The sequence below is a fragment of the Salarias fasciatus genome, chromosome 7, assembly GCF_902148845.1.
Source record: "Salarias fasciatus chromosome 7, fSalaFa1.1, whole genome shotgun sequence".
Classification (NCBI taxonomy): domain Eukaryota; kingdom Metazoa; phylum Chordata; class Actinopteri; order Blenniiformes; family Blenniidae; genus Salarias; species Salarias fasciatus.
Window position 1 is genome coordinate 1,815,974 of NC_043751.1, and position 55,146 is coordinate 1,871,119.

A 55,146-nucleotide genomic window follows, 5' to 3' on the forward strand; every position below is an offset into this window, starting at 1 on the left:
CAGATGATCAATAAGGGAAAAAACTAATAGTTGACTATTTAAAATCTCTCAATAGCTGCAGCGCAGATTGCTTTTAATAAAAAAGTGCACTTTTAAACTGAGTAAATCAATAATCCGACATCCTTGTTCTGCTTCAGTATAAAACTATTTTAAAGAATCACAATAGTGCTAAATGTAATCCTCAAAATTTCACACCTTGTTGAGGTTTAAAATTGTTTTATACATTTCTAAAAGTTTTCTGACTCATGGTTTTGGTTTTAACATGTCAATGGATTGAATTTGGAATGAAAGCTGCTGATTCTGGACACTGTCCTCACTGAACAACAGACAAACGTGATTCTAACATTGAAAATGCATTTCTGAGACTGAAGACCTGACCTGATCCAGTTCCAGTCCCAGCAGAACAAAAACAAGATGTTCTGACATTTAAATAAATGAAACCCAGGTGAAAGAAGTGGAGTTGCTGCTGAGGTTCATAGACGGATTATCATCACCAAGGGCCCTGGACACAAACTTGCCATGGGCCCACGGCGTCACACACACAGCACTGGGCAATACACAACCACAAAAGAAAGCTCTGGCGCTGTCCACGACACTCGGCCCAATGATCCATATCAGCACCAGGCCACCTAACAATAAAACACACCTCAAATAAAATAAACCAAACCTTACCTAAACTGCTGGCTTTTTCCTGGCCTTCCTCCAGGAAAAGTCCTGGATAATGTCATTGAAATCCAAAACTCGGACCAGTTCAGCTTCTGTTATGAGTAGAACTACTATCATCTTGCCTGTTTTCTTGAGAAAAATGTTGAAATTGTTGGTATTTGCTGCACCAAAGCAGCATTTTTATCCTCTTTTTCTTTCCTTAGCTTTCGTTTTTCCAAACCGCTGAGCGCCCGCTTCTCCATTTTGAAAACAAACTGTTGTGACGTTGTGTATACTTTTTTTGTTTTGGACAAAAAAAAAATGTTGAAAGCCTGGCCGAGGGCCCCTATTGGCTCTTGGGCACTGCCCACTTTGCCCATGCAGTAATCCGTCTATGCTGAGGTTTGTCCACAGCGTCATGGTTGTGTGGTTTAGTCTCATCCTGACGGAGAAACTCGTCTGAACTCTGTCAAATGCTTCACACTCGCAGTGTTTTCTGCCTCGCTGAAGCCTCTCTGGACGGATGTGACCTCTGACCCCTGGTCCTGTCAGCTCTCATCTGCCGTGGCTCCACGGCCTCATCGTCCGGTGCCCGTTCTCCACTGAGGCCGAGTCTCCGGGAGACTCGTGAGGGGAGCAGCGGCGAACGCCGTCAGATGTGTCAGCAGAACCTGATCCAGCGTTCCCCAGCTTCCTACGGAGCTCTGAGCTCCTCATCTAAACCAGGGGTGTCCAACCTGCGGCTCTGGGGCCACATGTGGCTCTTCAGTCCCTCTGCAGCGGCTCCATGAAGCCAAACATGGTACATGAATAAGCATTGAGCTTACTTTGACTATAGTAACACACCCCAGTACTATTTAAAATGGTTCATCTCTCTTGGTTCAAAAGGGATTCAAAAAAGGGCAAAATTGGGAAAAATAGCTAAAACCACGAGAAATGGAGGGAAGACACGATCGAACAGAAAAAACAGCAAAAAACAAATGTCTAGAATTTCTTCAAGAGGAAAACTGAACATGGTTGGTAAAAGGCGTGCCAAACTGCTCAAACACAGGTCAAATGTTCAAAACAGCGAAAGTTTCAAAATTGTCAATAAAAACAAAATCCTGAGAAGAGGAACAGAGCTGTTCAGATCAGGAACAGAAGAAGTTTAAATGTAATAAATTGTTCACTATTCTGAACTGTAGCTAAAACTTCATAAATGCATCATAAGAAAGTTTTTATAAGAGCATCAAAACTACATAAGAAACTTCATAAACTGCATTCGCCTCATTTTAAAGGTTAAATTTTCTTTGTGGCTCCAGAACAACTTGACTTGGCAGGAATTCAAAACCTGTCTCTTTTGGTCATGAAGGTTTCAGAGCCCTGGTCTGATCCGGCCCCGCTGTGAAGGACTCTTCCCCGATCGGCACAGGAGGAAAAAGAGCTGAAATGTTATAACTGGGCGCAAGTGTCGCGGCTCTGCTGAAAGAAAAAGCGGTGTAAATAGTCTGTACTGGGCGTTTGAGCGCAGTATTTATGTTTTTTCTCTTCACACAGCATGGCGCCACAATGAAATACGCAACTGCAAACATGCACAGATAAACACACACTGGGAGTGTGTCGAGTGCTGACAGTAACTGTGACGTATTCGAAACCAAACCTCCAAACTGATCCGTTCTCCTGTCTGCTTCCGAGAGCTGAGAGGAGACCGCCGTCTTTCGTGACAGCTGATCTGCTGACCTGAGCTCAGACTGCATCGACAAGTCTCTACAAATTAAAAACTGACTGGTGGTGATGTCCTGCGGAGGCCCGAGCCTCCATCTGGACCTGGGTACCTGCAGGAGCAGCTGATCAGGTGATATGAAAAAAACAAACAAACAAACAAACAAAACCCTGCATTTTAGTCTTATTTAGAAGTGAGTAAAATAAAAGTTCCTGCTTTCCTCCAGCAGAGCTCACAGATGAACCCTCTACAGTCCAGTGCTCACATTTAGGACTGTCATCTGAAGGGAAATCAGAGCCGGACAATAACCGGAAAGTTATTTAAACTCTGGAAGAGGCTTGAAGTTCACCTCACGATGGACGGTTTTTATATTTTATTTTATTTTTTACAGTTTATATTTTTAGATAAGTTTCACCTGTGAGAAAAAACAGCAAACTGAAAACCACAAAAAATTAGCAGCATTGAAGAATCTCAATAAAAATCGAATCACCACCAAAAAAAGGGAGAGGAGTAAAAGAAGAGAAGAGAAAGCAGAGGCGCCTCATGCTGGAGTTATGTGATTCAAATCCCATAAAGCCAGAGAACACTGATGACATATCAGCAATGCTGGAGAGCTGGTTCCCCTGGTTCCCCTGGTTCCTCTGGTTCCTCTGGTTCGGGTCAGGAGAACCCTGCGGCCTCCAGTCTGAATGAGGCGTTCACGGACCGTCCTGTCCCGGCAGTGTGCATATTTCCGGCGGTCCGTGAATGCGGCGGCAGGCAGCCTGGCTCAGTGAAGATGGCGGACTGTATACGTGTTCCTCTGCTCCTGCTCCTCGTCTGCGTCTTATCCTCTGTGCGCCCGACTCGAGCAGAAAACAACAACGCGCCCAAGCTTCCCGTCAATGCCAACGAGCAGCAGAACCCGGCCGGGGGCCCGGGGCCCGCCGCGGGGCTCGCGGCGGCCGCGGACAGGAACCAGGGAGCCGGGGCCTCGCTGCTCCGGAGGCGCTCTGCCGGCTGGAAGTTGGCTGAGGAGGCGGTGTGCAGGGATGACTTGACGCGGCTCTGCCCGAAGCACTCGTGGAACAACAACCTGGCGGTGCTGGAGTGTCTCCAGGACAGGAAGGAGGTGAGTGGTCCGCTGTAGCGTCCGCGGTCCCGGGAGGAAGGAGCAGGGTGTGCCTGCTGCTCGGACCGACCTGCTGCCGCTATCCGCCATCGCTAGCGAGCTGTTAGCCGCCGTCGCACCAAACGCCGTTCAAAAAACAGCGATTTATGCGTATTCCTCTTGGCTGTCGGTATGATAGCAACTTTATTAACACACCGAAGACACATCCAGAGGCGCCACGGCGCCCTCCTCACTTCGGCTGTAAACAACTCTACAAATGGTTCTCGGTGTAGTTAGGATGAAGATGTTTGTGTCGCTTCTTGACACACAAATGGCATTGAACGTCTCATAGAAACGCTTAAAAGTGGGAACTGTGAAACGCTTCTTTGTAAGGATACAGCTTCCTTAAAGGTTCACAGAAATAAAAAGGTAATATTTAACAAGCATGCATGGTAGTTACTGATATCATCACTGTTTTATTGCTTTTTATTGGCAGAGACTATACGATGGGGCAAGACTCCATAAATCAGTAAATTCTCGGTGGAGTTCAACAGAGAGCGAGAGAGAGAGAGACAGAGAGAGCGAGAGAGACCTCCTCTGCCTGGCTCCAGCTCTGTAACACAACTCTCCAGACATGCAAACACACAGCAGGTTCAGGGCTGGTGACTTCCCTAAACCAGTCTACCTGACATCAGTCAGCTGACTGGCTGGTGGCATGGCTGATGGCTCAGCTGACACCTGGTTAGTCCGGATCACCGAGCCCTGTCTGCTGGGATCTGGTACCTGGGACCCGGGACCTGGTGATGGACTGTGGCGCTGTGTGTGGTTTGTACGTAGGGCTGAGTATAGCTCTAACATGAGAAAGTCGCGGCTTCACAGAGCAGCGTTCAGATTCACAACATTAACAAAGGAGCTCAATCAGCTCATGAAGTGAAACAGGAGCTGTCAGTGAATATGGCGCAGCCTTTGACTTACCAGTTCAACACAACCTCATCTGAAGTGATCAGAGCAATTTCAGTATCAGTTAGTGATCCGCCACTGTCCATGGACAGCCAGGCGTTGAGGTGAAGGACTGACAGCATTTCTGCTTCCTGTGGGTCAGACTGGACTCTAGTCTGGGTTCCTGTGGGTCAGACTGGACTCCAGTCTGGGTTCCTGTGGGTCAGACTGGACTCCTCTGGTCAGGGTTCCTGTGGGTCAGACTGGACTCTGGTCTGGGTTCCTGTGGGTCAGACTGGACTCCTCTGGTCAGAGTTCCCAGCAGCTGGAAGCAGATGTTCACAGGAACACACCGGTGTGATTTGTCCAGGAGAGCCAGGGCGGGGAACCTCGTTTGATTCTCTTTCACTGTTGGAGGGTTCCACTCGTATCTCTCATGACTGATTCACTGGCATACATGCAAGTCTTTCTACCCCCCTTCTAACAGCAGCCGTCTCTCAGTAATGTTTTCCTGGATTGGGAGAATCTGTATCTTTACTGAAACATTTTACTTTGATTTTAAATGTTAAGACATGGAATTGTTTCATCAGTGGGGGAATATGTAGTTTAAAGACTCCAGGAAAAGAATTGAAACCGACTAGAATAAGTGTGGGATGTTGGACGAAGCAGCTTTGTCATTGGTACATTAACGGACGGTCCAGCACAGCTGAGTGACCGGCTCTGATCACCAGAATCACCGTAGAAACACACTGCTGGTGTTTGATGGCTGCAGTGTGGCGGAGCGTCACGCTACCGCAGCAGCAGCGGAGGCAATTTACTGGAGCGTGATAGAAAAATAAAGTTCCACGCTCAGCTGGAAGCATGCTCGGCATGCCGATCGTCCTCATGCCATGCTGGGGCAGAAGGAGTCACGGCGCTGCCACCTGCAGGACGGGCTCCGGGACGGTTCCTCTTCAGGGGCGCTGCCAGGTCAGTGTTCTGGACTCTGCTGGGTCCGGGTCAGTGTTCTGGACTCTGCTGGGTCCAGGTCAGTGTTCTGGACTCTGCTGGGTCCGGGTCAGTGTTCAGGTCAGTGTTCTTGGTCCTGGAGCTCTCAGCCTGTCCCTGTTGAGCTGGTGTCTCTTTCAGGTCAGCAGCAGGTCTTGTGACCTCCGGGCCCGTGGAGGGGCTTGTTAAGGGATCAGCGCTGGCCCGTGGCCGCTGTCCGGGTGGCGGCCGATCGCTCTCTGTGTTGTTTAAGCTCATTAGCAGCCCGAGCTCTCTGCAGGCCTCCAGCGGGGCCGGTCCAGCTGACACCGGCCTCGGCTCGTGCCCCATTTCTGCTTACTCACAGTCACAAGACAAGACGTGTCCTCTCTGGTGCCGGACTCTCGGTCAGCTGCAGCCAGAAGGAGAAGGAATTGTAGCAGAACGATGAATTCAAGTTCAGACCGACGTCAGCAAAGAAACTAACGGGCTTGATTACAAACCAGAAATGAGCTCTCCTGTGTGTTCCAGGGTTTGATTAGAGGAAAGCTGAAGGAGAGAAAATGAGCAGCGTTGATCCAGTAATGACGGAATCAACATGAAGTTCTCTCCCTTTAAGAGTCTGTCTGCAGAACCGGTTCCACGGAAGTGATGTGGAACCATCAGCACCGTCTGTGGATCTGTGGACTCTGCAGAGCCTGGTTCTCAGAGTCGGGCTGTACGGCTGTGGCTCGGCTGGTAGAGCAGGTCTTCTCTCAGTCAGAAGGTTGCAGGTTCCAATCCCCCATATTTCAAAGTACAAGACACTGAATCCCAACTGGGTGTGGGATGATTCAGAGTTTGACATCCAGATTATCCTGCAGTTATCGCCATTAGTGATGTTATACGATAGACAAACATGAGCAGAACCACCGGATTTACATGTAGTTCCACTTCCAAAGTAGAATAAACCGGATGGTTTACTCTACTTTGAAGAGACACGGCCTGTCGCCGGAGATGCTCACCCAGTTCTACACTGCTGTCGTGGAGTCGGTCCTGTGCTCCTCCATCACTGTGTGGTTTGGAGCAGCCACAGCAGGACAGACAGAGACTGCACTGCACAGTTAGGACTGCTGAGAAAATCACTGGAGCCCCCCTGCCCTCCATACAGGATCCGTACTCCTCCAGAACCAGTAAGAGGGCAAGGAACATCATCAGAGACCCCACTCACCCTGGACATAACCTGTTCTCCCTCCCCCCCTCTGGCAGGCGCTGCAGAGCCCTGCGCACAAAAACCTCTAGATACAAAACAGTTTTTTCCCCACTGCCATGTCCCTGTTAAATAGCTGATCTGTCACACTGCTGACCGATGGCACCATTGTACAGGAAGCTTTTAGTTTATCCTTAGTAAGTATGTGTGGTAAAGTTAAGCTTGCCTAGTAAGGTTTGTTTAGTAAAGTTTAGTTAGTCTTGTATGTTTAAAGTTAAGCATGTACATACTTACACATACTCACTTATTTTTCTTCTCCACTATTTAAGTGTATATAGAGAGTTGTGTTGTTTTTAATTTGTTTTTATTTTAGTTCTGATGACGCGACACCACCTGCCGGAAACAAATTCCTTGTATGTCTTGAACGTACTTGGCGAATAAAGACGATTCTGATTCTGATTCTGGTTTGTACGGATTTAAACGTCTTCAGGCGTTTATGTGGTCACGTTGGGGCAGATTTAGGCTTCATTCAGATTTAAACAAGAACGTAAAGACTCTGATTGGTTAATGTCACCTGGAGTGTCGGAGGTGTGTGTGTTGATTGGTGGTGTTGGAGTGTGGGCCGGAGTGTGGGCCGGAGTGTGGGCCGGAGTGTGGGCCGGAGTGTGGGCCGGAGTGTGGGCCGGAGTGTGGGCCGGAGTGTGGGCCGGAGTGTGGGCCGGAGTGTGGGCCGGAGTGTGGGCCGGAGTGTGGGCCGGAGTGTGGGCCGGAGTGTGGGCCGGAGTGTGGGCCGGAGTGTGGGCCGGAGTGTGGGCCGGAGTGTGGGCCGGACCGGTGAATTCAACAGCTTTCTGAACTCATAGGAGGATGCTGGAGATCACCTCTGTCCCCATAATGGGAATGAAGCCCGATCAGTGAGTCTGGCGTGTTTTCATGGTCCCAGCTGTGTCTGTGTGTGTGTGTGTGTGTGTGGGGGAGAGAGAGAGAGAACTGGGCGAACAGTGGAAAGTGTTTAGGGGACTGCTCAATCAGTGGAAACGTGCTTTATTAGTGACATCCGTTCCATTTATGTCTAATCAGTAACTAACAGGTGAAGCGCTGGTCTCTTCCACGATGAGTCTCAGAAGTCTTAACGGAGGCAGGGAGAACCTCGGTTCTGAAATACTCTTCCATCTTCTTCCTGGTTCAGTGTGCTCTGAATCCAGACATACACACACACACTCGTCCCCGGTCCTCATGAGGGATTAGGGTTAGTTAATTCATGGATTACCTGCTGCTGCCTCTGAATGAAGAAGTTATTTCCACTCGGCGTTCTGCTGCCGTTCACCCTCTGACGGTCCACTGAACTGATACTTCAGCATTTTGAAGACACTGTCTCCACCGTCCAGTCAGATTTTGAACCAATTTTATTTTTAACGATTTCATTTCAAACATGTCAAAAACAATACATATCCATATTTAAACCCCATATACAACTACACCTACCTCAGTGTCTGGATTTGGAGAGATAAGTTGAGTCATTATCTGATCATGACAAACCAAGTGCTTTAGTCTTTTTTTTTTTTTTTCCGTTGTTTGAATACCGAGAGGATTTGCATGTGTGTATGATGTTCATCTGATCCATTTTGAAACATTGTGCTGGGAAGCCGGTGATAAGTCGGCCGAGAACGTCACTGGCGCGATAAGCTCCGGCCGCCGCTGGAAGGTCAGGCTGGCATAGGAGAGACGGCGAGGTTCTGAAGACGGCGCTGAGTTTATCTGCTCCTGATTGGAATCAGAACAGTTCTCAGACCGTCTGAAGCCCCGTGTGACGCCGGGCTGGGCCGGGTTCAGAGACGCACCGGTGACATTTAGAGGGAATTAATTAGTCAGACTCGGAGAGCGTTTCTATCAGCTCCCAAACTCCGTTTTCCTGAGTCCATGAGCCCGTGACCGGGAACTTCCCATTTCCCACAGGAACGTCACGAACTGGTAAGAAGCTATGGGGACCTGGTTTGGGTTTCAGGAGTTGGAAGTTTAGCAGAAAAACAATGTGTAGAACACGCCTGGCGGTGGTAATGGCAGAGAGAGAGTCTGAGGTACCATCTGAAGAAACGTGATGACGACAACCATCAGCAGTGGAAAAATGTATTTATATATGACAATAATGTGTCCTGGTAGATATGGCTACCGCACCTGCTTCACATTATACCTCAGTCTAGGATTGATGCCGTGTGGCCCAGTCCCAGGATCAGGAGCACAGCCAGTCTGCTGTGGACTCTGGTGGCTATCAGTACCTTTTGCGGTACATTTAAACAGGTTGGCAGCCTCTAAGAATCGTTCTTTCACTGGGACTCTGTTCATCAGGTGTCGTTACAGCTGCACCTTGTTCAGGTTGTTGTATTTTGTCGTTCTAGAACTCGGTCAGCTTTATTGTTGCTGTCCAGAGAAGCAGAAGGGGAGGAGAGCTGCTGTCAGGAAATCCAAGCGCCCACAGAATCGCACATCAGCATCGTTCCATTGTTTTTTCCCCAGCAGTCAGCGTTATTGTTTTCTCCAACTCCTCATTTTGACCATCGGCCTGAGCGGGTTGTGAAGAGAGACGGTGCGATCGGAGAGGACATGTGAGACGTGTGTGTTTAGGCCAGACTTCAGTCCATCACTGGATCATTGATCCGTCCCGGCTATTACTTCTCCTCGTTAGGCGCTGTGATCCGGTTAGCCCAGCATTGATTTGCTGCTCCTGCTGCTGCTGCTCGCTTCTTGGAAGAGACGCTGAGAGGAGCTGTGGAGTTCCCGTCCGGTTCAGGCTGGACCGCCGGAGCCTCTCCGCCTGCTGCTGCTCCCGGCCTCTGGTCACAGCCTGACATTTGCAGCCACTTTTAGCAGCGGGTGCATTCTTGTGTGTCTCGGGCCCGCCCGCCGCCCCGGCTCCCGGCGGTGTCGGTGGTTTTGTGTACGTGGAGTCCGCAGGGCGGAGGACGTCATCTCCCTGAGCCGCTCCTCCTTCCTCCTGGGTTCAGTCCTCACCGGTCGGCTCATTCGGTCCGTCAGAACGGCGCTTCTCACGGTCGGTCTGGTCGTCAGCAGCTTCGTGTTTTAACCAGATGATCGCCGCTCATCCTCCACTGAACCCGCCACTGCTATACTCCTTCAAGTTGCACCCAGCATGCTCCTTTTACAAGACTCCTCCCTGAAAAGGACAAAATGACTCTGCAATTAAAGTAACTAGTTACCAGGGAAGGTAATTTTGTTATACCTTCTTTGGTCTGGTCTTGAATTAATAAGAAATGTTCTCAGCATGAGAAAAACAAGACACTCCCTTTTCGGTTTGAAGTAGGGCTGCACGGTTGTGGTCAAAATGATAATCACAGTTATTTTAATCAGTTTTGTAATCACGATTATTCAGTATGTCCAGAAAAACATCTGTGTTTTTATTGCACTACTTTCAGACAAACAATATGTGAGCAGTTTCCTGGATTTTCTGGGCCAGTGGAGCTCGACCTGCCCGCCGTGGCTGTTATTATCTTAGTGCTGTGACTCGCATGACTGTAATTCTGACTTTGAAGCTTCACAAAGGCAATTGTGAGGAGAAAACATGAACCACGCCCAGAGCAAACACAAGCCTCAGATACCGCACACTGGGTTCTGGGGACGACCGCTGCTGCTCTTCAGCGTGTTGGACGTCTGTCCATGCTGGCAGAAGAAACACACCAGTGGCACGGATTGTCTCCAGCCACCTGCAGCTCCTCCCCGCTACTCATGCTCACCTTAGTTCATCACCAGCAGCTTCTAATGGCTTAATTATTCCCCGGGTGAACTTTTATCAAGCTTTGGAGTTGGATGTCCTGGATTGGAGTTATTGTTAATGTCCTTCCTGTCATTCCATCAGTCATAGGGTGTGTGTGATGCTCAGATGTGGCCGCCTGGCTTCAGAAGCAGGAGCTCAGCAGCTTCGGTGGCCGTGCAGCTCATGCAGGTCGTGATACTGCTGTCGGAGCTGGACGGAGCTGGTCGGCCGCCTCCTCCTGGATTCCCCTCTTCCTTTCCCGCTCCTGATTTCCTCCCTCCTCTAACTATAGCTCGGCCCACTCTGCTGCTCCCGGGACAATGGGAGGAGATCTGATTAGCTTTAATTCAGCCGCAGCCATTAAAGAGGCGGAAGCTTCAGCACCTCCAGCAGTGGGGCGGCGATGTGGCCGGCGTGCCCGTGGGGAGCGTGCACGTGTTGCCAGATCACAGTGTGGTGCCGAGCAGTTAATCTGCCCCGGCGTCCTCCGCTGTGTTTGTGTGGAAATAGAAGAGATTTGTCGGTTCTCAGCGCGTCGCCCTGCGTTCTGCAGCAGAGGATGATGGGAGAAAGTGACATGGGATGGGAGAGAGTCTTATTTTGACACTGCAGGTCCTCAGACCGCCCCGGGGTCTCTGACACAGCCCAGCTCATTTATCCTTCAGTCTTTTACATCCTGCAAGAGAATCCAGCTTCTTGCTTCATCTTTTGGTGAAAGATTCAGTAAATTGACATTTTAAAGTTGCGCCGTCGAACCTCTCCATGTCTGCTTGGTTCTGGAGGTCAGGGTGGTCCCGGTGCCGTCCCGGTGCCGTCCCGGTGCCGTCCCGGTGCCGTCCCGGTGCCGTCCCGTCGGGGCTTCCTGCCCGGCTGGGTCTGCAGCTTCTGGTGGGATCCCCGGGTCGTGCGGTGAAGCGTGGGGATGGAGGCACGCCGGACTCCTCCTCGTACACTGATGATCAGGGAAAGGACCGCGTTTGGGTGTGTGTGTGGGGTGTGTGTGAGCTCCCCGGGGTCAGCCCGGGTCACGTTTCCACCACCGCCTCGTTGTTTGTTGTTCCAGTCCACTGACTCACCCCGGTCTGGGTGGGACGTCTGCAGAACATCTGCTCGTTCTCAGAGTTCAGTATCGGGGTGAGACCGTCACTGTGTGTGTGTGAGGCGCATTGAGCACACCTTCAGGAACACACACTTATCCCCAAACAACACACTCACAGACTTTTCTGTGGCTGAAGAGGAACATGAGGTGTTGGATCTCCGGGTCCGGTCCAGCCGGCCACAGAAACATGTTTTCAGTTATGATCTAAATGACTAATCTCCACTTCTCATCTGTTGTTTGTCTTCTTCTTTCAGGAAACTGAAATCGCAGCTGAATGCAACCATGTAAGTGCACCTTCGTTTCCCAGCATGCCTTTCTGTTATGTTTAGTCTAAATATGTTTGGTCTAAGTATTGCTGTCCTTGAGCAGTGCAGACTTGTACTCATGACTCAGGCTTGTGTCTGCTGTCCTCCCGTCTCCTGGACGTGTCCGTCCTCCAGCTCCTGTGGAACTACAAGCTCAACCTGACCACGGACCCCAAGTTCGAGTCGGTGGCTGTGGAGGTCTGCAAAACGGCCATATCCGAGGTCAGTCCTGAAACGCCGCCGGCCGCAGGCTGCAGCTCTCAGACTCTGGAGAGCAGAGGTCCAGGGAGGTCTCTCCTCCTTCTGTTGGTACAGTTAACTGCAAAAAGAGGCCAAACGTTTAGTGGTAGAGTGGTCTGGACAATCAGGACGCCCCTCCCTTCAGTAGAAAACCTCCAGGTGTCAGGAGGCTTCCCAGACCGTGATCCAGAGGTGTGGAAGGTTACAGAGACGGCGGAGAGGCTTCATGAAGGCTTTCCCTGCTCTCAGATCAAGGAGTGTGCAGCCGAGGAGCTGGGGAAGGGCTACCTGGTGTCCTGCCTGGTGGACCACCGCGGCAACATCACCGACTACCAGTGCAACCAGTACATCACCAAGATGACCAGCATCGTCTTCAGCGACTACCGGCTCATCTGCGGCTTCATGGACAAGTGTCGCGACGACATCAATGTGCTGCGCTGCGGCAGCATCGCCATCGGGGAGAAGGTGAGCCGCCGCCGCCGTTTCAGGGCCTTTCAGGTCCTGAACTGCCAGAAGGGCGTGGAACCCTGACCTCTAACCTCTAGGTGTACTTCTGGAGAGTACTTCTGTCTCTGGATGCACAGATACCAAGTTAAGCAGCACTGCTACATTATAATGTTTTTTTTCTTTCTGTGCATCGATGCTCACCGCGATGCACCGCAGGAAGGATTCAGCGCAGCAGTTTAGCGGGCGTGACGAGGACTGCCGGTGTGAAAGAAGTGTGTTCTCAGAGACACTGGCTGGTATGAGGGAAGACCGGTTTGACAGCAGTCGGAGCTAATCGGTGTTCTCTGAATGTCTCCCAGCTGCCAAGCCGGTCGGCACAGTTACTATATGATATCGCAAGTCATCCTTCATGTGCCGGAGCAGAGTGTGTTTCAGTGTCGGGCAGCTGCTGGCGCGTCACACCGGCCCCGTCAGACTCAGACCATTTGCTCTTTCCACACTGCAGAAACTCTCCCAGCCCCCCATCATCTCCAGTTTAACAGCGCTCACTGGTTTATCAGGGCAGCAACCCATGAGCAATCCTTCCTTCCTTTTTTCGTTCTATAAAAATGTGCTGAAACGGAAAAGAACAGCAGAGACTGGTTGATTTCACAAGCTGACACTGCAAAGTTTGCAGTCCGACTCCAAACAATCACACACCAAATACGAGCATTTAAGGAAGTCCCAGTTTGAAGCGGTGGTGACGTCCGAACAGCGCCCTGCTCCGACAGCTCACCCTCTCCTAGTTTTTATTACAGCTGAAGAAAAAGACCCGTTTGTAGCTTCCAGCACTGAAGTGAGCGTGAGAGTCACACGTTGCCTTCAGCTCTGCAGGAAAGCATCATTAGTCTTCCTGCCGCCACGTCTAACCTTGATGGTGAAACAGACACAAACGGGGAGTCCTTGAGAACCGGTCCAGACCGGGAAACATGCCCACCTTCCTGTTTAGCCCTGTTCTTAGCCGGTTCAGCGAACTGGGAGCTCTGGAATGTGCTTTCTTCTCGGTGGAGATGGAGCTGGTGCCTCGTTTTAACCGACTCCCTCAGCGGGAGCTGTCTGAATGATGCGCACACAGACAGATCCCTGTCCTGCTGCTGTGGAACAGTGGTTTGTTTGGAAGTCAGGTGAACTCGTCTCTTGTGAAGAGCTGAGAATAAACGGCAACAAAAGAGATGAACTAATCCACCGACAGAAGACAGAAGCATTCAAAAGTAACTACCACCCAGGACAGGTGGCTGTGTGGAGCTTTAGGACTGGAACATCCTTCATGGCTCTTGACCTTTGACCCGGGCTCTCCCTGCAGGACGTCCACTCGCAGGGAGAAGTGATCGCCTGTCTGGAGAAGGCCCTGGTGCGGGAGGCGGAGGAGCAGCCGGGGGCGCACCCCATCCGGGACGACTGCAAGAAGGCCATCATGCGGGTGGCGGAGCTGTCCTCGGACGACTTCCACCTGGACCGCCACCTCTACTTCGCCTGCAGGGAGGACCGCGAGCGCTTCTGCGAGACGGTGAGCCGGACCGACCGGACGGACCCAGACACCGGAGCCTGGACCACAGGCAGACCTGGAAATGGAATGAAACATCTCTGAAGTGTGTGTTGTGGTTTTCCAGACTCTGGCCGGCGAGGGCAGAGTTTACAAGTGTCTCTTCAATCACAAGTTTGAGGACGTGATGTCTGAGAGGGTAAGTCTGAAGGCTCGGCCTGTTGTGCGTGGCGCCGGTCGGGCCGCCGTTGCCGTGTGAGTGACTGTGGCGCCTTGCAGTGTCGCGAGGCCCTGACCACCAGGCAGAAGCTGATCGCCCAGGACTACAAGGTGAGCTACTCGCTGGCCAAGGCCTGCAAGGCGGACCTGAAGAAGCACCACTGCAGCGTGGACACCAGCATGCCCCGCGCCCGCGAGGCCCGCCTGTCCTACCTGCTGCTGTGCCTGGAGGCCGCCGTGCACCGAGGTGAGCCGCCCGCCGCGCACCGCGACCCCCGCCACGCTGTCTGTGAAAAGGACGAGTCTCAAAAGCATGTAGAAGGCTGTAATTTGACACCGGCCTCATATTTGTTTCATTGTGGCTGAAATCTGTGGCGATCTGACAGCAACTCATGTCACCCTGTCTGTGTCTGTGTCTGTGTCTGTGTGTGTGTCTGTGTCTGTGTCTGTGTCTGTGTCTGTGTGTGTGTCTGTGTCTGTGTCTGTGTCTGTGCGTGTGCGTGCGTGTGCGTGCAGGCCGCGTGGTCACCGGCGAGTGTCAGGGCGAGATGATGGACTACCGGCGCATGCTGATGGAGGACTTCTCGCTGAGCCCGGAGATCGTGCTGCACTGCCGGGCGGAGATCGAGGGCCACTGCTCCGGGCTGCACCGCAAGGGCCGCACGCTGCACTGCCTGATGAGGGCGGGCCGCGGAGACCTGGGCAGCATCGAGCCCAAGTGCCAGAAGGCGGTGAGCGGCGGCGGCGCAGCACTGTGCAGCGGGGGTGGTTGTGTGTGGATGCTTGACTGAGTGTGTGTGTGTGTGTGTGTGTGTGTGTGTTCAGCTCCAGACGCTGATCCAGGAGGCCGACCCTGGAGCCGACTACCGCATCGACCGGGCGCTCAACGAGGCCTGCGAGTCCGTCATCCAGACGGCATGCAAACACATCCGCAGCGGGGATCCCATGTGAGCTCTCCTCTCCACACACACACACACACACACACACACACACACACACACACACACACACACACACACACACACACACACACACAGTACCGGGTCAGTCTTCTGAAGCCGCTGCTCGTCCTGCAGGATCCTGTCCTGTCTCATGGAGCATCTGTACACCGACAAGATGGTGGAGGACTGCGAGCGCCGCCTGCTGGAGCTGCAGTACTTCATCGCCAGGGACTGGAAGTGAGTTGAAGGCTGCCCCAGATCGGTAGAAACGTCTCTGATAGGAGACTCGCCAGAAGACATTTTAAGACATTTTAAGACATCTCCAAGACATTTTATCATTTAATAGAATAGTAGCGACTCATTCTGAGTCGGCTCATGTGTTCCAGTGGTTTATAATTTGAAAGAGGACGTGTCGGCTGGCTTTACGTCTGAAATGTGTCTGAGTCTGTGCTACATGCTGTCAATATGCACATGCAGGAATTCTGAAAGCTTTGCAATTTCAGGTTGATTTTTCTGTAATTATTTCACAATTCGTAGATTTCCTGGTGAAACCTGGTGAAACTCCACCCCTCTGACATGCTCTTTAGATCTAGTATACCTGTACTATCCGTCTAGTGCAGGGGTGTTCAATCTGCGGCTCTGGAGCCACGTGGCTCTCTAGTCCCTCTGTAGTGGCTCCATGAAGCTTTCACCACATGATACATGAAAAAAACATTTAACTTATTTGTAAATTATCATATGATTTGTCACTTGTGGTTCAAAAGGGGTCAAAAAGGGTTCAAGTAGAATTCGGAAAACTCGCGAAAAACCACAAGAAATGGGGGAAGAAAGGATAGGATTGCCTAAAAAACCTGAAATGTCAAGAATTTCTAACATAAGAAAATTAAATATGGTTGGTAAACAACATGCAAAACGGCTTTAAAAGAGTTAAATGACAAAAACAGCTCAAATTTTAAAATTGTCAACTAAAAAGCTTAAAAAGAACAAGACTGTTAAAGGTGCATTAAGGAGTTTTTCAACTTTAAAAATACTTATTTTCCACCATAAATATGTTACACATTTGTAATGATGTGCACGATGTGCCCTGACATATTCATTGCTAGTACCTCTAACAGTGTTAAATTGTCACTTGAAAGTCACAGTGCCGGTCCGGAAATTTCTATTTCTTGGGGAGAATTTGAGAGGATGTGACGTAATGCGCCTCCCGCTGGCCTGACTGGCTTAGCATTCGTTTTGTCCGCCATTACTCCGCCAGATGCTTACCGAGCAACAACTGAGCAGTATTAAGGATGGATCTTCCAGAAAGTAGGAAAGGAAAGGTTTCCAGCACTGCCACAGCTCCAGCACACACCCACCAGGCAGAAGAACCTTAAAGGTTACTGCAGCGCTACTAAAAGAGTGAGGAAGGAGTTCCCCTCTTCCGTGCACGTACATGGACGCAAGCCACAGTCACCAGCGCTTCACTAAGCTGCAGTTACACCCAAGGCCTGCAGGGGCCGCTGTTTCACATAAAACGTGCAAACTCCTTAATGCACCTTTAAAATCGGTTACAAAAACAGGCTGAACAGTAATAAAATGTTCTCTGATCTGAACTGGAGGTAAACTTCATGAAAGCTTCATCAGATCTAGTTTCTGCTTGTGAAGCTGCCTGAGCTGCGTAAAGGTTAAATGTTCTGTACGCTTCCAGAACAGCTGGACTAGAGGAAAGTCACTGAGAAAGCTCTTCTGGTCATAAAGGTTGCAGAACCCTGTCCTCGTGTCCATCTGTCCAGTGTCTGTCTCGTTTCCTCTTCTAGCCGTTGCAGCCATGAGACTCAGACTGACTTCCTGTCGTGCTGGAGGGATTTATTTCCATCTGCTCTGTTCTGATGAGTTACCCCCTGAGCGTTGACCCGTGCTTCACGTGTTTGGTTCTGTTTAATGTAATTGTAATTATCGTGGCGGTGCGGCTGTGGTGTGAGCGCTGAGGCGTGACCGGGCGTGCCTCTCCCCCCAGGCTGGACCCCATCCTGTATAAGAAGTGTCAGGGCGACGCTTCGCGGCTCTGCCACACTCACGGCTGGAACGAGACCAGCGAGATGATGCCGCCCGGCGCCATCTTCTCCTGCCTGTACCGCCACGCCTACCGCTCCGTGGAGCAGGGACGCAGGGTGAGTTCTGGCGCTCCGGCCGTCTAACCGATCGGGGAAACGGCGCTGCAGCTGCTCCCCGGACGCGGTAAAAACATTTCCAGCCATCTCCCACCCAAAGCTGAGCCGTAGAGTCGGAAGAGCTCTCCTCAGACGAGCCAGATTCAGCCCATTGGAGTGTGTGTGTGTGTGTGTGTGTGTGTGTCTGTGTGTGCGCTCTGTGAGTGACCAAACTATAATGCTGTTGTAGCTCCCGGACGGGACAGCAGACCGGCGCGCCTCTGTGAGTATGTCTCGCTGCCGAGAATCGCAGGAAGTGGACGTGATTGTGGCTGTGATCAGACTCCAGAAGGAGCGGTGTGTCGATTCCAATCAGCTGCATGCGGGAGCAGGTTCTCATGATCCGCCGCCGATCTCCTCACACAGGCGCCGTGTGTCCTGCGGAACCCGTCGGTGTAGTTGGACCTGTCTGTCTCCTGCAGGACGCTGTAGGAGGCGTCAGGGACTCGATTCAGCTGAGACAGTGATTAGCTGCAGAGGCTGCCTCGATTCTGCTCTCCTCAGAACGATCACACAGCTTTACTGAAAGGACTCCTGTTGTTGGTTTCTATTACAGGACATGCGCTCTGTAATTCTGCAGGTTTTCCTTCTTCTTTACTCCAATGCAAACCCATAGAAAAGAGAAATGGGGCCTAACACCGAGCCTGAGCAGGAAGACCAGGCTGATGGACTGAGTAATACACAGAATCACTGTTTAGCTGCAGTGAATGAGCAGCTGTCAGATGGACTTTCCACATGTAATGAAATGACCAGACTGGAGCGAGTTCGAGCCCACAGCTCACCAGAGCTTGACCGTCTGAATCCCAGCAGCTGCCAGCTAACGGGCCCAAGAGTCCGAGTCAGGCGACTGTGGCCTGAGCACATTTCCCACCGCGCTGGCCTCTGAAGCCACCCTAGATAAAGCGTGCGCTGCCGGTGCTTGTCTGCTGGCCGAATCATTGCAATGAGGCGACGTGTGGTGATGTCTGGAGGGGCGTCCTCTGCCTCCGCCGCTCCGTCTGAGGCGATCCGCTGTGTTTCCCCGCTCAGCTGTCCCGGGACTGTAAGGTGGAGGTGCAGAGGATCCTCCACCAGAGGGCGCTGGACGTGAAGCTGGACCCCGAGCTGCAGCGGCGCTGCATGATCGACCTGGGCAAGTGGTGCAGCGAGAAGACGGAGGCGGGCCAGGAGCTGGAGTGCCTGCAGGACCACCTGGAGAACCTGGACTCAGACTGCAGGGACGTGGTGGCCAACCTGACGGAGCTGGAGTCGGAGGTGAGGCGCCGGGCTGCGTCTCCGACCGAGCGCCAGCAGGTCTGCCTTCCGGCTCCTGACCCGCCTCTCCCCTCAGGACATCCAGCTGGAGGTGCTGCTGATGCGAGCCTGCGAGCCGGTGATCCAGGCCTACTGCCACGTGAGTCTGCTCCGCAAGGTCAGAGTTCACTGGTGAAGTGCAGCTGCTGACAGGAGGCTGGACTCTCTGCTCCTCAGGAGGTGGCCGACAATCAGATCGACTCCGGAGACCTGATGGAGTGTTTGGTTCACAACAAACACCAGAAGGAGATGAATGAGAAGTGCTCCGTGGGAGTGACGCACTTCCAGCTGGTGAGCAGTGTGCTCTGAGGGTCTGGACCGGTCTGGACCGGTCTGAGGGTCTGGACCGGTCTGAGGGTCTGGACCGGTCCGTGTCCGAGGCGTCCTGACCTGCTCTGACTCCTCCTCCCTCCACAGATCCAGATCAAAGACTTCCGCTTCTCCTACAAATTCAAGACGGCCTGCAAGGAGGACGTCCTCAAGCTGTGTCCCAACATCAAGAAGAAGTGAGGCTCTGAGGGTTTCTGCCGTCCAGCTGTTGTAGGGACCGTCTCCTGCGCTCCGCTCTGTCTCAGAGGACTGGCGGACGCCATGAGCTGCCAGCTGACCGTGGAGTCACAAGCGTCCCGTTTCTTTTCAATCAGACCTGATGGCTGTCCTCTCTGTCCAGCTCAGCTGTGGCTGTCCTGTGACCTCTGACCTCTGTCCCTCAGGGTGGACGTGGTGATCTGCCTCAGCACCACGGTGAGGAACGACACCCTGCAGGACGCCAAGGAGCAGCGAGTCTCCGTCAAGTGCCGCAAGCAGCTGCGGGTGGAGGAGGTGGAGATGGTAGGTGGGGTTCAAGCCGTGGTCCCCTGGCTCCCGGCGCCGTTTCCACTGATCCTCTCAAGTTCTTGGTGATTTTAAACTGTCCCCATGTCCCGGGCGTCCAGAATGAGTCCGGCTGTCCTGCTTGTGTTTTTCTGTGTGCAGTCGGAGGACATCCGCCTGGAGCCGGAGCTGTACGACTCCTGCAGGCAGGACATCAACAGGCTGTGTCAGAACGTGGCCTTTGGCAACGCGCAGGTCTGCAGCTGCACACACACACACACACACAAACACACACACACACACACACGATGTTCCCAGCAGGCAGCCCGGGCTGAGCCTGCGGCTCTGTGTCTCCCCCTGCAGGTCATCGAGTGTCTGAAGGAGCACAAGCGTCAGCTGACGCAGCGCTGCCACCAGAGGATCTTCAAGCTGCAGGAGGTGGAGATGGCCGACCCCGAGCTGGACTACCAGCTGATGAGGGTCTGCAAGCACATGATCAGGGTAGGCCCCGCACCCCAGCCGGCGTTTGTCCCTGGAACATTCCGTTCAGCGGTCACGGGGCTTCCTGATTGGTAGTCCAACAGAAAGCTGGAGCCTCTTTATAACCCTGGAATCGTGCCTACAAAGGACTGAATAAATAAAGCTGAACGTTGTGTTTGAAGTGTTTCCCGTCAGAGTCAGAGCCACACCCTGCAGTTCGAACCAACATGGAGGACAATCAGACGTAACGTTCAGTAACTCCAAACAGGACTACACAAATGAGAGTGAAAAGTCTTGATCAGATTGAAACGAGCCCCTCACGGCCCAGTCCCTCACGGCCCAGTCCCTCACGGCCCGCTCCCTCACGGCCCGCTCCCTCACGGCCCAGTCCCTCACGGCCCGCTCCCTCACGGCCCAGTCCCTCACGGCCCAGTCCCTCACGGCCCAGTCCCTCACGGCCCAGTCCCTCACGGCGGGGCGGCTGGTCGCATTAAGAAGAATATGTAGAGGTTTAGAACAGAGTCCCAGCTGATGTATCAGTGATGCTGGTTAAAAGCTCATGGCTGGTCGGGAAACCTTCCGAATGGCGAAGACACTTTCTACCCTCCGTCACTGTCCTCTCTTCCCCCCATCGGAGCCAGACTCTTGGTAAACCTACCCGCTAACCACGATGGGTTTAAGGTCTGGGGATGGAGGACTCAGGAGCTAGCTTAGCTTCGCGCCGCTCTGCTGGAGCAGCTCATGGCGGCTCGTTCAGTGCTCCCAGCTGAGTTTGGCCCAGTCCCAAACCTGGTGGATAAAGTGGAGCTAGCGCCGGACTCACGGCTAACGTGGCCGACCTGGAGGGCCGGAGCGTCTCAGCCCACCTCCCTCCAGGCTCCCTGTGGAGTGTGGGGAGGAGCTGCTGCCATCGCTGTGGGGTCAGATAGAGCTCCTCCCACCGGGTCAGAGACCGATCCCGCTCATCGGGGAGGAGAGCTGGAGGACCGGGAGGATCTCTGCACGCCGGAGCCCCAGGAGTCTGGGTGGTTATGAATCCTGTTGGAACATGATGAATGAGTGTCTGGTTAAACGGCAGGCGTGTTACCGTCTCCAGGACACGACACAACCATAAAGGTTTCTTTAGAATCGCAGACGCTCCAGACAGACGACGGCGGCCTTTTCGAGCGCGTCTCCTCCTCTCGGCCTCATGGAGGCCACAGAGGAAACAGCCGCGTTCTCAGAAATGTGTGCAGAAAAAGACGGTTGTGTTTTTATGTCTCACAGTAAAAATATTCTTGAGACAAAAAACACGCTTGCTTCCTTTTTGATGTTTTTCCTTCAGTGAAGGGGTCAAAGTTCACTGCTGCACCTTTGATCTCCTCTCTGTGTCCAGCAGGTGGCAGCAGATGCCACCTGCTGGTCAGGTTGGAGATGGACCCCTGTTGGATTTATTCCTACTCCGTCGCAGCTTTTCACGTCTCCGTGTCTTCACTGAGCTTCAGCATCAAATGCTGGCTTGTAATTTGACGCCAGCCTCATTGTTTCTCATTGTTCTCTGAGTTTTCTCAGTGTAAAGTGTTGAGCGTGAGCTCTGTGGACCTCCCCGTCGCCGCTCTGCTGGCGGTGTGATGAAGCGTCCTGGCGCCCGCCGGTCCCGGACGGGTCCGCGGCGTCTCGGCGCGACGGTCTCCCCGACGGTAACGGCTGTGTCCTGTGTGCAGCGGTTCTGCACCGAGGCGGAGGGGAAGAACATCCTCCAGTGTCTGAAGCAGAACAAGAACAGCGAGCTGATGGACCCCAAGTGCAAGCAGATGATCACCAAGAGGCAGATCACCCAGAACACGGGTACGGCCGGGCCCCGAGCCGCCGTCGCGCCGCGCCGCCGCAGGGCCGTCTCACCGTCTCTCCGTCTCCGTGTGTCCAGACTTCAGGCTGAACCCGGTGCTGAGAAAAGCCTGCAAAGCCGACATCCCCAAGTTCTGCCAGCCAATCCTGAACAAGGCCACGGCCGACAGCGAGCTGGAGGGCCAGGTCATCTCCTGCCTCAAGCTCAAGTACGCCGACCAGGTCAGAGCTCCCCGACACACACTGCTGTGGGGTTCTGGTGCCGGGCGGCCCTCCAGCCGGAGGACGCTCTGAATCGATGAGGTTTAGAACCGGCGCTGACGGCCGCTCTCGCTGTCTCCAGCGTCTGTCTCCAGACTGTGAGGACCAGATCAGAGTCATCCTGCAGGAGTCCGCTCTGGACTACAGGCTGGACCCTCAGCTGCAGATCCACTGCACGCAGGAGGTACACACACACACACACACACACACACACACACACACACACACACACACACACACTTTTCATTTGCACTGTTCTAGTCAGAGTAGCATTAAAAGTTCACCAGAATTTCACTGGAATGAACAGTCCTGCTGACCGGCCTCATCTGGAGGCATGCTGTCTTTAACGGTCACAGTTAAAGATGAAAACAATGCTGTGTGTGTGTGTGTGCGTGCGTGTGCAGATCTCCCAGCTGTGCTCGGAGGAGGCGGCGGCCCAGGAGCAGACGGGGCAGGTGGAGGAGTGTCTGAAGGTCAACCTGCTCAAGATCAAGCAGGACGGCTGCAAGAAGGTGAGGCGGCTCGCTGCTTCACGCTGGGGTTCGAGTCTGCAGCTCCCCTGTAACCCCCGTACCCTGCCCCTCCCCCCCGTACCCTGCCCCTCCCCCCCGTACCCTGCCCCACCCCCTCCCCTCCCCCACCCCTCCCCCACCCTGCAGGAGGTGCTCAACATGCTGAAGGAGAGCAAGGCTGACATTTTTGTGGACCCGGTCCTTCATACGGCCTGCGCTCTGGACATCAAGCACCACTGTGCAGCCATCCCGCCCGGCAAGGGACGCCGTGAGTACACACACACACATATGCATACACACACACACACACACACACACACACACACACACACACACACACACGCACACAAGCTTAAAAAACTCAGGAATGGTGTGACTCTCGGTCCCTTCACATCGTGACGAGCGCTGGTTGAGGCGGCACACATCAGAAGAGTGTATTTCTGCTTGTTTGGCGCCGATCCAACGTCTCCTGCTTTGGCCGCTGCTCCTCAGAGATGTCCTGCCTGATGGAGGCGCTGCAGGACAAACGCGTCCGTCTGCAGCCCGAGTGCAAGAGGAGGCTGCAGGACCGCATCGACATGTGGAGCTTCGCTGCCAAGGTGGGTCAAGCTGCAGGGATGAGACGGGACAGCGAGACACACACACACACACACACACACACACCTGCAGATCAGCTCCAGCGTTGTGCTCTGTCCCACAAGCCTCGTCCATTTCGATGTAGTTGAAGGCTTTCCAGGAGGTGACGTGAAGACAGATGTCCTGTATTTACTCGGTACTTGCCCCCCCCCCCCCCCCCCCCCCCCCCCCCCCCCAGGTGGCCCCCGCTGAGGGTTTCTCGGACCTGGCCATGCAGGTGATGTCGTCGCCGTCGAAGAACTACATCCTGACGATGATGGGCGTGGGCGTGGGGCTGCTCTTCCTGATGGGGCTGCTGTGCGGCAGGGTCACCAAGCGCGTCACTCAGGAGCTGAAGGACAGGTAGAGCCCGCCCACCGCCCGCTCTGGACTCGCCGGGGGAGGGGGTCCGTCTCCGTGGTGGACTATCCTGTCTTTCCCGCCTTCCCCGCCATCTCCACCGGACCGTCGTCAACGCCCTTCAGCTGTCCCCTAACCGCTCGCTGCGCCCCCCTCCCCCCCAAGTTTCCTCTAACAGAACTGCAGCATCGCCTCCACCCTGGAGGAGGAGAGCAGGCTGATGACTCCTCCCGCTCTGCTCCACCTTTCCTCCTCCTCCTCCTCTTCCTCACGAGCTGTGGCGCCGAGCACCGAACTCCTCCTGCGGTTGCCGATCCGTCGTGACTCCACCCCCCCGCCCCGGTGGTGGGACCGGAGTGAGGACGGGGGGACAGGACGGGATGGACAGGACAGTACCGGGTGGGGTTGGGTGGGGGGCGAGGAAACCATGTTCAGTGTAAATGTGTAGAAAGTGGGACTGGGAAATGCTCACATATAGAGCTGTTTAATGACTCCAGTATTTTAATGAGTACAGTGTGTGTGTGTGTGTGTGTGTGTGTGTGTGTGTGTGTGTGTGTGTGTGTGTGTGTGTGTGTGTGTGTGTGTGTGTGTGTGTGTGTGTGTGTGTGTGTGTGTGTGTGTGTGTGTGTGTGTGTGTGTGTGTGTGTGTGTGTGTGGGTGAGAGAGAGAGTGTGTGTGTGTGTGTCTTTCTACCACCATCTTCTTGTCCTTTGTCATTCTGCGTAATGATTTTCCTTTTTGGGAGATTGTGTGGGGAGTTTTTTCCCTCTGTGTTTTTGCGGGTGTGTGTTTGATTTATTCGCCACGGGACTGCCAGGCGGGCGGTGCCAAGCAGCCGGCCCTCCCAGTTTACTCCAAAGCTCCTCTTCCACCGGGAAGTTTCTGCACTCCTGTACACTGACGTAACTCCACTGATGCAGTACAAGGTTCTGGGTTTTCCCACTCCCAGCCCGCGCCGTGAACGCACCGCGGCCCACCCGGGCGGCGGGCGGCGCCGCCGAGTCCTCCTGGAGCCACAGAGCCGCCGCGGGGTCTGTGCTGGGAGGGATCCGGGGTAACGAGGGGAGATGTGAACGTTGTTGTAAAGACGATACTGGAATCATGCACATTGTTGTTTCCATATATACAGCGTGTATATATTGTTTTGGCAGAGCCTTATTTATTTGTCTACTAACGGTCAGAGTTTGCTCTTCTTTCCTCCGAGTCGAATGTCCTCTGGTTGCCTTCACTTCAGGGGAGCGAGGGAGGGAGGGAGGGGGGGACACACAGGAAGACACAAATCTCTGGGCTTTTCTTTCTTTTTGTTTTTTTTTTTTTTGTTGTTTTTTTGGGAGGGGGGTCCAAATCTGAGAATAAATGTGAGCTGGGAAGGGGTGAGGTGTGTGACCGACGGTTCTGGTTTGTACTTTGGGAGTTGACCACTGCTGGGAGATGACTGATCCTGAACACACTGCTTGGGTGGCCTGATGGGGGAGATCCTCGTGGGTTTCTGGCTCCTTTCCGTTTGTGATTGAACGGTTATAAAGAAAAACACTAAACCAACCGTGAGCTGATGGCGTACGACCCGCCGTCAGCAGAGGACCGGTAGAACAGACTCACGTGGCTGTATTAAATGTCTTTTCCTCACAGAGTGTGTTATTTTGTGCTCCTTCTGGACTGGAACCCGGCTCTGGTTTGCTGATCTGACCGATGTGCCGCTTCGCTGCACGTTGGGCTTTTTAGTCTCGGTTTATGAAGTTCAGACAGATCTGTGAGAGAGGCCCGAATGTGTGTGACGCCAAACGAACAGATGTATTTTGACACTAAATGAAAAGCAGGAACAGTCTCACTCTGTGAACCGCTGCCCGGACCAGAAGAGTCCAGGACCGGAGTCCCTCTGCCTCGCCGGCGGCCGGCCGGCCAGGGTTTGTGGAGGGTGGGGCTACTGCGGCGCGAGCTTTTTGGTCTCGGGTGATGAAGCGTGGACGGAGTGTGAGACGGGGTCCAGAGAGGACGCTCCTGTCCAGCTGTACATGTGTACGATATGAGTGAAGACACGCTGTAAACTATTGGATGTGCAGTCCGTCTGCCTGGACCATGAAGCTTTTTTCTTTTGTCTTTTTTCTAAGTACATGTTGAGCGATGCCTTCCCTGCTTGAACATGAGACGTCCAGACTCGACTGCCTTCACTGTTTCTTTGATTTCTACATCTGATGTCTGTTTCTATAGAAACGTGCCTAATCGCTGTCCGCTGAGTCCGCTGGGGGGTGTGTGTGTGTGTGTGTTTCTCCAGTCGGTCCCTGTCCATCCAGGCGACTGGAATGTGTGCGTCTGCTGATTGAACAGATCCTTTTGTAAATCGTGATTCCCGGGGGAATCCACGGAGCTCCCACATGTCCAGTCGGTTTTGTTTCAGTTTCTTTCCTCGTCCACTTTTCTTTGGGTTTCTTTTGGTTCTGTACAGATGAAAATTGGTTTGTTAATAATAAAGTCTGCAAGGTTTCTAGCCGGCTGTCTTCTGTCTTCTTATCCTCTGACACTCGCGCCTCGGCTCCAGCGGTCGTCATGCCTTCTTCTCTGTCTGCGTTCTAGTGAGCCTCAGCAGCGCCCCCTGAAGGCAGAGTCTCGACCTGCTACGGACCAGACTGTCAAAGCACGGTGAGGGCGGAGGGGAGGCAGGCGCTCACCACACACATCCTCACATGTCCCAACACACACACACTGCTGAGCAGCACCACAACACACACACACTGCTGAGCTGCACGGCCACACACTGCTGAGCAGCACCACAACACACACACACTGCTGAGCTGCACCACAACAACACACTGCTGAGCTGCACCACAACAACACACTGCTGAGCTGCACCACAACAACACACTGCTGAGCTGCACCACAACACACACTGCTGAGCAGCACCACAACACACACACACTGCTGAGCTGCACCACAACAACACACTGCTGAGCAGCACCACAACACACACACACTGCTGAGCTGCACGGCCACACACTGCTGAGCTGCACCACAACAACACACTGCTGAGCTGCACCGGATTACAGTCGGGTCGGCCCTGGCCAACTCGGCACCGCCCCCGGGATACAGTCAAGTCGGCATCAAATATCTTAAATCATTATTTTTGTCCACAGATTGGATTTACATCAGAATAAAAACACGTTTAGCTGTGATTAGGAAAAGTTTCATTATACGTGCGCTCTGTCCGCTCTGAAGGCACAGACTCCTCCAATTTTTTTTATTTAAATTTTTATTAAATTTTTATCAAATATTTTATTATATTTCACTGTTGTTTACATCAACCAGGTTGGTGCAAATGCAAATCTGCGCTCTCACCGCGGCAAAAAACAACAAAAAAACCTACATCCGAGTGCATCGTCAAAAAACTGCAAATCGACGCGCCGCAGCCGCATCGTGGTTAAAAAAAAAAAAAGAGGCTTTTGGCCGAGTTGGTAAGCAGCTTAAAGTCAAGTCGGCACCGACCAACTCGGCCACTTGAGAGCCCCCCCACGAGGCCGACTTGGCTTGATGCCGACCTGACTGTATCCCGGCTGCACCGCCACACACACACACACTGCTGAGCTGCACCGCCACACACACACACACTGCTGAGCTGCACCGCCACACACACTGCTGAGCTGCACCGCCACACACACTGCTGAGCTGCACCGCCACACAGCAATCAAGAGAAATACACAGTTGAGAACGGTGGCAGAACAAACACGCAGCAGCAGCATTGTGTGTGTCTGCGTTTTGTCTTGCTATGGTTGAAACGCCGTCGTCAGAAGTAATGGAGGGGAAAACTGCTTTCTTCAGTGCATTCGTGCAGTTTCCTTACGATGTTGTGACCAACTGCAACGCTGTGACTTGGTTTTCCCAAGAACTGTTGATCTCCACAGGAAGGTCAGTCCCTCCTACGGCTCCATCGTCTTCTGAGCGCTGTGGATTTCATGCTGAAGTATGTCAAATGTAAGTAATCATCGTTTGCCACAGGTGGCTGCCCTGAGTGACTAATGTTGAATGCATATTTTTCCTTCCAGTGAGGCTTTTGGCAGATTAAAATATCAAACACAGCAGGCGCTGGAGCTCTTGCTAATTAGTAGCTAAAACCCGTGTTTGTTTTTTAACTGGATGTTGGATAACAAAGTGTGGAAAGTTGGGTAATCTGGTAACTTTTCGACCAGCTTCAAGTGTTTCTCTCGTCATCAGTCTATTTAAAAAATGAACCGTGAGCTCGTTCACCAAGCACTGAGTGAGCTTACCTTTCTGCTCTGCACTGACGCCCTGACTGACATGGACACGCACCGTTTACTGCACCATTTACACTCAAAGCCTCGGGCCTGCTGGTTGGAGGCTCCCCGGTGCCCCTGGTCCTCCAGTAAATGTATGATTTCATTGTGATGAAATACTGTGACGCAGACGGTGGCCAGACTTAACTAGAAAGTGTGGATTTCAAGCTGAATGCATTGAAAATGGAACTCTTCAGATCTCCACATGTCCCAGAGTGTCTTCTACACCGGCTGTGTTCAGGTTAGAGTGAACCCTCCACATGCAGCCGTCCAGCACTGTTGAACCGCCTTTGTCATCCTTTCAGGTCGCTGTGGGATTGACAGACTTGCAGCCCAGCGCACTGTGGCTTGGATGCACCTTTTGTGGGATTGGCATCAAAACGTTGCATCATTTATTTTGATATTAGTGGGTAATACTGCAGCTCTCCACCTCACACGGGTGGAGGGTTTCTGTTTTTTTCCTTGAGATTTTATAAAATTCAAGTGAACCCAAAATCATATCTACAAATCATTAATCATTGGTTTTATAACCTCAGGGTCTCTGTGGTTTGTTAGTGGGAACCTTTGGTGCTTTGGGGCATTTGGGGCATTTTCATGTTTCATGTTTCTTGCACCAATCATCCCAATTCCAGGGAATTCCCAAACTCCAGCAGAGACTGAAATCATCAGCAAGCACTCCATGCCTCGATTCACTCAGTTCCTTGTATGCACTTATTAAAGGCACAGTTCAAAGAATCTGTCTCCACATGCTTCTGCTTCGAGTAGCGAAAATCAAGTTGATCGAACACAAAGTGAAGATGTGTGGTGAGACTACGGTACATCAAGCTGCCATCGTACTTTTGGAGAACCGAGGAACCTCCAGTCAGCAGAACTCTGGGAACCAAGTGTTCTGCTGGATCGTCTGGGACTAACGGCTCTTTAAGCCCTGATGGAGTCTGGTTGTTAAGGATTTTAAATTCTATTTCAGATGTATTCTCTCCTCTGGTTCCTGTCAAAACTCTACTGCAGCATTTTAAATCCACTCAAGACTTTTTTAAAGAGTTCTTGGTTCTCCCTGACAATAGAGAATTACAATAATCTACTCTGGAAGAACAGATAAAGGATTACTTTTTCAGCATCACTCTGTGTCAACAGGTTCCTGATTTTGAACAGGTTCCTGTGGCCCTGTCTCGGGTTCCAGAAATAAATAATGCAGCTCATCATTGTGTTGATGAAACGGCCCTGAACCATCGATCCCTGGACTCCAGTAGATTTGTCAGTGTGTTGTGTGTTGACCCTGCATTTCTGTAGTCTGGGTTTCCTGTCAGCCTCCAATAGAAACAATGGAATATCTTAAACTACCGTATTTTCGGCACTATAAGGCTCACTGGATTAATAGGCGCACAGTCAATGAATGGCCTTTATTAAAGAAAAATTCATACATGGGGCGCACCACATTTTAAGGCGCATAGGATGTATAGAATAGTATGAGAGAAATACATACTGGCAGTCTAGGTGGTTACATTCTCAGTTGAAATGTGTGAGTAAAGCGACATATCAGAGCCAGTCTGACTGAGGATCGCTCCTCTTCACGATGTGCAGCTCAGAGCGGCCACGACTGGTGGAACTCGCTCGGTCACCGGGGTTCAGCCAGCTGCCATCTCCTGAGTGAAGTGTCCCACCGACAGCTCAGCCGCAGCCGATCAGCCGCTCAGCCGCTCCCGGTGTCCCGGCGGGTGGGCTGCCGGGCGGGGCCGGCCGTTCTCGGAGTCGCAGCGTGCAGGCTGCCGCCCGGCGTCCGGCCACTCCCCACGTCGGCCCACGTGCAGCGGCTGGGAGAGTGGAGAACATGCCTGAAAGCTTCATGTGTGCCGTTCTGTGTAAACTAGCTAGCTTAGCAGCTTAGCAAGCAGGGGTTCAGTGTTCTCCCCAGTAAGAGAAGTCGCTATTGGCTGTCCTAAAAGTCGCTAGAAGTCACTGGATGACGTCATCACCTAATTTGCATAATTTCCCATTTGCATGTAATTGTAATGGACGCTGTAGGAGAGAGGAAGAACGTGGTGGGAGAAGCAAAAAGTGAGCTAAAAACACCCTAAATATGTTTAGAACTACAAATGAACTGACAAAAGTGTGACAGTGAAGAAACATTTACATGTCCATCCCGCTCTGTGACCCAGGACGCGAGCAGCAGCAGATTTGTGCACACTCGATCCATTTGAAGTGTGGAGGAGCGGCGTGGGTCTCTGCTCTGACGGCAGCAGGGGGCGCTGCTGAGACTGACCGCTGTGAGTGCTTTGGGATGAGGGAGGGGTTCACAGCAGCACCGCTGCTCATTGAGGACAGCGGAGACGTCCTGTCACGTCTCCAGAGCACCAGAAAAAGTCGCTAAATTTGTCGCTAGTCGCATTTTTAAAAAAAAGTCGCTAGAGGGATCTGAAAACTCGCTAAATACAGCAACAAAGTTGCTAAGTTGGCAACACTGCAGGGGTTGTTTGCTCATATGATCAGGGTGATTACCGTAATACCCACAAAAAAGGCGCATCGAATTATAAGGCGCTCTGTTGGATTTTGAGAAAATTACAGGCTTTTACGTGCGCCTTATAGTGCGTAAAATACGGTATGTCAGCCTTGTTTTAGTCCGAGATAACCCTCAGATCCCTCCTCCCTGAGAAGTCAGTCCCAGGTCCCAGTCCTGTACTGTTTGAAGAACTGAGACCGTCTTGTTGAGACTCAACCCCAAAAAAGGAACACCTTCAGTAGATCCATATCCTAACCGGGGACTGAGGGGATCCACATGTGCAAACCCGTGAATAGTTTGGACTTTTTTCTAAGCCCCGTCCTTGAACATGAACAAACCAATAGCATTCAGCTTCCCTCTTCCCAGACTCTGACATTCTCAGCATAAAACTTCATAGAGAACCATCAGAGCTGGCCACAGCTGTCTTGTTTTCTGGGCTATTTAAAGGGATAGTTCGGGATTTTTGACATGAATCTGTATGGCATCCCAGTCAGCAGTGTTGTGCATTCACACAGACTGACCCCTGACCCCTGACAGCGTCCAGTGAGCGGAGATCCTGTCCGGTTTTGGTCCAGACAAAAGTAGTTTGGCAAGTTTGCTGGGGTCACCAAAATAAAGTGTTTTTCTTCTCAAACCAATATGTGTTAGAAAGAGTGATATATTTGCATCACAAACCGTTGTCAACGAAAAAGTCAGACCTCGTAAACGCTGGCACTATTTTCTCTCCCTTCATATCTCTCTGCCGCCTCCAGCTGGAGGCGGCACGGAGCTAGAGCTAGCTAGCTCTTTAATAGCGGTGAACAAAATGAAACCAGCGCGGCTGCCAGCTGGAGATGGTGCCCTTTTGGAGAAAAGCGGGTAACATAGGATCCTTATGTGGAAAAAGAGTCCTATGTTCCCCGGTCCATACAAAGCGGGGAACATCGGTACGCTCCCGGAAGTAGTTCAAGTCAAAAATCCCGAACTATCCCTTTAAGTCATTTTTGATGCTAAATGGTCAAACAGTGTGCCATGCAGCAGTGATACGGAGGGAACGGGGTTTATTTCGTCCCAATCCCTCAACAAAGCCTGGACAGATGTCTCCTTCGTGTGAAGCTGTGTGGCAGAACACACACACACACACACACACACAATGCAACGCCACACCTGGAAACAAGGATGTCTACATTTGGTCCAAGGCAAGGCGATGTCTGGTAGAATCATGTAACGCTAGCAGCCATGAGCCTCCTGGAGCTAGCCTCCTGGAGCTAGCCTCCTGGAGCTAGCCTCCTGGAGCTAGCCTCCTGGAGCTAGCCTCCTGGAGCTAGCCACCTGGAGCTAGCCACCTGGAGCTAGCCACCTGGAGCTAGCCACCTGGAGCTAGCCACCTGGAGCTAGCCTCCTGGAGCTAGCCACCTGGCTCACCTGTTGCATCGTAGATGAGGCTTCAAAAGGAGTGGAGGTCGTCACAGCGGCAGCAGAACACACAGCTTTTAGGACGGCAGTCCTTCCTTCTCTTCTCCTGTGGTGTGTTGTACGGTGCGACTGACTTCGTCCCGCCATTTTCAAAGGTTGGAATAATCCGAACATCTGACGTAGCTCGAGAAACATCTGGGTTGTTGTTGGCTGGCTGAGACAAAATCAAAACTATAGGCTCAGTCTGTGGAACTTCAGCTGACAGCTGGAACAAAAAGCAATAGGGGGCGGGGCTTAGCCACAGAGCCATTGTAAATCTCTTCAAAACTGATTTGTGGACACACACGGTATCCAAGTGAACATGGTTCTTTGGACCAAACCAGGTCCCGGTGCTCTGTAGTTTATCTCTGCTGTTGGGATCTCTCAGCGGTCATACACCACAGACCGGCGCCGTCTTTCTTACGTCAAACCCCTGAAATGCCGACCCACTCTGTCGCTTCTGACTTACCAGGACACAGTGTTCGCCTGCTGCCAGCGGTCATAATGCTATGGCTGACGGGTGCTGACCTCCATCTGTGGCTCCTGAAGGATTGTGAACTCATACGTGTGTGAGAACGACGGCAGCGTGTCTGTGTTCATATGGCCCGTTCGTGCGCGTGTGTGTGTGTGTGTGTGTGTGTGTGTGTGTGTGTGTGTGTGTGTGTGTGGGCCTCGCTGGCTTCACGCTGTCTGACAGAGCTGTGTTAAATTCTTCTGTCCGACACAAAAAAACACACTTTCCACTGCGATCGTCCCTCGCACGTCTCAGAAACATCCATAAAGGAGGTTTTCCAGGATGATTGATGGCTCGTAGGAGACGTGAAGCCTGCAGCTCACACCATCTCGGGGTAAACACGTTTATTTTTGAGCTCAACAACACGCTGAGCACACAGTAACACAACATGAGCAAACATCTCGACACACCCAGTCCCTGGACTCATACAGCTCATCAATCACTTTAGCGTTACACACCAAATGTGCGTATATTCAATAACAGACTGCCTGTAAGCTTTTTGAAGAACTGTAAAATGGGAGGAGCGGCTTGATGTGGTCTCACCATCATCTCCTCGGACCTCTAAATGCAGCTGAACTCTGAGCTGTGATTTACTGGCTTCTCTCAGTCCACAGGAGATCTGTAACCAAGAGCTCATTTTCCAAAGCTTTAATGAAAATAAGCGACAGATTTAAAGTCATGTTCCTGTTTTTCTGCTGCGTCTCACTTGAAAACAATCCAGAAATCCAATTTACAGCTTGGAGTCACCTCAGCAATTAAAACAAACAAAAAAAAGACCGTGGACATCAACTTGAAGTCTTCCTGAAGAAGTCACCAGCCTGCCTGACTTCAAGCCGACACATGGGGAGTACGTATGCCTTCACTGTCCAGTCCAGAAAGAACCAGGAAGATCCTCACAGCAGGAGCAGATTGAACAGATCAGTCTCATTAATCCTGTTTAAAACTATTTACTCCAGGGAGACTACTTTTTGATTTCAGGACAATTGAGTCAGAAGAAAACTCAATAAAGTACCGCTTTCTGGACGATGTGAAGTCAAGTTAAAGCTTCACTGAACGAATGACTTCCTGAACTCAATGCTCACTGTCGGGGGAGGTCAGGTCTCTGGTTTGGTCTGGGAGGAGGTCTGAGGCTTGTCTGGGACTCTCCGGAGAGATCAGGTCTCGTTTGGTCTGGGAGAGATTGTTTTTTAATGTGTTTACTTCAGAGAACACAAATGAATAAAATGTCTTTCACTACATGAAACTTGAAGCTGAACAATCCACCAGAATGTCAGCAGATGCTAGATGAGTGTGGCGTGGTTTGTTGTTAGCCTAGCTGTAGCTTCTTCTGTGTTGCATTTTCGGGTCTGATGAGGGAAATCAGCTGCTTCTTAGTGGTAACATTACCAAACAGCGGGAGAAAGGAAATGGTGCAGCCCCCCCGCTCACTTCCTCTGCTGTCAGAACTGGTAGGGTGAGACGAAGAGGGTGACCTTGGTGAGGTAGCGGCCCAGCAGGGTGTGGCGCTCCAGCTCGCTCATCTCCACCTCGGCCTCCAGGGTGGCCGGGCCCTGGATGGGCGCCACCAGGAGGAGGGTGCCGGTCTGCCGTCCGGAGCGCTGCACGCTGAAGTGGCCGCGGCCTCGCCCGCCCGCCAGGCCGAACCGCAGCGTGTCGCCCAGCACGCGGGCCGCCGACACCCGGAAGAGGACACGGGGGGCGGACATGTTGGACACCACGGCCAGGAAGTGGAAGGAGATGGAGTTTGGTGCCTGAACGCAGCCGGTGTCGCCCAGCATGCAGGGATTCCTCTCGCAGCGCCTGACAGGACACCAGCAGGGAAACGTTTACCCCAACATCAGCTTCGGAACTCAAACCAATTCATTTAAAATGTCAAAGGAACGTAAAGTCTGCTGGAACCACTGAGGAGCAGTAAACCAGAATTCACAAATAAAAGATGCTTCATTAATTTGAACTCAGTCAGCTGAGCGACAGATGATCAAATCCAAATCAGGACAAATGTTCACCTGGACCAAGACCTGGACGTCCACTGGCAACAGGATGGACAGAGTCACTGTTTGCTTTAGCGAAATACGGAAGGTTGGCTGGAAACAAGAATCATTTGGAGGAAAAATATCTGTGAGTTTGTGAAAATTTTGTCTTCACTGAAGAAGTTGTAAAAATATTGGCAATTTCTGTATTTTTATCAATATTTGTATGGTTCTACTAAAAAAAAAATATGTTAAAACCTTTCATCACACGAGCGATATTTCCATCTTTAGATATAGTTCTCAGAGATATAAACATTTTATACTGAAGAGTTCCCAAGATTTATTGGACAGACAGAAATCAAACACTGAAGCGATAGAACTAAATCGAAGCTCATCAGTACCTCTAGGACTACTGGAGCCTAAAGTCCCTCCAGCTGGTCTGAGGACAGACGTCAGTGACTGCAGTCAGAAACAGACTGAATCCAGGGTGGAGGCTGGAAGTGAGTCAGCTGGAGGCTGTCACTCAGTCCTCATCCAGTTCCATGAACTGCTCTGTCTTCAGTTAATCCAGGCTAAATTTAGTGTAACACCCCTCAGAGTCATGAGCGCAAATGAAGCAGTCTGTGGTCACTTTGTTCGACGAGTCCTGACTAGGAAACGTCATAAAGTTTGAGCGGTGCTGAGTGTTTTTGTTCTCTCACATCTGAGACGTCCTGATGTAAGTGGCGTTTTTCACTTGAGGACACTCCACCGTCACGCACTGGAAGCCTCCGAAGGTGTTGACGCAGACCTGGTCCGCCGTGCAGTTGTGCATCCGGGTCTGGCACTCGTTGATATCTGCGTGTGAAAGGTCAGAGGTCACCGTCACGACCACAGGTCCTCACGTCTCCGAGACATTCCCCGACCCGGCGCGCCGACCTGTGCAGCTGCGGCCGTCGCCCGCCATGTGGTAGCCGTCCGGACACAGGCAGTGGAAGCTGCCCGGAGTGTTGACGCAGCGGTGGAGGCACAGCCGGCCGGGCTGGCTGAGAGGAAACAGGTGGCACTCATCGATGTCTGAACACAAGACATGCACATGGTAAGTCAGGGTGGCGCGTTTTGGATGTGAGAGACAGTAGCTGCTGTGGTTAGCATCGCTGCATGTTCAGGTACGAACAGACTCCTTGTCAGGAAAATGAACGTTAGTCTTAATGATGTTTTCAGTCATTCGGTGATTGTGGAGAAGCCGGACAAAACACCTTCTGCTCCAGTGAAGGTGCAGCTGAGTGAGGTAGAAAGAGGAGACTGCTGCCTCTGTACTGGCTCTGGACTGATAATCTGACCCTCCACTGAGCTCATACGTTCATACGTGTAGATCACCTTTGCAGATGTTGTTGTCTCGGCCCGATATGGTGAAGCCCACGTCACAGGTGCAGCGGGTGGAGCCCAGAAAGTGTGTGCAGTGTGAGGGTCGGACGGACTGCGCTGGTGAGGAAGACGTGGTGGATGAAATCAGCTGAGGAAGAGGCGATGAGGCCTCCGAGGGATGAGAGGACGAAGACGCCGACAGGGCAGCAGGGGCATAAGGGGACGAGGAGGACGAGGACGATAAGGAGGAAGCAGCAGGAGAGAAGGACGCCAGGGAGTTGGTGGTGAGGTTGAGTCCTGAAACAAAGAAAGAATCAAAATGCTGCGCCGCCATGAGGCCTTCAGTGTCCGCTGAATGTCTGACTCACGTCTGCACATGGGCTGCTGGCCGCTCCACCTCAGGGACTCCAGACACACCCGAGTCCGCGGGCCAATCAGCTCGTAGCCGGGCTTACACAGGAAGTGGACCTCGTGCCCCAGTTCAAACACTCGGCCCAGTCTGCGGCCGTGAGCCGGAGGTTCTGGCTTGGGACAGGAAGCTGTGGGCGGACGAGACTCAATTTAATCCTTGCAGCAATAATATGATCAATACTATAAAAAAGTACAATGCAACCATAATAAAGCCAGTAGAAACCCAATTTAGTGTTGAAGTTATTTATTCCCTTCTTGACTGATGAAGCCTTTCGGCTGCTTTCAGATGTGCAGCACCAACCGACAGCAGCATCAGGAAGAAAGAAGAGGAACCGGCCGAATAGTACCAAGGGTTGGAGGAACAGCTGTAGTCATAGTTCTGGTAGTAGTAGGACCACTCAGGGCAGTGACCCCCAAACCAGGAGAGTCTCTGCACCACATCCCAGAAGATCTGATGCCTCAGTCCAGAGGAGCCCAAAACAGAAAGGATACTGCCCAGAACCCTCGGACTCCCAGACCTCTGTTAGAGGAACCAAGCTTGAGGATGACACAGACACCAACCTACCATTTTTCCCGGCTTTAAAGATGGCCATAGTGCTGTTGTGCAAGGCATTGATCTTCTTTCTGAGGGACCGAAGCCCCTGTTGGTATGAAGACTCTTGGACTGCTAGAATCTTCTCCACCTGCTGCAGTGAGTTCAGCAGATCCTGGGTGGACGGACAGTCCTGTGGGGGGACAGGGAGAGGGGACAGTCAGCTGTGGGGCCTTGTCTCAAACTGATACCAGTCGTGCTGGGCCAGAAGGAGTCCTGCTTCAAGAGGGTGGACCTGGACTGCTGTCTAAAGACCTGTAATTTTATCCTTAAAGAAGCTTAACATACTCCAGGAAACCCACTCTGTAGCTGAAGAACAACCCGGGTTTTTAGGTTAAAGCTCGGGTAGGCGATGTTGTCCAACAGCTCTTTTAGTCATACTGAGTGAAATGCTCCTTGCCCCCGGGGAGAAGTCAATTCATTATGTGGACGAAAAAAGGTGTGGAAAAATCTGACAACTGTAGCGTCCACAGGACAGCAAAAACTCCGACCAATCGTAAGGCACCGACCGCTCTTCAGGAACCAATCAGAGACCGTGCTCCGCTGTCTGAACAGCCCCGTCTGCTCCACTCCGTCTGTGTGTGTGTGTGTGTGTGTGTGTGTGTGTGTGTGTGTGTGTGTGTGTGTGTGTGTGTGTTCTCGTATTTCTATCCTTGTTGGGGCCAAATGTCCCCACAAGGATAGCAAAACGTGGAACGACGTGCCTTGTGGGGACCTTTTTCCGGTCCTAAGTAGGAGAAACAGTGTTTTCTTGACCATGTTGTTGTTACTGAAAAAAGTAAAAGTGCAAAAACATTTCTTTAGGGTTAGGCTTTGTTGTGGTGTGGGTTAGGGTTAGGGTAAGGGTCAGGGTTAGGGGCTAGACATGAATGGGAGTCAATGGACGGTCCCCACAAGGATAGAAATACAAGACTGTGTGTGTCTGTGTGTGTGTGTGTGTGTGTGTGTGTGTGTGTGTGTGAGAGCACGTGGCACAGATCGGCTCACAATCCGCCTCTCGGTAATTTCGTCGCACAACAAAGTATCACAGTACTGTGTGCAAAGCGCTGGTCAGTTTACGTTTATGTGCTGAGAAACATGAACCGGGGACATCTCCTTGAATTTAAAAAACCTGCCCGGACGCCCCGGACAGGACGTAAAAAGTGGACATGTCCACCCTAGGCTTGGAGCGGGGTCCCACTGAAAACATGAGTTGAGATGCGCGGTGTCGTTGGTGGGGGTGTGGCGTTGGGCCAAGCACTGATTGGAGTAGGAGGAGCTTACGGGGGAGGGCTTGAGGTGTGCCACTTTCACATCTTGCAGGCTCTTCAGCATCGTCTACCCTAGCTTTAACTAAAGTAAGCTAAACTAAAATAAGATCAACCAAACCGATCACTGCACCTGTAAAAGCACCTGAATTACATTTATACCAACAGTCACCAACGTACCGACAACCACGCTTGTTAAAATCCAGTGACGAGTAATCAGGTGTGCTGCAACTGGGAGGTACTAGAAACCCGCAGGACTCCGGACCTCCAGGACCAGGACTAAGACCCCTGGTTTCTTCTCATGGTTCCAATAAATGAAAGATCTGAAACAGTCACGGTTCCTGCTTCAGGACTGGATGGGTCACATGTCGAAGCCGGTTGGATATTTTTGGGTCCTGATGATGAAACAAGGACCAGCTTTTCCCTGCTGTACTCACAAGCTGAGAGCATCACGTGGCTGCTGTGAGGGGTCTGGCCCAGGAAAACACCACTTCTAATCTCATGCTTCCTGTTTATCTGGTCATGAATCAGCAGGAGAAGTGGGCACAGCGAGGTTCCTGACCTGATCATGACCCAGAAACAGTCACGACGGGTCCAGAGCTCCGGAATAATGGGCACACGTCAAAAATGATCATCTCACAGTGAAGAAATGTTGTAACGAGACAAGATTAAAAGCAGTGGAAACATGAGCCGGTGAGTATTTGTGCAGTGGAGTTCAGCAGACGGCCGGCGGATCCCGTCTGCCGTCTGTTTAAAGAGAGGCCTGTACATGGAGGTGAGGTTTTCAGACCCGTGGTGATACCTGTGATAACCGGAGCAGCGCGACCCAGCAGCACATGTTTTCACTGCTCCGAGGCGTCCCGGCGGAACGCCGAGCTTTCTGACAGCTCGGTGACCCCGAGAGGAGACTCACGCCTGAACTTGAACTCTGCATGTCAGAGTGCAGAAAGACAGATACGAGTGGCGACGGCGCTGAAGCACCAACTCAGACAGAAAACACTGACCCAGCTGTTTGACTGTCGAAAACCAGTCTCATAACAGAACCAGAGCTTCACTCATGCATTTCCTTTCAAATCTTCAGATAAAGATTTCTTTAAGTCTCTTTAAGTGGCTGTGAAATCTGTGACGCTCCAAATCTGTACTGATCCTGATCAGCAGATAACTGATAGAACGAATCAGTGGATTATTATGTTTTGGTTGATATTTTGAAGTCCTCAGAATATTCAAATTGTCCATTCATCCTTCCTTCCATCCGTTCATCCAAAATCAGAAGGTGTATGGAAAAATGATGGGTTTTATTTTGAGGAGATATATTTACCCATGATGCTGTTTCAGGGCTTTAGTTAGGTTTTAGGAGCATGTCCCGGAGAAAGTTGCATAAAACACAATTTCAGAATGAGACCATAACTCAGTTAAATACAAATACTTGACAACACAACTCTACTTATCTCATGAAAGCTGCCATCAGATTAAAAGTTAACCACTTGCATTGTGAGTAGATTAAAAACAAGCTTTCGATGCAATGCTGTCATCAGATTACCATCAATCACTCGTTGTTTCGACTTTGTTCTGAATTACTGAATTATTTACAATGACATTTCTTGAATTAAAAAGGGATTTTTTTTTGTGTTGAAGCTATTTTCACTTGTAACATTGTTTAAATGTGCATTTAATAAAGACACATGTCTAAAAATGATAATGATATTTAACATGCTATAAATGTAAACGCTGGTATCTTGTGTGTAAACTTTCAGTTATTCTCTCTGACAAAGAAGAAGTAACAGCTCGTCTGGTTCTTCCTCTCTTCAGTCCTGATGTCTGCTTCAGTCTGCAGGTTTCTTCTCACATTACTTTCATCCAAGCATTGTGAGATGAAACTGATGGCAGCCAGCTCCAGCACTCACCTGAGCCGAGCAGAACGCGACCTGCTGAAGAGCCAGCATCAGAGAAACAACCCCCGCAGCCTTCATCCTCCTCCTCATCAGCCTCCGGACGGTCTGTGGAAATGATCAGCTTCAACTGCAGCTTCTCCACCTCTCAGACTCCTCCTCTGCTGCTCTGCCTTTTAGAAGACCCACCCACACACACACACACACACACACACACACACACACACACACACACACACACTCACACTCACTGTAAGAGAGAAGCAGCTGGTTTAGGAGGGGAAGCTTCTGGAAACACCCACAATCCTCTGTGTTGTGCATCGTTGAAACACAAAGCCTCAGTGTTGACGCTCAGAGCGGAGTTCCTTTAGTCAGCATCGTGATATTAAATGCGTTATTCAAAATGTATTGGGCCTATCGCAATTTCTGCCAGATTCTGGAATTTTTGCTGCACCCTGAATGAATAACAGAACATGAAAGTTTCAGTTTACTTATTGATGTTTTTAAATCTAATCTTTAGGTAAATCTGTCACATTGGTCATAATGGACAGAAACCAATATTACACACACAAAAATAAAAGCCATTCATTCAGACACAATCCTCTTATAGGAAACAACTGAACAGAAATGATACGAAATGATTCATCAGGAGTTTGGCAAGTAGAGCAGACTGGAAGAAAGCCCTCCTCTGTGTCTGAATACAACAGTTAAACCTGCTATACAGCAGGAAATCTGGATTTTCATCTCAATCCTCTGTCTACCAGACATCCCAGTTACATTAAGGACACTATCGACACAGACAGAGGGCATCAGACCACAGAAACATCCTGACTCTGGAAGACGAGAAATGGAGGATTTACGATTATTGGAAATAAATTCAACCTGGAATTTAGAATTTGGCATTTCATATTTTCTTCACATTGAGGGCATGGCTACAGGGAAGAAGTCTATTTAAATGTTTTTTTTAAAGATGAATGTGAGCAAACAGCTCAACAAACTGCTTCAAAAAAACCCTCCATCAGTACAGAAATGTGGCTGATCTCTGGAACACGTGGGATGACTCCCGAGGATTGGATTCTGTAGTGTCCCGGAGGCTGCAGTAGAAATGATCTGGGAGGATATTGATCAGGACGGCAGCAGCAGCAGCTGATCAGTCCCTGAGAGACGCTCCCAGCTCCGCCGCCCCTGAGCTGAGTGATCGGAGCACCGACGGAGGTGACCACTGCTGCGTTTCTTTGTGCTTTTTCACATTTCAGGTTCGGAGTTACCGTGAAAATGAACCGCCCACAGCTCAGCAGGAAAACAGGGAGAAGCTCTGGATTTAGAGGAGAATCACCAGAGCCCAGCGCCTCAAGGAAGAAATAACCGTCCTGCAGCTTTACCCTCAAATCACCATCATTAACAAATCAGACCACTTCTCATCTGTGTAATCGCTCCAATTTATTTTTATATTTGTTCAAACAACAGAGAAGTAATCTTTCAATCCTAGAATTACATTTCATGCTGACCTCCTTCCAAACTCCCACCAGCTTGATGGAGCGACAGTAATGACTGAATGACTGCATGAGTTTTTGTATAATTTCTTTTGATTCCACTCTGAGCTCAGTGGCAGCTGGAGGATGTCGGTGTTATTTTAACTCTTTCCTTGATAAATATCTATTAAAAGTTAGGGCTGTCAAATGATTAAAATTTTTAATCAGATTAATCACAGCTTACAAATCAATCATGATTAATCACACATAATCGCAATGTCCAACTATGTCTGAAATATACCCTTTTCTCCTGTATTTCATTAACAAAAAAACGACAGGACATGATTATATATATTTAACACGTGATGTGTTTTATATTTAAGGCTCCAAATAAAAGAAATATTAAAAAAACTAAAACATGCACACCATAACATAATGTGTGTGTGTGTGTGTGTGTGCAGCACTCCCTCTGCAGTCCCTCTAAAGTTGGCTTTTGGCAGGAGTTACATTTTCAGGTCTGTAACAAATGTAGTAGCACAAGAAAAGTAAAACTCAGAGATACCACACTTTCTTCTTACACAATTAAACAGGTCATTCTCAGCCAGTGTTCCTTTTAGTGTGGAAAACAGAAAACTGCTTCAACATTTTTTTAATCAATCAAGTAGAATCCATGAGGCCAGCGGCTGATCTCCCTCCATACTGCTTTCTTCTTCTGTTTTGATAAATGAGTTGACGCCAGGCCTCCTCTGCCTCCTGCCTGCTGCCCGTCCAGCTTCACATGTCCACGTGGGTGTGCGCTGCAGGTTGGTCTGCGTGACGTAAACATCGTCATGAATTCCTGTCTGCTGGTTTCCGCGCGGACGTCCGCGCAGCAGACAAAACATTAAGTTAAGTTAAAGGCCTTTAAGTGAAAGCAGACGGAGCTCCAGCCTGATGGCTCCACGGAAAGACACGGAAAGAGTGAAAAACTGGTGGAAAGAGAGAGAGACTGTCTGGAGGAGGAGAAGGTCTGCAGACAGAAGAATCACTCCGGCGCCGCCCCGCGATTCAGAAACAGAAAAAAGAGGCTAAATAAACTTTAATACTTAATGATAATGTACTGACAGTGTATGTGCTTAATTTTCTCTAAATAATCCATAATAAAGGAGCAGATAAACAGTCTGGAGTGCCGGAAAAGCTTGTCGATCAGCCGAGGCTGAGGTGAGGCTTCTTCTTCTTCTTCGGTTGCTGGCAGCTTGCAGGCTGCTTGCATTCCACGCGCAGATATAAGATTGTTCTTCTTTCTGCTCCTTTTCTTTTGTTTGCTTTGTGTCTAGACTGATGACGTTGATGTATTTTCATCATTTTTTTGTTTTTATGTTGTTGTTTTAAATGAAAGAAACAACTAAACTAAACTAAACTAAACTAAACTAAACTAAACTAAACTAAACTAAACTAAACCTTATAATCTTATAATTAACCTTATAATGTATTTTAATCCTGCTGCCTTCTCATAGGGTGCCTCTCACACTTTGTGAATTTTACATGTTTTTATGATTCCTTCTCTGATTTCAATCCTTGTGTTTCTTAGTTTCATTGTTGTTTTAGGAAGTGGTTCTGTTACCTGTGCTTTTTTCTTTAATGACCCCTCACCTAACCCTAACCCAGTCAGTGGAGAGGTGGGAGGGGTCACTGACCCTAACCCAGGCCGAGCCTGCACAGCCGCCCATTCGTTGAGGCGGAGTTACACATTTTGCTCACATTTTCAAAGTCAAACTGCAATACCAGCTCAGACCAACAGGGGCGTGACGCTGCACATGCAGGTGGCCCACACCCTGCCCCAGCCCCCCTGAAGGCCTCGTACTGCTGCCCACCTCGTGGGCTGAGCTGGTCTCCTTCAAAGAAAAAGAAACGGTGGTAAAAAGCCCTCTAACCTGGTGCTGTCCATGGTGCTGAAGTACCACCTTAATACAGTAACAAGGGACATTGTGTGAAAGACATGCGCACACACACACACACACACACACACACACACACACACACACACACACACACACACACACACAAATAAATCCTCAAGGACACACAGACACACACACAGACACACACAAACACACTGCAGATAATGCATTTGAGTGACTTTCACAGAGGAAGCAGCTCTTTGGCCCAATGTGACTGGAGGGGAAATTACTGTCAAACTGCTGAGAGTCAAAAGCTGCGTTCACCTCTTAACCAATCAGAGCAATCCATCCCCACTCTATCCCAGACCCTGTCCCAGACCCTGTCCTCTACCCATGTATCTGACGCCCTCCTGTGGTGGTCTCCAGTACTGCAGGCTAATGACAGAGGCCTGTAGCTTTAGTACAGCATTACTTCACATACAGTCAACATAATGATTCCTTACATTACTACTACTATTACACACACACACACACACACACACACACACACACACACACACACACACACACACACACACACACACACACACACACACACACACTCCAGAAGGTCTTGTACTGTTGCCCACCTTGTGGGCTGAGCTGGGCCTTTTCAAATTCAGAGAACTGGTGGTAAATAGCCCTTTAACCTGACCTCTAACCCTGACCCCAACCCTGATAACCCTAACAACAACTACCGTCCAACTTCACCTAGAAGCTCAGAAAATCAATCCTCCTCTTGTCCACCAGATGGTGCAACATCTCCACATAACAAATGCTGAGGAGCTAGAAAATATAAAACCATCTGATTTCACAAAGCATATATATATATATATGTATGTATATATATATATATATATATATACATATATATATATATATATATATATATATATATATATATATATATATATATATATATATACACATACATATATATATACACATACATACATATATATATATATATATATATATATATATATATATATATATATATATATATATATATATATATATGTATATATATACATGTATATATGTACAATCATCAGAGATCACAGCGTATTCAGCCACGGTGATTACACTTAATTCGTGCAGATCGATATTTTAATCCTCCGAATTTTAGTCATTTCCTCCAGCAACACAGTACAGGCTACGATAACACAGAAGAGCAGGCGAGTCTCTTGGATCCATTGTTTTCCATCCATTGTTTTGCTCTGCTGATTGACTTCAGAAACATTGAACTTATTGGCTGTGTTTTTCAGAGGGCAGAGCTCATTAACATCTCGTGAAACGCCGTAAAAGACGCGTCTTGCTTGTTTAAAACGGGTGTTTTTTACGGCATCTTAAGGATCAGACACGTTGGATTAGTGGCGAATTGTGACTCCTTTGGCTTTCCATAGGATATTACTAACGGGAACAAGACATTTTGAACAAGACGTCCTGACTTAGCTGTCATTCATCATTAACAAAAATGTGGATTTCAAATCTTCTCTGCTCAGTGTTTTCATTTGATGAGTCCTGCACTACAATTCTGTAACGTCACTTAATTTGAATTCTTCACTTGGGGACCTAAAACAGATATGAGGTTTAAATGTGATTAATTAGATTAATTAATTACAAACCCTGTAATTAATTAGATTAATTTTTTTTGATCGCATGACAGCACTAAAGTTCATTTTAAAAAGTGTATAATTTAGAGTTGTTTGTTTACATCTTGTACTTCAGTTCATTGAAAAAAAAACTTAAAACTCAGAGAAATTGTTTTGTCTTGCACTTAATTTCATTTAAAAAAGTGTAAAACTCAAAGAGTTGTTTGTTTTATTTTTCAGACAATCATTTTGAACTTAAAGGTGCTGTCGGCAGGATTTTGCTAGTCAATGCTAATTTTTCTGTGTTTTCTTTGGATTAGATGTTAGAGTATCCATTGATAATCCTTTAGGACTGTAGCATAATTGCTCTACCACGAGGGCGCAGCGTTTCCATCTGTCTCTGTTCTGAGCTGAAAAGGAATCTCCACAGCTCCAGGTATCTTTGACCAATCAGAAGAGCCCCTGAGGCTCTAACCGTGATTGGTCGAGGGGCGTTCGTCGCACGTTCTTGTGGGAGGGGCTTAACTTGCATAAGGGTGTAATGTCAGAGAAAACAGGACAGGATTGGCTGTGCTGGGTTTCAAATCGCCATCTTAGATGGGTCAAATCGCCATCTTGCCTAAGCAAGATGGCGGAGATGCGGAATCCTGCCTACAGCACCTTTAAAGGTGCATTAAGGAGTTTTACAACCTTAAAAATACTTATTTTCCACCATAAATATGTTACACATTTTTAATGCTGTGTACAATGTGCCCTGACATATTCATTACCAGAACCTCTAACAGGCTAAACTGTCACTTGAAAGTCACAGTGCCGGTCCGGCACCAGAGTTTTTTGGGGAGAATTTGAAAGGAATGACGTAATGCACGCTCTGGCTGGTTAGGTTTCATTTTGTCCGCCATTACTCCGCCAGATGCTTAGTGAGCAACAACTGAGCAGGATCTTCCAGAAAGTCAGAACAGACTGGCTTCTAGCACTGCCACAGCTCCACACAGACTCCACCAGGGAGAAGAAACTTAAATCTTACTTGAGCGCTCCTAAACGAGTGAAGACGGAGTTCCCCTCTTCCGTGCACAGGAGCCACAGGGACGAGTTTTTCACTAAGCTGCATTACGCCCAAGGCCTGCAGGGGGCGCCGTTTCACTTAAAACGTGCAAACTCCTTAATGCACCTGTAAACATAGTGGATGTGCTGCCTTTTTTTTTTTTTTTAGAAATAAAAGTCATTTTTCAAAAATGAGCTGTCATTGCATTATTTTAAATTTTATTTATCAAAAGTATCGGTATGAGTACTGAAGATGAAGTACTTGTACTTGGTATCGGTCTGAAAGAAAGTGGTATGGAACATCCCTAATTGATTGTGATGATTCCATAAAGCCGTGCACCAGACAGCTTCACTCCCCACTGCGACAGGGGGTGGACAGGCTTCCTGTCGTGGCCCAGCTTCAGGACGGTCAAGAACATCAGATAATACAAACAACATCAAAGAGACAACACCATGTGTTGTTTTCTGTATTTTGACAGAAATACAAAGATATATGAAGATATCAGCAGCTGATCCACAGGCAAGAAATGCGTCTCTGTAAAGACACTGCAACAGTTACCTCAGTTATCTAATGTTTTCGTTTAAATACGTCTTTTGTTACATTTTTCTGATTGGCTGCAGACTTTAGAGCTTAGAGGTGTGATTTAAAATGAATTGAAACTGTCTGGGATTCTGAAGGTCACTGACTTCTCCTGCAGACATTCAGGATGCAGTTTACTGGAATAGATTGTTATCCTCCTCACACACACACACACACACACACACACACACACACACACACACACACACACACACAGAGTTTCGCGCTCCGTTCTGATGGTGGTTAATGGAGCCAGCGTGGCGGCAGCAGCAGCTGGCGGCTCCTCATCACAGGGTATTCTCATCAGGTGTGTTTTCTGTGTGTGTGACCGGCCAGGACGGCTTTATGACTCCCCCAATGAATCACTGTTTACTGCACTCAGGAAATCAGTTATGAAGACAGATGTTCATCAGTAGCCTTTGGCCGTGTCCTGGAAATAGCACCAGCTGTGAAGGGGACTGGATGCTGTGGATGTAGCTGTGGAAAACACGTGGAGCTCTCCACGGCTGCCCTGCTTCATGATATTAAACCACATAAAATCCAAATTCATATTTCAGTGAAATGAATATGATGCTGGCAATTTCGATGATGAAAGAAGTGATCAAAGTCCACAATCGGATCGTTAGCTAATGAGTTATCACAGAATGCTAAGAGGAGTTCAGCATAGAGGAGCTTCTTTGTGGATTATCCGACTGTTTATGAGCTACCAGTTAAATACAGGAGACAGAAATCATCACCACACAAAGCAAACAGGCATCAGTAACCGAGAGCAATGATTTCAGATAGCCTGGGAGCGTTTCTGTTGCTTTCATTTAATGTAAAAATGGCAATAAATTGATGAACACATCACACAAGATGCAATGATGGCATGAAGCTCAGGAGGGGAAGGAACCTCCCTCTGTTCCAAGTCTTCACATTTATCATCAGCTTGGAGGTAAAAGAAGGTCTGAAGACAGCTGATTGGTCTGCTGTGAGGACGGTGTTTGGAATGAGGACGTATAGCTTCACGGGGCTTTCTGGGGTGACTTTCTGAAGCCACCTCTGTGGAAATATCTCCATGTTAACTTAAAAAGTAGTGGCTCTCCAGAAGAGGAACGTCCAGCCCTCTAACTCCCTGCTGAGAGCCACGGCTGGATGGACAGAACATGTTTCTGAACATGTGTGTAAGTCCTGTCCTGTCTGGTCCACTGCTTTGTGTTTTCATTCCGTGTGTTCACATGGGAATTTTTATTCCTCTATAAATCTGAATAAAGCCTAATTCTGCTCTAAAATGACCATGGAAACCTTGAAAACTTTATTCAGAATTAAGTTTGAATCCGAACAGACCGGTTTATTCTCCTTTGGAAGTGGAATTATCTGCTAATTGGACACGACTTCATTCTGCTCGTTCTGCGCTGTGATGATGCAATATTCCAAGATGGCGGCCTGCGGTCCACGGCTCGACTCATATGGAGAATATTCATTTCGCAGCAGTTTTAGAAGAATTGGATATAATTAAATAAGTGGATGGACGGGAGTATAACAACGCGGGCATGTTCAAAGCTGCAGCGTCAAAGTTCATCCAGAAAGAAAGAGAGAAAAACTCTGTTTACTTCCTGGAGACGTCACGGCCGCCCCGTCCAATCAGAACGCTGCACAGACCCCGGCGTGAGAGAGGATTTAATCCTTCATTTGCCTTATGTAAACACGACACTCATGAATATAATTCTGAATTACTTAATTCAGAATAAACCAATTTCGAATCAAACACCCTGTAGCCACACTCAGCGTAAAATTGAGAGGTCAGTAATAAACGAAAGCTGACTCTTCTGAATGCAGTACTATCAAACTGAACTCTGAAGTGACCCGGCCGGTTTGAGATCACTTGTCTGGAGTCTCTGAACAAAGAAAAGAAGACTGTTTGACGGTAACCAGTAATGAGTTCAGTCCAGCTGCGGACACAGAGCTGCTGGAACATGAGGACGGACGAGCAGGGAGATGAATGCATGAAGCTTCTCACCAGGAGACTCCAGCTGCTCATCTCTGCTGTCAGGTCTGAGTGAATCAAGACGGTATCGGTGTGTATCGGTGTGTATCAGTGTGTATCAGTGTGTATCAGTGTGTATCTGTGAGCTGAACGGCGGGCAGGTCATCAAGACTCAGTGAAATACGGCAATAACTCCTAAACAAGCGGAAGCCAGCAGTCAGCGGCCGCAGCCAATCAGCCGCTTGCTCCTTAATTAAATCTGTGGTTTTATCTTGTGTGCTCAGTGGTGATGAGGAGCTGGGTCACATGCTGCGGACCGCAGACAGGCTGCACTCACTTTTAACGATCCACTGGAGGGAGGACGACCTTTGACGCCGGGCCGGCTCTGTTTGCAGTGCATGCTGGGTGAAGTGTGCGGGCTGACTGAACGGGCTGCATGAGTCCGGAGACTGACTGAACCTGCAGCGGCGGAGAGGAGCGTCCACACACACACACACACACACGTAAGACACACCGAGAGGGTTCCTGCCGTTGAGCCGGGGTTCGGTTCGGGGTTCTGGTTCACACTCGCTGGGCCGGCTCGGTCTCTGCTGTGCTGCAGATGTTCCACCAGCTCAGGATGTAGGAAGCTCTTTTAAAGACTGACACACAGTCACCCAAATCCTGACTGGCACTGATGTCTAACACAAGATGATCGTTGGTTGTGGACTTTTTCTGATGTCTCTAATGGAGGTTTTATCTGGTGTTTGACAGACAGTCCAGCCTTTCCTTGCTGTGAGGATATCTCTGATCCCGGTGTTTGCTTGAGTCATGCTGCTGTTTAAAATCTGACTGACATGGTGAATAATAGAAGCAGAAAGCATCTCAGTGTCCAACAAGTAAAACCTTTGACTGACCTCATGGCAGCCACACAGGAGGATGTCTCGTCAGGTCTGCCTTGATCTTGAAAGGTGTGTTCTTCAGATGAGCAGCAGGTAGAATCAGTGCACGGCGTTTCCTCCTCCAGTGGAGTTTTCCTAGACACATCAGGAATGTTCCTCTCATATACTCTCAGTCTTTGATACTTCTTCATGCCATGTTTTTCGTCAGTCTGAGTTCATGACTGATCAGTTCAGGAGCTGCTGATAACTTATCAATAAAAGAGAAAGTGTTGTTACATCTTTCTCACTTTTTTGTGCACAATATTTTTAGTGAAAATGTCGGCTTGTTTTTGGTTGTTGTATGGATTCAGATCAGTCAGATGTCATGTTGTTTATAGTCCGATAAGGTTCATTAGGCCTTTTTTTGTATTCATGGTTTGGATTCATATACACAGGCAAGTGGTTATTTTTCCTACCTTGACATGTTTCGGCTGCCAAGCTGCAAGAGGGAAAACCACCTCATGGACTGGGATCATGCCCAGATCATCGGCACGGAAAGCAACAGGTACCACCGCTGGATCAGGGAGGCCATCGAGATCCGGAAACGCGCCCCCCAGACTGTGAACCGGGCAGAGGGGGCGTATCAACTTTCCCATACCTGGGACACAGTACTGAAGAAGTCGGACTGCAGATGGCACTGTCATCCTACTGCACCCAGTAGGAAGCTGGCGCCAAAACCTGTATAAATCAGCTGACCAGACAACATCACGTGACACTTCTGAGGAAGGCTGCAGCTTGGCAGCCGAAACATGTCAAGGTAGGAAAAATAACCACTGGCCTGTGTATAGGAATCCAAACCATCATGTTGTTTATGTTGAGATCATTTTCACAGCACAGGGTTAAAAAGGACTCCACTGCATCTCCTCTCTTCCCCTTGTGAGCATCGTGACAGACCGCCAGGGGGCAGCACACACAGCACAGCATGCTTTCTTCCTGCAATCCCAGAAAAGGTGCAGGATGTAAAATTTACAGTAAAGCCACTCCTGTGACTCTGCAGGAGCCAGTGTGTCTTCAGTCCAGCTCCGAGGGGTTCAAAGACCCAGTGGGTCAACTCAGCAGCGCAATGAAGAACTGGAAAATACTCCCATGATGTCCAGACTCATTCTCATGAAAACTACTGTCTCCTTTAAAACAAACAAACAAACAAACCAAAACAAAAGGTGGTGGTTGGGCGGGGGGGGGGGGGGGGGTGGGGGGGGGGGGGGGTGTTCACTGCTGGCTACCAAGTCCTTAACGGTCCTGGGACCAAAATACAGACCAGATCATTAGTTCTCTGTGAAGCATCGTGACCCCTCAGGTGGTCTGGGACCAGTCCAGAACCAGAACCAGAACCAGGAGCAGCTTGTAGTTTCTCTGCTCCTGAACGGCCTGAGGTCTGATCAAACTGTCCTTGGTTTCAGAGCTGAAGACTTCACTGAAGGGTGTTTGACCTCAGAGGCTGATGTGAAGGTCGTCCGTCCCCGCGGTCCATCATGGCGGCAGCAGAGTCCCAGCCCTCTGACCACCCACGTGCTGAACACGGAGGACGGCGTCCCGGCCTCCAGGGTGGCCCTCAGCCTGCACCGGCTGGACACCAAGCTTGATGATCTGGACCCTGCTGAGCGTCGGGTAGCTTCCCCAGCCGATGGCTTCAGCCACCGGGACCCGTTTCCAGCTTGTCCCCTGACTCCGTCTCATCTTTAGGGACCACGGACGCAGACGGCCGCTGTCCCAGACTCGTCGGAAGAGAAGCCTTCGTCCCCGGCATGTACAAGCTGCGTTTTGAGACGGGCTCGTACTGGGACGGTCTGGGCCAGACCTGCTTCTACCCCTACTAGAGGTGAGAGCAATGACATCGGTGCCTTTTAAACACTCCTTCCAGTGAGGATGAGCACTTGAGGGTCATGTTAGCCTTCACAGTCAAGCTTTGAGACCTGATGCCACTTTCTAAACACAAGTCAGTGTGCAATTCCCCCTCTGAACTATTTATTCGTTCAAGTATCCTTTAATTAGGACAGGAGCTTTTTGATTTAAAAACGAGATAAGGGAACATTCTCCAGAATTCTGGTTATTACTTTTTCTAACGTTGCACAAATTGCTCAATTTGCTTGGTGTTTCTTGAACTATTTAGAAAAAAAAAGATCTGAATACAATTAAAAAAAACATAAGTGATTCAAATCATAAGTAGAATTCTACAAGTAGAAGTAGTCATCACCTTTTAAAGTGCCCTTTTCAGGGATTAGAAACAGAACCCTCGGACTCATGAACTTAATGATGAGCGTTTCGGTCCAGAGCCGTATAGTGACAGAGATCGAGGTTCAACCAGACTTCGTTGGTTCCATCGTTTTCTGTCCAGCAGTCATTTGGGCAGGAAAACGGACTAGACCACTCTGTATTGTTTGGTTTCTGGCCGTTTTACCGGTCCGGGGTACTAGTCGGTTTAGCCCATCGGTGGAAATCACAAATATTGAACTGAGAACCAGCAGCAGCACATGAGGCCCAACGTGCCTGGATGGACTGGATGAGAGCTGCCTGGACGCTCCAGGACCAAAAGGTCTTCAGATGTTAGCTTTCCTGTCAGATCCCACATGCTGAACTCAGCGGACCATGGCTGCTGGCCGCTCTGGTCAAGGCTGGAGAAGGCTGTGACTGTTATGTGCACGTGAGTGTGTTCATAGTTACAGGCCATCTTTTGCTGATGACTGTAGATTCTCTGCTAACCGTTGTCATGGATATCCAGTTCACCATGTCACTGTTCTGGTGAAACGGTTGTTGAGACAGTGTCTGGCTTTGTCGACAGTATCAGTTGTGGGTTTTGATAGCAGAGTGGTGGTCTGATATTGGAATAAGGTCTGGATTCTGAATGGCCCTGATGTGGAAGTATTCTCATGTTTGTGTCAGTAATGAAGCTTCTTCATACATCTCTTTTTTTTGTGTTTTTTGTGACGACACAAGTGTTCTTTCTGTAACATACCACATGTCATTACTGGACAGCTCGTTACTAGACTGAATTTGTAGTTTTGTTCGGGAAGAGCAAAGTGATACTGTGCTTGATTCGTTACAGGCTAGATAAATCTGGGCGTATAGAATCTGGGATAGCATGAGACATACCGATGTTTGTTTTATTATTAGGTATAGAACGAGCTTTTAGAGAAATTTAATAGCCTCAAATCAGGCTCTGTCACAAATAACATCCTGAACTAGTTGGACAAACTATCACATCCAGGACGCCATAACTCTGTCACTGCTCTGCTGCTTGGGTCAAACCATCCTGGGGGGACTCTGGGAACCGGCCTTCCGTGGAGGCCTGTTCGATAGTCAGACCTATCGGCAACATGTTGGGATTTGCTAAAAATAACCGCTGTTCATGGAATCGAAAGAGGCCTGAGAAACGCTAAAGCTGATGCTATGTAAATTACCAAAGAGTCGTTAACTGATCTGCATTCCAAGGCTTCCTGATAGAATTTAGAGCATGCTGTATTCAGGTAACTACTGAGTAATGAACTTTAATGTGTTTCAGGTGAATCGCGACCGGAGCATCTCAGTCTTAACTCTTTATCTTTCCAGGTGGTGTTCAACATCACCGAGCCCGAGCAGAAGTTTCACCTCCCTCTGCTGATGAGCCGCTTCTCCTACAGCACCTACAGAGGGCGCTGAAGGCCCTGAGGGGCAGCAGACTGGGACCCTGCTCCTCTGGCTTCAGCTGATCACTGTGTTTCCTGTACTGGCTGCGTGTGATCCTCTTCACGTCCTTATTAACTGTCCTACATCTCAACATTTATCTGAACTTAAAAGCCTTTTAATAAATGACGGCTCATCAGAAATGAAATGGGCCTCAAAATCTCTGTACTTCATGCTTCATCATTTCTCATAATTATTACCTCCGCCAAGGAGGTTATGTAATCACGTCGGTTTGTTGGTTTATTTGGTTGGTTGGTTTGTTAGCAACATTACGGAAAAAGTTATGGACGGATTGCAATGAATCTTTGTGAAAAGGTGGGTCTTGGGCTAACTTAGAATCCTTTACATTTTGGTGATGATCCGGATCACTGTCTGGATCCAGGAATTTTTTAAAGGATTCTTTATCATTGAGAGATAGGGCAGTCCTTCACATAGTTGTGCAGGCCCACGCCGCGTCGCGCCACAGCGCTCCGCCCCGGCAACACCCTTGATCACAATGTTGTTTCATTATATTTGGTGTTCTTATTGTTGTTGGTGACTGATTTGACCTGTGGTGGAGGTCTGCGCTCTCTGAGTGCCAAATTCTAGAGTTGATGTTAAAATGATTTCAGTTTAAAGTCTTGACTCACATTAATATTTTAATATTTACATTGTAATGCCTTGTTTTTTTCACATTTTAGCTGTCATTGTAAGATTGTATTATGTCCTGTTCCATGATTAAGTGAAATCCATATATCGTTTACACCTCCACGCAAATTTGAAATTTCCATCCGTCTGTCTGTCTATCTGTCCGTCCATCGTGCTGTGCAGAGTCACGGGACACTGGATCCTGTCCTGGCTAAGTATAGGTGAGGACAGGTGAGGAAAGGTGAGGACAGGACCCATAAATGCATTGCAACAAGTTGCGAGACACAGGGACTTAGCATCCCCATTACAGTACACTGAGAAACGTGATGCTCAGAAAGCCATTGGGGTTTATTTTTGAGTTATCAAAATGGCTTTAGAAGTGCTTGTGTGGTGGTGCTGGGCCGAGATATTCAAAGGGAAATTATTAATAAGGAGGCTGTGGAGGAAGTTCTGAAAAGGCCTGTGATAGCATGTGGCCAGAGGGCTTGCTCATTAAACTTTATGATGCAGGTATTAGAGGAAGAATGTTCCTGTGGATCAAAGATTTCAATCATGGTAGAACAACACGGGTAAGCATAGGAAGACATTTCTCAAAGTCTGTTCGTATCTTGAAAGGCCCCAAGGATCTGTTGTCCTTGTTTGCAGGGACCTATTGCACAAAAACAGGATTGAGACATCCAGGATCAATGACTGATCAGTCACAGATTCATGGATTCATCATGACAACCAGAATGGAGTCCTTCTCTCCACCGGAACAGGAAGTTCACATGGAGGAACCGAGGAAAGAAAATCATGGACTTGACTGAATGAATACATGTGAATGAATACAAATGAATACATTGCTAACCTGAATAAACAAGACATGGCAAGACAAATATTGAAAAAAAAAAAAGATAGAAAAAACTCACAGTAACCAATATTTAAAGCCACAACTTAAACTTAAGTGCTTGTTTTTCACTCTGTAAAAAAAAAAAGTACAAACGCACAGAAAAAACGTGCGAACTCTAATCTAGTATTTATAAGAAAAATATCTGTACACGAGCGCTCTGGTCTCCTTTTGAACAAACTTTTATTTGCCTAAAAAATTAAAATAGTGGTTCACTAAACACTTCAATGTTGTGTTTTCGACAGAGTATATGTGTATGATGTCTGTGATTGGAGGACGCCGCTTCCCGTCTCAGCCAATCACAGTGCAAGTGTGCAGCGAGGACCCCTGATAGAAGTCTTTATTTTTGCCGGAGTGTAATGAAAAAGTTTTAAAGCTTAATAAACTAGTATGCGTTCGTTCCGTTTAAAGCTCATACTCCTTCGTGTTATTATAATGACATATAGCAGATTTAGGTGATGAATTGCTGGGGGGGCTGTGGCGTGAAGCTTTGTGGGCGGGCTGCTGGAGGGACGCCTCCCGTCTTTACATCACCTGCCGGTGACTTTTCCCGTCGTGGCTCAATAACACTAGCAGCGGCTCCGCGATGCTGCGCTCGAGGAGTCCCGGTCAGTAAAGGCTTCTTCTCCCGGGACACGGACAGCAGGCGGCTCACGGAGGATGTCTCAGCTCCTGAGGCTTCTCCGGCGGCCGGCCTGCCTCTCTGCCGGGCTGCGGCCGCCCGGGCTCGGCTCTCCGCGGTGACGGCTGGTCGGGTGCTCTGCGGCGGATACCGGAGCTCCGCTGTCCCGGTAAGAAAACAACAGGAGTCAAACAGAGCTCAAACAGGTGGTTTGAATTGTCCTCGCAGGGACATAGTAAAGTTACCGC

General features: G+C 49.7%; 2 protein-coding genes and 1 pseudogene across 3 annotated transcripts; 2 read left to right on the forward strand and 1 right to left on the reverse strand.

Moving 5' to 3' along the window:
- The first annotated feature begins 3,093 nt into the window (after window positions 1–3,093).
- On the forward strand, window positions 3,094–28,441 carry LOC115391652 (Golgi apparatus protein 1-like). 2 transcript variants are annotated; one of them, XM_030095947.1, is made up of 29 exons: window positions 3,094–3,458; window positions 11,654–11,683; window positions 11,840–11,926; window positions 12,194–12,409; window positions 13,734–13,937; window positions 14,041–14,112; window positions 14,193–14,379; window positions 14,649–14,863; window positions 14,958–15,079; window positions 15,209–15,310; window positions 17,070–17,223; window positions 17,453–17,485; window positions 18,292–18,516; window positions 18,593–18,655; window positions 18,733–18,846; window positions 18,973–19,061; window positions 19,269–19,386; window positions 19,531–19,623; window positions 19,732–19,869; window positions 21,552–21,675; window positions 21,755–21,897; window positions 22,019–22,120; window positions 22,341–22,448; window positions 22,596–22,716; window positions 22,941–23,047; window positions 23,263–23,426; window positions 25,995–26,060; window positions 27,317–27,386; window positions 28,012–28,441. In XM_030095947.1, exons 1-28 carry the CDS (start codon window positions 3,126–3,128, stop codon window positions 27,351–27,353), a joined length of 3,567 nt encoding a protein of 1,188 aa, XP_029951807.1. In that variant the 5' UTR covers window positions 3,094–3,125; the 3' UTR covers window positions 27,354–27,386; window positions 28,012–28,441. The 2 variants fall into 2 exon arrangements, with proteins under 2 accessions (XP_029951807.1, XP_029951808.1); XM_030095948.1 differs by lacking the exon at window positions 17,453–17,485 and having other exon boundaries at window positions 3,126–3,458.
- A 5,149-nt stretch (window positions 28,442–33,590) lies between these two features.
- Window positions 33,591–37,785, reverse strand: LOC115391495 (fibulin-7-like). The gene is made up of 8 exons (XM_030095769.1): window positions 37,735–37,785; window positions 36,445–36,604; window positions 35,837–36,007; window positions 35,638–35,765; window positions 35,481–35,580; window positions 35,040–35,177; window positions 34,823–34,958; window positions 33,591–33,951 (listed from the first exon to the last, which is right to left on the reverse strand). Exons 1-8 carry the CDS (start codon window positions 37,783–37,785, stop codon window positions 33,591–33,593), a joined length of 1,245 nt encoding a protein of 414 aa, XP_029951629.1.
- A 12,790-nt stretch (window positions 37,786–50,575) lies between these two features.
- Window positions 50,576–52,739, forward strand: LOC115391496 (5-hydroxyisourate hydrolase pseudogene; annotated as a pseudogene).
- Window positions 52,740–55,146: the final 2,407 nt, after the last annotated feature.

Coding starts and splice junctions, on each gene's coding strand:
- LOC115391495 (XM_030095769.1), bottom strand. CDS start 37,785: ATGCTGAAGAGCCTGCAAGATGTGAAAGTGGCACACCTCAAGCCCTCC. Junction 35,178..35,480: donor AGACAACAACATCTGCAAAG/GTGATCTACACG, acceptor TCTTGTGTTCAG/ACATCGATGAGTGCCACCTG. Junction 33,952..34,822: donor TACATCAGGACGTCTCAGAT/GTGAGAGAACAA, acceptor GTGTCCTGTCAG/GCGCTGCGAGAGGAATCCCT.
- LOC115391652 (XM_030095947.1), top strand. CDS start 3,126: ATGGCGGACTGTATACGTGTTCCTCTGCTCCTGCTCCTCGTCTGCGTC. Junction 18,847..18,972: donor GAGTGACGCACTTCCAGCTG/GTGAGCAGTGTG, acceptor CTCCCTCCACAG/ATCCAGATCAAAGACTTCCG. Junction 21,676..21,754: donor GCAGATCACCCAGAACACGG/GTACGGCCGGGC, acceptor CCGTGTGTCCAG/ACTTCAGGCTGAACCCGGTG.